Source organism: Eptesicus fuscus, chromosome 1, assembly GCF_027574615.1.
Source record: "Eptesicus fuscus isolate TK198812 chromosome 1, DD_ASM_mEF_20220401, whole genome shotgun sequence".
NCBI lineage: Eukaryota > Metazoa > Chordata > Mammalia > Chiroptera > Vespertilionidae > Eptesicus > Eptesicus fuscus.
Window position 1 is genome coordinate 83,570,337 of NC_072473.1, and position 72,089 is coordinate 83,642,425.

The 72,089-nt window shown below is 40.2% G+C and overlaps 1 protein-coding gene and 1 pseudogene across 1 annotated transcript; one reads left to right on the forward strand and one right to left on the reverse strand.

Moving 5' to 3' along the window:
* The first annotated feature begins 1,836 nt into the window (after nt 1-1,836).
* Nucleotides 1,837-2,524, forward strand: LOC129149831 (60S ribosomal protein L23a-like; annotated as a pseudogene).
* A 7,853-nt stretch (nt 2,525-10,377) lies between these two features.
* AMOT (angiomotin) lies at nt 10,378-52,469 on the reverse strand. The gene is made up of 11 exons (XM_028132022.2): nt 51,590-52,469; nt 44,717-45,209; nt 40,555-40,699; nt 39,480-39,572; nt 36,736-36,881; nt 23,418-23,567; nt 22,478-22,668; nt 15,017-15,139; nt 14,009-14,241; nt 12,238-12,888; nt 10,378-11,876 (listed from the first exon to the last, which is right to left on the reverse strand). Exons 1-11 carry the CDS (start codon nt 52,456-52,458, stop codon nt 11,779-11,781), a joined length of 3,192 nt encoding a protein of 1,063 aa, XP_027987823.2. The 5' UTR covers nt 52,459-52,469; the 3' UTR covers nt 10,378-11,778.
* Between the last annotated feature and the right edge of the window lie 19,620 nt (nt 52,470-72,089).

A 72,089-nucleotide genomic window follows, 5' to 3' on the forward strand; every position in this document is an offset into this window, starting at 1 on the left:
ATACAACACCCTCTTTTGATAAAAACTCTCAGCAAAGTGGGAATAGAGGGATCATACCTCAGAATAATAAAAGCCTTATATGAAAAACCTACAGCCAACATCATACTCAATTGGCAAAAACTAAAACCATTTTCTCTAAGAACAAGAACAAGACAGAGATGCCCACTTTCACAACTCCTGTTCAACATAGTACTGGAAGTGCTAGCCATAATAATCATACAAGATGAATAAATAAAATTGGAAAAGAATAAGTAAAATAGTCATTATTCATAGACGACATGATATTGTACATAGAAAACCCCAAGGACTCCATCAAAAAAATGACTAAATTTAATAAATATATTTGGCAAGGTAGCAGGATACAAAATTAATACCCAAAAATCTATGTCTTTTTTTCTATACCAATAATGAACTCACAGAAAGAGAAACTAAAGAAACAATCTCATTAACGATTGCAACAACAACAACAAAAAAAAAATTAAGAGACCGGGGAATAAACTTGACGAAGGAGGTAAAAGACCTGTACTCAGAAAACTACAGGAAGTTGAAAAATGAGATAGAGGAAGATATAAAAAAATGGAAGAATAAACCCTGTTCATGGATTGGTATAATCAACATCATTAAAATGTCCATACTATTTACCCAAAGCAATCTATAGATTCAATGCAATCCCCATTAAAATACCAATGGCATATTTCACAGATATAAAACAAACTCACCAAAAATTTATGTGGAATAAAAAAAGACCCCAAACAGTTGCAGCAATTCTGAGAAAGAAGAACAATATTGGAGGAATCATAATACCCGATATCAAGCTATGTTACAAAGCCACTGTTCTCAAAACTGCCTGGTACTGGCACAAGAACAGACATATAGACCAATGGAACAGAATAGAGGACCCAGAAATCAACCCAAACCACTATGCTCAATTAATATTTGATAAAGGAGGCAAGAACATACAATGGAGTCAAGACAGTCTCTCCAATAAATGTTGTTGGAAAAAATAGACAGATACATGCACAAAAATATGAAACTAGACCACCAACTTACACCATACATGAAAATAAACTCAAAATGGATAAAAGATTTAAATATAAGTTGTGAAACCATAAAAATCCTAGAAAAAACCACAGGCAGCAAAATCTCAGACATATCTAGTAGCAATATGTTTATCAATACATTTCCTAAGACAATGGAAACTAAGGAGAAAATAAACAAGTGGGACTACATAAAAATAAAAAGCTTCTGCACAGCAAAAGAAACCACCAACAAAATAACAAGAGAACCCACTGTGTGGGAGAACATATTTGCCAATGTTAAATCTGATAAGGGTTTAATCTCCAAAATTTATAGAAAATTCATACTACTTAACAAAAAGAAGATAAACAATCCATGAAAAAATGGGCAAAGGACCTAAATAGACGCTTCTCAAAAGTGGACACACAGAAGCCCAAGGAGTATATAAAAAAAATTCAAAGTCACTAATTATCTGACAGATGCAAATCAAAACAACAATGAGGTACCATCTCACACCTGTCAGAATGGCTACCATTAACAAATCGACAAATGACGAGTGCTGGCGAGGATGTGGAGAAAAGGGAACCCTCATGCACTGCTGGTGGGAATGGAGACTGGTACAGCCTCTCTGGAAAACAGTATGGAGCTTCCTCAAAAAATTAAAAATGGAACTCCCATTTGACCCAGTAATACCACTTCTAGGAATATATCCCAACAAATCAGAAACACCAGTCAGAAAGGATATATGCACCTCTATGTTAATAGCAGCACAATTTACAATAGCTAAGATTTGGATACAGCCTAAGTGCCCATCAGCAGATGAGTGGATTAAAAAACCGTGGTACACCTTATTACCAAGATGTTGCCAATACTAAGAAGGAAGCCACTGCTTCTCCCAAAGCAGAAACCAAAGCAAAGGCTTTAAAGGCAAAGAAAGCAGTGCTGAAAGGCATCCATAGCCATAGAAGAAGAAGAAGAAGAAGAAGAAGAAGAAGAAGAAGAAGAAGAAGAAGAAGAAGGAGGAGGAGGAGGAGGAGGAGGAGGAGGAGGAGGAGGAGGAGGAGGAGGAGGAGGAGGAGGAGGAGGAGGAGGAGGAGGAGGAGGAGGAGGAGAAGAAGAAGATCCACACGTCACCCACATTCTGATGGCCAAAACACTAAGGCTACAAAGGGAGACTAAATATCCTCAGAAGAGTGCACCCAATAGAAATAATCTTGACCACTATGCCATCATCACCTTCCTCCTGACTACCAAATCAGCCATGAAGAAGATAGAAGACAACAATACACTTGTGTTCATTGTGAGTGTCAAGGCCAACAAGCACCAGATCAAACAGGCTGTGAAGAAGCTCTATGCCATTGATGTGGCCCAGGTCAACCATCTGATAAGGCCTTTGGAGAGAAGAAGGCATATGTTTGACTGGCTCCTGACTATGATGCTTTGGATGTTGCCAACAAAATTGGGATCATCTAAACTGAGTCCAGCTGCCTAATTCTAAATATAAACATTTTACACTGTAAAAAACAACAACAACAAAACAACAGCTGTGGTACATCTATGCAATGGAATACTACACTGCTGTAAAAAAACAAAGAACTCTTACATCTCGCAACAGCATGGATGGACCTGAAGAGCATTATGCTAAGTGAAATAAGCCAGTCAGAGAAAGATAAATATCACAAGATCTCACTCATTTGTGAATATAATGAACATCATAAACTGATGAACAAAAGTAGAGACATAGAAGCATTGAATAGACCATCAAACCTCAGAGGGAAGGCAGGGGGGGATGGACAGGGGGAGAGGGTAAGAGATTAACCAAAGACCTTGCATGTATATAAGCATAACCAATGGACACAGACAATAAGGGGGTAAAGGCCTGGCCTGGCCTGAGGGGCGGGGGTAAGGGAGGGCTGGTAGAGGACAATGGGGGAAAAGGGGGACATATGTAATACTTTCAACAATAAATAATTTTACAAAAAGAAGCAAGTAAACTATATGAAGCCAAAATGAAATGTAGAAAAAGCAATGACTATAGAGGTGTGTTGGGCAGTTAATTAATAAAAAATTCTGTTTCTTTCTCTATTATTTTCATGTTTGTGTATTGGTCAACTTTTCAAAATTCAGTTAGTTGTGATATCTAAATCCTAAATAAACAGTTTAATATCTGGTTTTGTTTTTTTAATTTCTTTATTGATTAGGGTGTTATATATGTGTCCTTATCCTCCCATTCCCCCCTACCCGCCCCACTCATGCCCCCACCCCCTGTTGTCTGTGTCCATCGGTTAGGCTTATATGCTTGCATACAAGTGTTTTGGTTGATCTCTCCCCCTTACCCACACCCTCCCCTACCTTCCCTCTGAGGTTTGATGGTCTGATCGATGTTTCTCTGTCTCTGGTTTTGTATTTATAATTTTTAAAAATTCTTTTTCATAAAGAGAGCCTACAAAATTGTCAAGGCTTTAAGGCTCATAAGATGTGGATTGGCCCCTGGATGTAAGAGAAAAACAAAAGTTTTAAAAAGCATATGCATTTTGTTTTTGATCTTTTAAATTTGTTTTTTGGGAAGAATACATATGTAATGTGTTTGTCACATAACTAGTTTCTAACACATAGCAGGTTGCAAAAATGTTATTTCCCTTTTCCTAGCTCTAGTTAGTACCATAGATATCATGGTGTCTCAAGGACTGCCATTCTTCTTTAGCCATCTATTGGAACATAATACATATCTTGATTATTTTCCATTTATCCCCCCTTGTTGGTGCTACTCAGACCCCTATAACTGGATAAATGCAAATGACCATAGATTCATATTTTAAAAGAAATATTAACTGTTCTTCCTTTCTCTATTTTGATCTTTTCATATTTTTTGGGAAAATTTATTCTTGTGGACATGAATTTTTTGGGTGAGAATGACATGCACAGTAGGAGAATGGAGTAGGTATTGCTAAGACAAGAGAATAAAATGTCAAGTGTGGACAGAACCAGTTTGAAAATAATTGAAGCTTGATGAATAGATCTTAGGGTTGTAGAATATTTCAGTATATTGAGATTTAAAAATATATTTTATCTGTTCTACATAGCCAATTTTGGATCCATGTGAAAGAATTTGACCTCAGAGGTTGTATTCAGTCCCATGGAATCTAAGAATGTAAGAGCCAGAAAGCATGTTAGAGATCATAATCCAGTGACCTCATATTATAGAACAGTCATTGGAGCTAAATGAACTGGCCAAGATCATAAATATGGTTGTGTTTGTCTCAAGGACTATAAACCAAAAGTAACCAACAACATGTCTTGTTTGATTAGAGCATTAAATTCAACCAGTTAAGAGTCATACCTGGATAAGGGAGAAAAAGTCCTATCTGTGGAGAAAAGGCATCTATTTTACCATAAGTACTCAGTGTTAACAAAGAAAATAAAAATGGCTACCTACTGAACTAAGGATGTGTGTGATAGCTAATGTTCAGACTGGACTTATAAAATTAACTATGTGCAGTTGGGAGTCTATTATGTTTTATGAGAAGTGAAGAACAAAAAAGTAAGATAAATGCCAGGAAATCCTTGGTTAATGTTTCTCAAAGTATGTAGTCTCAGGATACTAGTAAACTGCATTAAAACTCCTGGGAAGTTTGTTAGAATGCAAATTTCTGGGTTTTACTCTAGAATTATAGGATAAGCTTCTCTAGGGGCAAGGTAAGAGAGTGCATATTGTATAAATACCTGAGGTGATTTCAATACAGATGGTTTGGATAGGACTTCAAGAAGTACTATTCTAGGTTAATTACAGAGAAAATAATGATTCCATAGCAATAACATCTTGTAAGCATAAGAAAAACACTTAGAACAAGGCATGATAATGATTCTACTATAATAAGAGTCCAATATATCTGGGTTTTAGTTTCAAATACACAACTATCAAATTTTGGGTTCATTGTTTTACCTCCTCTCTTCCCATTTTATCCTCATTGCAAGGGCAAGCTTTTGAAAGATTTTAAGCAAGGGAATGACATGCTATTAATTATATTTGTTGCTGAATAAATATAATAAAAGCATAGAACAAGTTAGGGGCAGATCAAGTTAGGTGAATATGCTATTGAAATAGTCTAGGTAAAAGATAATACCAGCTTAAAATAGGTTGTTGACAGTAGAACTAGAAAGTAGTGAATGGGTTTTGAGATTTATTTTGTTAGGATCAGTAAGTTTATGACTTCTGATGAATGGTTGAGGTTTTAAAGGATATTAATGATTTGAGGGTTCAGGTATTTGAACACGAGGTCAGATCAGGTAGGTCAGGGCTAAAAGACTAGGATGAAATGGTGCATTAAAGGACTAGAGGTCTCTCAGAAATCAAAAGACAAATAGGGTCAGAGTAGAACTGGGAGGATGGCAGACTGTGGCCAGACAGTGAGGTACTGGCATATCTGATTTCCATGGTGGAGCAATTCTATGTGATGGCCAGGTCTGGGTTAGCCATGAGAACAGCAGGCTGATGGGGAAGTCAGTGGAGTTGGAGAGGTTGACGAACTTGATAGGCCAGGATGCTGATTGAGTCATTTGGGACTGGAGTGGACAACTGTGATTCAAAGGCCAAAAGTTTGGGATAGTGACCAAATCAGTTGATGAGAGAAAACAAGAAATAGTTGGATGACCAAATGTAAGAGGAAAAATAGCTTAGAGCCTGTACTGGAGTGCCTTTAAAGAAAATATCTTCCCATTTGATATGTGGATTGTGGGAGAATGAACCCCTCCATATTTGAGACTGTAGGTTTTGGTTTAAGGCAAAAGATTAGGTTTTTTTTTTTTTTTTAATCTTTGTAAGCACCAGAGCACAAACATGCTATTTGTTTGGTTGGTAAGTTATATATTTTGGTTCCAGGAGCAGCACTTCAAATTTGTCATTATAAAGAAATTTATATTCATGAATACTGAAATATTTCTGAATGAAATGCTATGATGTTTGAAATGTGCCTCAAAATAGTAGAGGGTGGATGGGTAGAGGTGATAAATGAAGTAAGATTGGCCAAGCATTGATCCATTGATAATAGCTTGAGGCCCCCAGCAATGGACACATGGGAATGCCTTACACTATTCTATTTTTGTGTATGTTTGAAGTTTTCTTTAATAAAAAATTAAAGAAACCAGTTTATCTTTATAGATTCAGCCCATTGTTTGGATTGGCATCTTTTTATAGTCTCACTTTGTGAAGCTTCTTGTCCACTCTCCATGAGGTCCATAGGGATATGTATTTATCCTCATTTTATTGATAAACCTCTTTGATCTTAAGGAATTTGTTCAGGGGTAAATGTCTGCTTAGAGGCTGACGTAGGACTAGGTCTCCATGTTCTTTTGACTTTTGGACCAGTATGTCTACCACCTGAATGATTTTGTAAGTTTCCATGAAGAATGTGTTAAAATTCAGAGTAGTTCTCTAGGGTCTTTGATTTTGGAAACATAGTCTTCATTTGATTGCAACTCTGACATAATGAGATTGCCTTTGCACATATTACTTTTGCAAGGAATGTTTGTTCCATCTCCTAATTCACCATTTTAACTCCTACACATCCTTCAAAGCTCAACTCAGTCGCCCCACACACACTCTCTGTGCCATCCCAACAATCATTCCTTTATTTGCATTAGTTCTGTATCTTGTTCAAACTTTTTCCATTTCATCAATCACAATGAATTTTAAATGTGTGTATGTGCATGTGTGTGTGCAATTTTCTCTAATAAACTAGAATCATGGACTTTATTTTTTAAACTTCAGGGCCTTTTACATAATGACAACATGTAATATGTAGCTATTCAACAACTCACACATGCCTGAAACTATAGGTCTAAGGCAAAGACAAATGAAAAAAAAAAAAAAGGAACCAAAATAACTGCCCTGGGCTTGGCCTATTTATGCATCTGAGGAGTGAGTACTTATGATGTGGTATGAAAATCTGGGGTTGTGAACATTTTCCTTTTTGGAAACTAAGTCACTCAGAGGTCTTCATTCAAATATCAGGATGAACGCCAATAAATGTAGAAAGTGGTTCTAAGACGAAGTCACTTACAGTATTTTTCCTCTAATAAAAACCCTCCTGTAGGATAAGATGGAGGTGGAGAAGGTGGGAAGCAGGAGGTGTTTGTTTCTGCAGTTGTGCAACTCATAGTCTGTGCAAATCACTTGTCACAGTAAAGTAGGCCCACAGGAAGGAAGATGAAGTACCACACAGATAATCACGTCAGTTATAATGCTAGATAATATCTAGAAAGGCTGATACAGAGTGATCTTTTGAAGGAACATTTGTTTATTAAGAACGGGGCAAAATATATATATCTGAAAGGAATGCTTCACAAAACTGTGTAAGAAGGTGTGGTTAACTTAAGACCATCTTTGTCCTGAAGAGGAATGGGCTTTCACACATATAGTTTTCAAAGTGCTTCTCATAAGTATGAAGAGGAATGCAGCCCACCTTAATTAAAAAGTAAAATTTAAAATGAGTTATAGACCTTCTCCCCATTTATTTTGCAACACACATCAAGCTGATTTCACTGTGAAAGCGTCATTTCCAAGCCTGTGGGGATCTTATCTCCCAGTTAGGCTGGGCCTCAGTGGTAAAGAGGAGGCATAAGGAGGGCAGTGTAAAGACAGCTTTAACATTTTCAGTGAAAAGAGCCAACTTGTATGTGGTACTGATTTGCTTTTAATAACAAGCTTCCTCAACCAAAACCGATGTATTGGCATAAGAACAAGGGTACAAAAGGAACATCAAGGGGCCTTCCAACATGCTAACAAAATGATTCTCTGTTTTGGGTGACCATCATTTTATCCCTTGGAACCAGGAGATAAAAAGATGCAAAAATTTTAATATATGCTGCCTGAATATATAAAGAAACTAGTGCAGCCAGTGGTGTTGTCTTAATACTTTATAAGCACATTCCATACTTTAAGCAAATGCAAATTCTGCATGCTGCCCTTGAAAGGCAATTTCACTGCATACTAAATTGAAAGCAATCACTGGTACAAGCTCAACTAAAACATCTGTCAGGTAAACACCAAAGCATTTTCCACACAGTACTGCATTTTAAAATAGCTAACTTTATTGTCAGTGAAAAGATAGGCACAGAGTGGATTCACACCTGCTTAATTTTACTGGAACTAGCTCCGTTGATTACAGAATGGGGTATTAATCATTATGAGGCCAAATACATTTCAAACCAAAGGTGATTCTTCTCTAGCCATCTGCCAACTTCAGCTATTCATTTTACAAACACATGCCTTTAATCACAAGGGAGGCCACAGAAGGAGGTTTGAAGGCTTCATATAACCCATCGTTGCTACCAGAAACAAACAAACAAACAAACTCCTGACACTGGTCCGACTGATGATGGATGGCACTTGGAAGATATATTCCAAGGATCATGCCAGGCTGAAATTGGTGGCAATTAGCCTATAGCTAATGCCTTCCTTTGAAAACATGTTCAGTAAGAATGAACACATTTTAAGTAACAAATTCCATATGTGAATGAGCAATTGAGATAACAGGAGATTGTATGGCTAACAGACATGAGAATATAATTTATAAGAGTTAGTGCATATGTATACACTTTAAGTTGCTACATTATTAGTTTTTAGGCTCTTCATAAAAAGTAGTTTGCACAGTAAGTTTGTTCATTTTCCAACTGTTGTGCACAACCAACTGTGTAACAAGAAAAAGAGAATGTGATGGGTCCCTTAGTATGTTTACTATGCAGGTGATGGCAAATATTTCAGGTTCCTACTATCCTGTCAACCTGAAGCTCAAAAGCAGCACTGAAAACAGATCCTTCATTAAAACAACAATTAAGATACATGATTTTATAAGAAAGCTCAAGCTACTTTTATTTAATAAAAAATGTTAATAAGAATTTCATATCAAGTAAAGTTTGTTATAATGAAATTTTTCTGTACAAGGGACATTGAAGTACAACTGACTTAGAAGGTCCCCAGAGACCACCATGCAGTACAAGTTAAGACAACAAGGTCACCCTCCTGTTCTGAGATGCCAGTAAAATGCATAGATAGGTGGGAGTCCAGAAACATCCCCCAAGTGTTACATTGACACAATTATGAAAAGGTGGCTACCTTGAGATTTCTCCCATAAACCTGAATTTTAAAATGTCATCTATTAGGGATCTTCTGAAAAGGCTGAATCAATCTTCTTCGTAAACATAATACACTGACATGGACTTCTTCCATCTCTCAAAAGTACAATGTATTTGAGCAAATTACCTTGGATTAAAAACTGAGCCAAGAGGGAACCCCTCTGGTGTGAGGAGGGTAGAGATGTTGTGGAAAGGTCAAAATAATACTTAGCTAAAAACTTCCTCCTTTCCCAAAATACATGAGCCTAAAGGGATGGCTGCCACACAGTGTGGAATGTATGACATTTGTCACCTTACAGAATGTAAATAAAACCATGACTCCCAGAGCTAGTAAAAATGCTGGCAATATGTTATAAACATGAAAGGAGTAAATGAAAGGTTTATTTTTTCTATTTATTTATGCATTTATTTAGACAGAAAGTAGCAGTCCTCAAGTTTGCTATTTGTTGCTTTTACTATTTGAGTTTTTTTCTTTGACTAAAGGGTAATATTAATGAGCATTAACACAACTGCACTTTTAATTTCTACTTGGGATTCACTAAATAACTGAGGATTAATGTGTATGATAATCACTTCATTATTAAAAATGTCAAGACTGCCTGAAAAACCACATCACTATCCCTCTTATCTACTCCTTCCCCCACACAAAATAATTCATTTGGAAGATCATTGGGAATGACACAAGAATACTGTTAAGTAGGTCATTCCTATACTTACAGAGGAACTCTGTAAGATGATCCAAGACAGCCAACCTCATAGCAAGAGAAGAAGTGAAGTTGATATTTTAGGACAGATGTCCCATGTGACTCCATACTGAAATCAGAATCAGGAAAGGAAAAACCTTGCAAAAGGCACTGCAGGAAAGGCAAGATAGGAACTCGGAACCCTGTACAAACTACTGAAGCCAGGGCCAGTTTACAAAATACATATGCCCTGGACTATGAAGATACCTTTTCTTAAAAATGGGGATTGTTGTATATAAGGGTTTCCCAAAATAAGCATGGTATTTGGCAGAGTGGGAAGTTGTGTTGTATGATCTTGAAAAAGTCACTTAAAGTCTCTAGGTCTCAGAATCCTCATCACTAAAATGACGGGGTTGGGCTATTCTATTGTTAAAATTCCTCCCAGCCACTATGCCTCACAATGTAATATATCAGGCCTACTCTTCTATTAATCTGCTTTCTAACTAGCATATCCCCAAACCTCTACCCCCAACCCTTATATAACACCCCCAATTCCCTCACCTCCCCCCAAACCCTTGAAAACTGATATTAATGACATTGATTGTAGATTTATCATCTTAATAAAGGGTAGATAAATGACACAGAGCAGGGACTTATGGAAATGAGCAGTCCTTCTGTGTTTCTGGAGGCAGCCCTTAGGCAAAGCTTGGAGTCATGGCCTCCTTGGTCCCTGCCCACATGTACATTTCCTACTGCTCTCCAAAAGTATTCCAAGATGGAGTCACTGGCCATGAAAAGAGGTAGCTGAGGACTCTGCTGCAGCCCACCTCTCCCCTGACTACAGCACAGTACTCTGGGTTTCTGATGCTTTTCCCTTGGAGGTGATAGTCAAATACGTCTAAGAATTTGGGAAACAAAATGAGTTATTTCAAAGTAGTCACCAGAAATTCAAAGCATTCAACCTGTCACCAAAAGTGCTTCCTCGTTTTGCAAATAATTGACAATTTGAGACTGGTGACACAGCCAGTGAATCTGTGCTGAAGAAGAAATATACACTAAGCAGAATGGTCTCAGGAAAGGCAAGCAAGCTGTTCATGGCTAGACACAGACCACAAAGGTCTACATTCAGCAAGCACCTCATGCAACTCTCCATGAAGGCCTCCGGTGGTTTAACTCTCTAAGAGAGAGGAAGTTTCAGCTAATTTAACTCTCCTAGTGGCTGAAAGCAATATATTAATTACCCAAATGCATAAATTATTCCAGAGTATATATATGAATGTATGAACCTCCAAGAGGGTACCAAAAGAATCGACTTCCAAAGCACCACTGAAATGAAGATAAAAACAATCCCCTGGCACAGGGTAGCTGGGAAATTGGAAGGGAAAATAAGCTCCAGCACCCTTCCACACCCCAATACTCCCTACCTTTCCTCCAGTTTACATGGCTCCAAGAACTATTCCTTTTCATAAGTCCAAGGTAAGAGCTCTCTCTCTGGATGCTGCCTAGATGGTAACTCTGCAAAACATCACATGTGCAAATTCTCTCCGGCCTCCCATTTCTGAACTACCTTTTACACACTGTCTTCCAAACATACTGTGCTCTCCAATAAAAAATGATCTGGAATATGGAAATGCCAAAAAATTTTAAGCACATTGCAAAACATTGGTGAATATCCAGCTATTAACAGTCCCAGTATTTGTATAAATCCAAATGATAACCTTTAGAGCATACTCTGATTGATTTGTCTTTAGAGGTACTCTCTAAGTGCACCAAAATAGACTGGAATTCATATGGCATTGCGTAGGTACTATAATGTCTCAATTAAAAAGTCCCTTTAAAAAGCATTCCCCCAATCCCTTGTGCTCACCCTCAAAATAACAACAACAAAAGGGAAAAATCATTAAGAGCATTCTTGCTGAGAAACTATAGCTCTTGATTAGGACATTTAGATGAGATATTCCACCATTTCTGCATCAGGCTCTTGTCCCAGGATCTGAGCAGCAGCTTTTCTTTCCAGAGTACTGGAGTGGAAAACGGGACCATCTAAATAGAAATAAGCGATTAGAAAACACTTAGAGATAACATAAAAACACAAATTTCTAGAAATGGACATCTTTTAAAGCCCCTATGAAGTCAATGGTCAGATGAGACTTGCTTGTCACCTGCCTTGTTCCCCTGAACATTTATTTACTTCTACTGGGAGAAAGGCCTGGACTCATTTCTGTTCCCATCTTAGTGTCAGATAAGTTATTTACAGACTCTTTGCCTTCATGTCCTCTGATTAATCCTTTTTAGAATATGAAAAACCTCCCTCCAAATGACCAACTGTGCCCAAACAGCAGGTACAAAAAACAAATCTATAATTGAGGGCAGAATCAAAAGCTACCTGGTAGAGCATTATTACCTGTCTTGTCTGGATTACAGGCCAAATTAGGTATAGACAAGCGCCGTGGTCCAGAAGCAGTGGCTGGAGTTGTAGGAGCCTCAGCCTGAGCCAAAGATGGAGTTGGAGCTGGAGCTGGAGTAGCAGCTGCAACTGGAGATGGAGTCGGTGTCTGAGTCAGAGCTGGAGCAGAAGCCTGAGCTGCTGCTGGAGCCGGAACAGGAGTTGGAGCCCGAGCTGGAGCCGGAGCTGGAGCAGCTGGAGCAACCTGAACAGCAGCAGCAGCAGAAACAGGAGCAACAATAGAGGCAGAAACAGCAGAGGCAGCAGCTGGAATCTGAACAGCAGCAGCTGGAGAAACAGCAGCAGCAAGAGCAGCAGTAGCAGTTGCTGGAGATGGAGTAGCAGCAGCAGCAACAGCCACTGGAGCAGCAGCTACCATGGTGGTGGTGTTGGTGGCAGCATTGGCAGTGATGGCGGCAGCAACTGTAGCAGGAATAGAGATTGGAGTAACAGCTGCAGTTTTGTTTGCTTCAGTTCCCCGTTCTGTTTGGGTGCTGCAGTCTCGGCTGCCCGTCTTAGAGTGAGCTGAGAGCAGGGGAGTGGAGGGTGGCACAGGTGAGGGTGTAGAAGAGACAGATTCTGCACGGTAGTCTCCACCCAGGAGAATGCCTACAAAGGAAAAAGGGAAAGAGGTTAGAAAACTATACTTTCTTCAAATGCAGACATCTCATTACCTCTTTTTCTTTGTAGGAGGTTCAGGAGAAATGTGAATGGGTCTAATTTTTTACTTTGTCCTCATTCAAACCCAGAAACCAGTTTGTCACGCATATCTCATCACATCTCAAAGTTTCTTTCAGACTTGGTAGACCCCTTCTGGTTCTCATTCTCCAAGCCCCAGCACATCGTATTAAACCTTAAGTGTCCTGGGTATGTGTTTTGATTTATTTGTCCAATGGTGATTGATTTCCACCGAGCTGTCAGAATGCTTCTACTTGTTTCCACCTATAAACGACACCATCCATACTAGACAGCTGGAAAGGATTGGTGGAAGAAGTCTGTGGTCACATATGAATGTGATAATTGTGTGATCTAAGGTTCTAATCATGACCATAGTCCCCAAAGTGCCTACTCTAACTAAAGGGCACTGCATGTGTCACAGAACTAAGGAAGTTATTAGAAGCAACAAAAACAGCTAAAATTAAAATATATACGGCTTGTTTCCTCAGGCCCTAACAAAGTGCCTTGTGGTATCACAGATACTTCTGGGGGTTTGATTAGAAGGGAAGGAATGGACAGGGAAGAAATGAAAAAGTACATTCTATTCTCAACTCAGAACATTCTGGTAACAAAAACCTGTCACCCAGCTCCATTTAGCTTAACTAGAACTCTGAGTCCTTGAACTTTATGGGAGAGAAGAACACAGAAAAAGCTGGAATTTTAAATTTTTTAATGGCCCAAAGGCTACATGGGTTTTGTACAAAAGGCCCCACATGGTAAAGGCCAAATATGAGAATTTTTAAGAGGAAACACGTTGTTTTCCTTCCCACCCAAATAGAACTTAGCATTCTTATCTTCTAAGGCCATGGCTTCAACCAATGTTTTCTCCGTGAGACCTCACAGTGTGGAGGAGCTCCTGATATGCAGCTAGCCTCTCAGGAGGACCCAACCTGCAATATCTTCCTGTCTAGAATCTGGACCATTACTCTTTTCCCTTGCTGTGTGGGCACATATCTAAATCAGGGCTCTCCTTAAACATGTTGCTTTAATCTTCCTTATTTATTGTCATTACCTAGGCTCCCTTTCCAGCTCTTATCATCCCGCTTCTCTTCCATGATGGGGGTGCCAGTCAGGGTGGAAGAGTGGGAGAGCAAACCCGATCCAGCATTGGAAATGGACATCAGAGACTTTGCTGGCCGCATGGATGATAGCTGCTCTGTCTTACTAGGCTCCTTCCGGGAACGCTGCTGGAGTACTTTGATCATGGCATCCTTCTCAATAATCTGGGCATGGAGGGTCTTAATCCTAGGAGCCAAAGACAAAGAACATATAAAGATCTTGTTGCCATCTTCATGTTCTACTCTCATTGCCTACATGGACTTGAACTTCCATGACCTTTTTGACTAAGTTGTGGTCTAGTTATTTCTGAGTTGTAAGACAAGGGACAGTGCTACATTTTAAAAATGCCTTTCTATACCCCCAAATTGATAAAACAGAGCATGCAGGAGTTGTTGCTTAAATTTTAGGAAGCCAAAGTACAATATTGGTTGGGGGATGGAGGGAAAGGCCGTATATGAGAGTAAACCTATATAGTGGGTGCTATAGTGAAGAATCCGAGTCAACAGAAATGAAGTCAGTGAGAAGATGGGAACTTCTATACTAGTAAATGGGCCATAACCTTCAAGTAATAAGTAAATGATTATGCGTTTATAAGAGACATCAGGTATAGCATGACTAGATACTCTTTTACTGAGCACTGTGCAGTATAACAGGGTTGTGGTACAGTGCTAGAAAGAATACCCCAGAGTGCAAATACCAATGGTTCAGTTCTGGAAGAAAGCAGATGAAAAGCAATTACCAAGGCCAAAGGGGAAAGCAACATTACTTGGAATTCCATAGTGAGTGGGAATGATCAAGGTAAAGGTCATTGCATCTCATATCCTAAGTAACAGGCTGGCAGGAGTATAGGGGTGGGGGAGGCTACATTATCAGGTTTCTCAACTGTGAACGAAGATGCTAACCCTTCCCTACTGACCTATCTGGTCTCCATACCAACCCGGGGTCCAGATCAACATTTTACCTGCCCTCCATATCAAGGCAACGCTTGTTGGCCATCAAGATTTCTTCCTCCTCCTTCTGGATGCGAGCTTCGAGAGCTGTGTCATAGCTGGTGTTAGGAGAGTGGCTGATGACTGTTGTGTCCCTGGGAAGGAAATGGCAGTATGATCATGAGAGGACAGCAAAATCAATAAATCCTATCCCCTTCCTAAGTAGAAGATATTGCTGGGAAAGCCCTAAACTGAAATCAAACTTATTAGGCCAGATTAGTTTCTGGGTGGCTAACTGATAAGAGCTTTCAAGATAAGAAATTCCAACTCTCAGAGCTAGAAGAGGTGATTGGCCTAGAAGTAGCTGCAAAAGTCAGTGAGGGATTCTATGAGAGGCGTGCATGGGTTTGCCTTCAAAACTAAGCAGACATCCTTCCAAAATATTCTGATTTTCACATTTTGGCCAGGCAATAGGAGGATAGTTATATTTCCACTTTATATTATTTATATTACATATAAGATATTTTATATTTCCATTTTATTTTCATGACAGTCATAAAATGAAAAAAAGAGCTAGATTTTTAATGTGACAGATGAACAGCATTAACTACACCTGAGTGCTAGAAACAAACTATAGACATGTCAACAGGTAGGGCATGTGAGCTGAGTGAGAAGCAGGGTCTTTGTGTCAGTGCCACGTGAGTCCTATCTAACCTGCATCTGAAAGGTTCTGGTTCCAAACCATTGAGTCTCCCCCAAATAAGTGACTGTTCTCTTGCCAAAATTCCAACTGCATGAGGGACCATCATGTTCCATCTGAAAGTGTCTCAGGCCATTGACTCAAAAACTAATTAATAAGAAACGAGAGAGAGAGAGAGAGAGAGAGAGAGAGAGAGAGAGAGAGAGAGAGAGAGAGAGGGAGAGAAAAAGAAGAGGGTCTAGCCCATGGGCAAGGCTGATGTATAATTAGCACAAGTCAAAAACAAGGGAATCCTTTATTCTGTTGATAAGTGAGGTCATTGCATCTTTCTTTGGTTCATTTACAACTAGTTAGTAATAGAGAAGAAGGGAAACAGAACGAAGAAAACTGGATCTTATTTGAGTAATGTGGAGGGAAAGAAAAGAGATTAGGAAGAATATTAATGTAATTATATTTCTCTTAAAGAAAATCAGACAATAGGCTGGGAAAACAATGAACTGGCACTGCTTCATTATATTTGCTATGAGAACACGGATCTGTGGGAGAACTCCAGACATATTTTCTGCTGGCAGCTAGCTCTGGCTGTGTTCTCTTAGCTTAGAGATTGTGACCAGTGCAGATGGGAGCAAAGGGGCAATGGAATGAAGAGGCAGAAAGTTAGTATTAAAGTTGGGAAATTTTGGTGTGCTTTTGCAAAAATACTGTCCCCCAAAACAGTTGCACCTTATATACAGGGCTGAAACAATTTATTTGAATAGGGAAATAATTGGAGAGCAAGGAAGTAATGGATTACAATGGCTCTCATCATTTGCTAAATTCAAAATATTTTAGCATCTCAGAATTCTACACTTGCTCTAGTGCAGTTCACTTGCTTGAAGTCCTACTGTGCTCCAAAGTACCCAAGAAGAAATGGCACTGTATAGTGCTGAGAGCACGGGCTCTGAATATAGACCACACCAGGGTCAAGCCCCAGCATCCCCAAGTTCACTGCCACTAACAAACTCTCTGAGCTCAAGAAGTCAGTTAACTGCTATAGGTCTCAGTCTCTTAATATGCAAAATGGAAATAATAATTGTACCTATATCTCATGGGATCTTTAGTGGATAAAATTGAAGTATGCATGTAAAATACATAGTGCCAGACACAGTAAAAATACTCAACAAAGTTATCTATTATTAGGAGAGAAAAGTATAAGTAGAAGGAGAATAACAAAAAAGAGATTATGACTAGAAAGAATTACAGCTCTTGGTATAATCCTGGAGGCATTTCCTGCAGTACAGAGTTCCAGTGTGATGGCTGAGGCTTCAGAGCCAGACCTCTCTAAAAAGTGCATGGTATCTATGGACACTGGGAACTTGAGCGTATTAGTTTGTCACTAGGGGAGCCAGTGCTGGCTTACTGCCACAGCCACTGCATAAAAGACCATTTGGGGGACTCAGTGCCCTGCCAGCTAATTGATATGGACACTGTGAGCTCCTCAGGAATGGAGCCTGAAAATGTGGGGCACTTAGTGAATTCCTACAGAGCTGCCCGGATGGCCTTCAATATCAATCTTCTTTCTAGAAGATGGGTTACTAAGCCAATGGTTTAGGCAAAAGCAAGCAAGCACAGTGTTTGAAGAAGCACCTTGACCTGCTAACTTTCAATACTATGAAATGATTTTTAAGCACATTCATAGGGAGATGCTGAGCTTGAAAACACAACCTGCAAATCCCAAAACCTAAATCCATGAATTTGCCATGCCCCATCTCCAATTCTTAAGTAAAACAGTTTCTGGCAACTGTCTCTCTAGCCATCTTCTCCCTCCTTCCTTTCTTCAACAAAGTTATCCCCATCACATTACTTACATTGCCTTCTAGAATACCATCCATGACCTCCAAATTAAAAAATCTAGTGGCCTTTTAAACTTCAAGTCTATCTTTTCATATAGGTAGCACTCTTTGTTTATTAATTATGTAAACTCAGACATCAGTACAGCACTGTGTTTGAAGTTACTATGAGGCTGGAGAGTGGCTAGATATCAGTAAGACTAGTTCCTGACTGCAGGAAACTTGTAAGGGGAAACAAAAAAGTTAATAATTAATTATTACAGAAATGAGTTTGGACTTTATTCCAATAGGCACTGATAATAATTAGAGCTTTTCGAGAGGATTGGACGATAGTGTTATCTCTTACTGAAATGTGATGGAGGGATTAGAGGAGCAATAATACTGGACACAGGCAGACCAGTCAGAAAGGTTATATTGAAATAATCCCAGCAAGATAGAATTAAAACAGGAACCAGTGAAATGGTAAGGGAAATGGAAACAGACCAGACTATAGAAGGCAGAATTGCTAGAACTTGGAGAGTGCTTAAATTTGTGTGTTAAGGTGAGGGAAGAATGAATGAGAACTTTGTTGTTTCTAATTCAAATTACTAGAAGAGATGACATACCACTCATTTTCTGAGACAGGAAAACGGAGGAGATATTTCCTCCCCCCAAAAAACACACAATATAATGGGTTTTTATTTTAATTACATTGGAGTTAAAGTGTTTTACAAATAGCCATATAACAATATCCAAAAAGTTGTTGAATTTCTAACTTTAATTTTAGAGATGTCAGAGTTACTACTTGAAGCTATAATACAGAACAAAATAACTAAGACAATGTAGAATGGGAAGAAAGCTAAGGATGGAAACTGAGAAAGGCCTACGATGAAGGAAAAGGTAGATACATGTAATGTGTGTGACCAGCTTCTATCTCCTGCTTCTCTTTCTTCCTTCTTTCCCAGATTTACTTTGTCCCAAATAAGAATGAAACTTGCACATTCTGAGAGGTTGATCAGGTGTTTTATCTTTTTATCCTTTTGCTGCTCTTCAGAAATAATTCACCAACTGCACTGCCAACTGGGTTCTTCTGGGATTGAATTTTTATGTGGTAATAATTTTCCTCATCTATATTAAGCATCTAGAGAGGAATCAATCTCTAGGAACACAATAATATGAAATTATAATATAGTGTAATTATTTATAATACTGTTTAATCCTCACCTGTTAATGTGTTTTTATTGATTTTTAGAGAAAGGGGAAGGGAGAGGGAGAGAGAAACATTGATCAATTGCCTTGTATACACCCTAACTGGGGATCAAACCCACAACCCAGGTGTTTGCCCTGACCGGAAACTGAACCAGCGACCCCTCAGGGCACGGGAAGACGCTCAACCAACTGAGCCACACCAGCCAGGGTTATTTATAATATTTCTAAGTGAGTAAATAATAAGCCTCAAATACTGATAGTAACTCTTGAACAGGTAATAATCCCTATTTCATCATCTTTGAAATCATGATACCTGGGAGGTAGCAGAGTATAGTGGCTAGGTGTCAAAAATGTAGATTTAAATCCTGATTCTTCTGCCTCATAGTAGCTGTGTGTGATTTTGGGTTAACTATTTATACTGTGCCTCAGTTTCCTTATCTGTATAATGTATAATAGCACTTATCTGAAAGAATTATTGTGAGGATGAGCAATAATTTTAAAGTGCTTAGAAGAGTATCTTATACAGTAAATACTCAATGTGATTTCTTGCACTGACATCTTTCACTTTGAAAAGAGGTGTTTCAGAGAATCAAAATGCTGGAAGGAGTATAAATAGAGGCAAAGTATAAATAGTTTGCCCAAGATCACACACAGCTACTAATAGGTAGAAGAATTAGGATTTAATCTACATTTTTGACACCTTAATCTCTATTCTGCTGCCTCCCAGATATGACGATTTCAAAGATGATGAAATAGGTATTACTACTTATTAAATATGTCTTCTAACCTGAGGAGTGATAGTTGTCTAGTCTTATGTTAAAAATATGTATTTTATTTTTCACAAAGGCTAAACATTGGAAATAATCCAAATATCCTTATGAAGTGAATGGTAAATCCATATCATGGAACACTACTCAGCAATAAAAAGGAATAAACCATTGATACAAGCATCAACTTGGATGAGTCTCAAAATAATTATGCTGAGAGAAAGAAGTCAAACAAAGCATACATACTCTATGACTCCTTTTATATGACATTCTAGAAAAGGCAAAATTATAATGACAAAAAGCAGATTACCTGTCGTGGGGGGGGGTCAGGCATGGAAGGAAGGGATCAAGTTGAAGGGGCACAAAGATACTTTAGCATGTGTCCACTATCATGATTTTGGTCGTGACTACATAATTGTATAAAATTACTAACATTCATCAAAACATACACTTAAAATAGGTGATTTTGAATATGTAAAATAAACCTTAGTTGAAAAAAACTACAACTACCATTAATACCATCCAAACAACATGTCCTAAATGTGCAACCTGCTATTTACCTATAAGCTATTATGATGGGAATATATTAAGTTTGAGATAATAGCAGAATACAAAGAAACCAAGCAGGCCATTAAAATGGGGCACTAGATTTCAGCATTATAATTATAGAGTTAGACATCACCTTATTTCTTTCATTCTTCTTTTCTCCTTCCTTCCTTTATTCATTTTTACTTTCATCCTTACTCAAATATATGTTGGGCAGTTTCCATCTGCACCCAATATCTTGGGCACTTAAAAATTATTTTGGAAGAAAATAGAATAGTATACAAAGCTTTTACTATGAAAAGAGTCAAGGAGCAGACCTTGGTCAATACCTTTATTTAGGGCTTGCAGGAGGGAGAATTAAACCATTGGACAGAAAAGGAATAGCAGGAGATGTTGGAAGAAAGGCAGAAGAGCCCACAGGTTCTGAAATAAAGGTCCTACCAGGAGGGAACTGACTGCTTTTTATCACATTAAATGATAAGCATACACAATTTACTGCACACAGTGAAAACCTTCTACACCTGGTGATTTAAAGGAATTCTATTTAAATTAAATCTACCTCGTGGAGCCAACAGATTCTGGAAAGAGATCCATTTGAAAGGGGTTTCCCCCAATACTCAAAACTTCCCAGGAAGGAAGGAAAGGGGGTCGCTTCTTCCAGGCCCATGACAACTTCCTCACTTTCCTACATCTTGACCTGGAGTCTTATTCTGAAGTCATTTTCAGCAATGAACCTCCCAGTACCAAGAACCCTGGCTTTCTAACATTTACTCACACTGCATACCTTCATGAGCTATATCTTTCTAAGTTTATGCACAAAGACAACAAAATTACCTTGCATCTCCTTTTTAGTGTTAGGGTTTCCTGAATAAATTCTGAACAAGTGCTGGGCATAGGTGTTTTCTTGGAAGCAAGGAGATAAAATTAGAATTAATTCTGCTTCCAATCTACCTACAAACTTCTCGGCCATCTGAGTAGCACAACTGGAGTGTCTGTGCACTCTATCACTACACTGACATGTACTGAGCACACTTCTCAGAAAACAAAAACAAGTAAGCTTAAACCCATGAGGAATTCAAAGTCAAGACACAGGTGATTCTAATCTCTTTAAGGTTTATAGAGGACACCAGGAGGCAGGCAGAGAAACATAAGATGTCTTCCTGGAGAACTGGAAATAAGTTTAGAAACCATCAGTCCAGCTCTTAAGCACTGACCTCCCTCTAATTCAGCAGGAGAAAGACTCAAAACTAAATGTATCAACTGCCCCCTCCACACAAACAAACCAGCTCAACGTGTGGCAAGCGCTTCCAGACTCTTCCAGCTCAGCATGTTTAGGAGAATCTTAAAAATAACACTGCGGTTCTTAATAACTTTCTGGATAGAGACTGTGAGGGGTGCAATATGCTATATAGCCCACCTTGAATACCCAGCTCCAGATCAAGGCTCTTCCTGTATCTCCACAACACATGTCATCTCATTATTTGAATTTAGTTTTTCTGTGTGTGTGTTTTTGAAATACGTTTTTATTGATTTTTAGAGAGATAAGAAGGGAGAAGGATAGATAGAAACATCGATGAGAGAGAAACATCATTGATCGGCTGCTTTCTGCATGCTCCCTACTAGGGATTGAGCCCAAAACCTGGGCATGTGCTCTGACCAGGAATTGAACCAGTGACCTCTTGGTTCATGGGTCAATCCTCAACCATTGAACCACACCAGCCGAGCATGAATTTAGTTTTGTCATTGTTTCATTCTTTCCCAAATGATGAGTATGGCCAGCAGAGAGCCAAACAAACTGGATAAGAACAGTTTCCTCCAAAGATCAAAAATTACTGTTTATAATGTGAAAAGGGGAACAAATAAGCTGAAATATTTTTAAAATCCTCCAGCCACTTTCCCTTATCAAATAGAATGTGACTGCTTACATGTGATAGACTCATGGACACAGAGAATGTATCCTTCAAATATAGAATTTCTCAAAGGGCAGGATGGATTCATGTTAAGCATAGCCTTTGGCATATCTTGGACAAGCCAAAGGTATCAAATGGCAGCAGCCACTTCTGAGTGACATTTAGTTTCGGAGTACATTTTGCTGGAGAGTCTTTCACTCCAGTTCGGGGGCTAAACAAAGAAACCTACACATCTGGCTGAAAGACACTGTGGCTCTGGTGATGTAGATGTGCAAATGGTTCAGTTGATTCCATCTGTGATTATTCTGGCTTCTGAGGAAAGCTGAACTATGGTTCCAATAAGTTTATAAGTAACTTTTATTTTCAAATCCCTGACCCTCTGCCCCCACAGTCATTCAGTCCCTGCATAACTAGATGAAAGAAAACACACTTAAGTAGAAAGTAGGAGGGGTGGAGAACATTAGAGAAGAAAAAAGAACACACTGAAAAATCTATTAATTAGTCACCTTTTTGTTCTTCTCCTACCCCCTGACTGTACCAGCCAAGTAGTTACCTCTGAGCAGCTACAGTTGCAGCAGCATCCAGAGCAAAATGTCTCATCACGTTCTCCTCTAAGTACTTTTGTTCCCACTTAGTCATATCAGCTTCCAGGGCCAGGATCCTTTCCTCCTTTTCACGAAGGAGCTCCATCAGTGCAGCAGCATTGTATTCTGAAACGTTGGTGGGCTGAGAGTTTCCCTGGCGCTGTTGGGAGAGATGCCGACACCCCTCAGATTAGTAGGAAAAGAAGTGTGGTGGCCAAGTCCCATTTTGAAGAGTCTCTATATTTGGAAAGAATTACTGCCCAATCCACTTCAGTTTGGATTCTGATTCTGAAGCAAAAGGGAATTCAGATTTTCTCCTAAGACCACAGGATTCTCTATTTTGGGCTTGAATCCGAGACTCCCTTGATCAAGAAAGGAGTGTGCCATATCAAATTGTCATGCTTCCCAGAAAGTGGATAAATGTTTTACAAAGCACCATGCCTGCCTGCAAGCATGGTACATGATTAAAATTGGAATTACAAATCTAAGCTTTGGTTTTTACCTTGCCCCTAACTTGTTGTTTGGCTTTCAATGAGTCATACAACTTTTTCTAGGTCTTGATTTACTTTCATGTAAAAATGAGGGGTATGGTCAGATGATTCTAAAGACCATTTCCAATTCGAAAATGATTAGGAATATACTTTTATAGCATCTTCACTTCTTGTTGGGTCTACTATTTCTGGGGTTCATGTGAAAAATAAAAGGTGCAAGATAATAGGCATTAAGGATTTTGCTGTGATAGGAAGCTAGCTAAGCAAGCTTCACCTTTACAATTAAAAGGTACTCTGGAGTAAGATAGGGTGAGGCAAAAATCCTAAAGATGAGCATGAGTGTGTTTTTGTCTTCATGTCAAGCACCAAGGGAAAAATAAGCAATCAGGAATACTCCTTTTCTTTAAGTTCCCCAAACCTGTTGAATTCTGAGGGATTCCAGTTCTCTCTCCAGTCGTGTCCGGAGACGGTGTTCCAGCTGCTCACGCTTTTCACATGCTGCCTGGAGCTGTACAAGGGCCTGCTGCATCTTCTCCACCTTATCTACATACACCTGCTTCTTTTTAAGCTGAAAAATCAGGTTGAGACAGGATGAAGGAAAGATAACAAGATCAGTTATGCACTCCCCCACAGCCCATGACTGTTTAGCTCTCTTCCTGTCCAACTTTAAAAATGAGTGCATTGTGAGAAGGTTCTTAATGATGAATAGCAGGCTGCCTGGCATTTATCATACAGAGAATGCAATAAGTGACAGGAATTAGGAGCCCCTTTTTAATCTCCTTCCCCTTCCCTATCTCTAGGTCTTCCCCAAATCTATTTCTACGGGTAAAATCAGACAGATGCTACGATGGAAGTAATAGTAGATGGAAAGCTCTTAAAATGTTTGGATGTCCTCACCTCTGCTCTTCTTCACTCTAATCTGGAATATACTGGGGGAAGGTATATCTTACTTTGGTCAATACAATATAGAAATGCTAAAAAATAGGGGGGCTCTCCAGGGGAAAAAAAGCTTAATTTGGCATGGAAAGGAAGCCCACCTCTCCCCTTTATGCAGCTGTCTTCCTTTATGCAGGTCAATTGCTGAAGGTACAAGGAGTTTGTAATTGTCTTTTTGAAGCCTGCAGTCCTGGTAATTACCTTTTATTAAAGGAACAGAGAGTATGTGCAATTTCTGCCTCATTCATGAGCCTGAATTGATAATATTGGACTGTAATCTCTCAGTTTTTGGGGGGAGACCTTTAAAGAACCCTAAAGACTCAAACTAATGAATCAAATATAAAACTAAATAAGTCAAACACCTCTTCTTCCCTGAAAGCCTATGAGCCATATCCCAAAGCAAAGGTAGGAGTAGGCTGAGACTAACAAATTTAAATTCTTGTACCCTTGTAACTTACAAGCTAAGTCCTGGCTCCATGGGAATGAAGGAATGAGGAAATACTCTCTTTAAAGAAGGTATACATACAACTAAGAAAATAAGGAAAGTACATCCTTCCAAATTTGTTAGTAAGTGAGCAGATTACATTTTTCATACTACTTGTAAAATGCCCTTCTTGCTAATAAAATCAACCCATAGACTCTCTATAAAGCAGAAAATTTTCCAAATTGTCATCATCATTTTCATGGAGGCTAAGGTTAGGGATACTTTTATTATGATGATTTAAATCTGAAAACATTAATAACTTGGTCAAAAGGAAATTCAAGAATTCAGCTAAACTCTAACTTTTCAACAAATACCCAAGCCCTTGAGCTACATAGGCAGATAGTTTCAATGTAAGAGGTTACCCATTCTACCGGCACTGCCCATACCCACTTAGCAGGGGCCAAGCAAGCATAACCTGACTACCCCATTGTAGAAACTAGGTAACTCCTTAATGGTAATGAGTCAAAATCACTGCTATCTGAAATGTCCAGTCAGATGCCAAAGGCTTGTGCTAGTGGGGAAATGCTCCTGTCTTTTAACAGCCTTTTCCACAAATTGGAATTGAACTTTCTCCAGGTAGAAAAAAAAACACCACGTTATACTGGTATTTTCCTACCAGACCTATAGTATATTTTGCCTCGGTGAATAAAAACAGAAGACTTATTTTTTTTTTTCTATACGTTCTTGACATTTCCTTTTATTCCAATGCCTAATTCAATCTAACCTTATAAACCAGATGTCACAAGCTATAAATATAGATGTGTGTATCCATTAGACCTTTACCTAAGAAATAAAAGAAACAAATAAAAGTCATCATTCTCTGCCTTAATAAGCTTAAACCTTCCTTTCCTTGGATACATAACTATTTATAACAACACTGACTAGACTAGAGCAATGAAGACCTTTAGGCCATAGGTGTCTCTGCCTTCTTATTTGCTAAGCTCTGAATAATTGGGAAGCAGAAAATATCCTTTATCCTTCACTTTTTGGGTTCTATAATCCTCATGAGCTATTTAAAGTTGAATGTATTTATTTGTGAACTGCTGTGAAAACCTTAGGGGAGCAATGCAATGTTAATGCAGAGAATGTTAACTATAATTACTGAGGCTTACAGCAGTTATACTTAAAGGCAATTAAAGTTAGATAGCATGCAGTTCTTGTATTAATGGTAAAGTACAGCAATGTAAACTCAGACAACTAAAAAATAAGCAGTCCATGGACAGGTGAATTTCTCCATGCTCTGTCTTTCTTGAGAAAGGAAACCTCATATTTTACCAAAGGGATTCCCAGCAATTTCTATGGCTGAGCCATCTTTCTGAAATGGAAAAACAATAAAGAAGCAGAGTTTTTTCTCAGTTGGCTGAAGATAGACATGCAGATCAGATAACTTCCACAAAGCAGGCCAAGAAAAATTCCATTATGCTTTCTTTGTCACTGGGATGATTTCCCACAAGGTACAAGGACCTCTGTGGCTGGAATAATTCTACCTCTTTTTTAAAAAGAAAGAGTGCAGCTCACCCATAAGCATATGATCACCTAGTAAATGTTTAATCTCTAAATAAGTAAGGATAGAAAAAGACAACTTTTGGATGCTACCAATGCAAGACCCTATAAATACAAACAACAAGGTCAACTATCTTCTAAGTTACATACTCTGTTTTCTAGATATCTTCAATAAGTAGAAAGAAACAAAGGCCTATGTGGTTTATTAAATCTTTCACTATCCCAGATGTTATATGCTTCACTTTTACCTTCATCGTGATAAACCCCCTCTTCTGCCTCTCTTCTACGAACTCATCTCCTGTGCTAGGCTTCTTAAATGTTACATCAGTATCTAGGACATCCTGGGCCCTCAACTATACTTTCCAATGCCATCAGAGGTGTCAGTGGTTCCTTCTTAGGTGAAGAGAGAGGCCATATAGTAAAATGGTAAAGGTCATGAGCTCTGGCCTCAGACTGCCCAAGTCCAAATCTTGGCTATCTCACTCACTAGGCATGCAACCTTAGGCAAGCTATTTAATATCCCCAAGCTTCCATTTTACTCATTCATCAATAATACAGAGATGATAATACCATACACCTTTATAAAGGTCAAAGGAGATAACATATGAAGTGTTTAGTGGAGTGTCTGGCACAAAAAGTACTCAGAGTTATTTTTCTTTTTTTAGAAAAGTTATTGCCAAGTCATGCATGCTCTAGTCCTTTCAACTTTGAACATTCACTCCAGATAGCCTTGATATGGTTCTCTGTAGCTCTAATTATCTCATCAATATCTAATTAATACATTAAAAATACAGCAATTTTGCCTAGAAGGACATATAAAATCGGGCCTCAAATACTTCATGAAATACAGCTTCAGATATCCTTATAGAGCAGGGCCCTTCATTGGTGATACAATTGAAACCAAGCAATGAGTAGCTGCCAGGATACCATATTCTCTCAAAATGATATGATTTAGGAGAACCTCTATGAGAAATACTTTACCTATGGTTGAAGGTATTGTTTAACTAAAGACCCTTATGCACAGCACATACCACCACACACACATACACACACATACACACACACACACACACACACACACACACACACACAGAGGCATACACAGATATATATCAGAAAATTCTATTTGACAGCAAAATGAAAGGAACAAGGTGGTAATTAGGAGACTTGTATACTAGTCCTGGCTCTGCTCTTATTGGTAATTTGCTTACCTGTTTTCAGCCTCAGAGTCCCTATTTATTTTTTAAAAAATGATGGGGGATTTAGAAGTCAGCAAACTTAAATGGTCAGCAGTGGGCCAAATATAGCCAAATGCCCATTCATTTATGTATTAGCTATAGCTGCCTTCCTGCAATAATGGCAGAGTTGACCAGGTGTAGTTGCAAAAGAAACTGTATGGTCAATAGTACTGAAAATATTTACTCTCTGGTCCTTTACAGATAAAGTGCCAACCCCTGGAGTGATTTTCAAACCGTGTTTCAGAGGCCTAGTGTATTGTTGAGTGTTTCAGAGGCCACTAATGTGTGTGTTGTATCAAATGGTTCCTCTGATATGTGTTTTATATATTAGCGTTTTACATAAAACTTCATTTCAAAAAAAGATTGCTGCCCTTGCCAATGTTTCTCAGTGGTCAGAGTGTTGGCCTGTGCACCAAAGGGTCACCATGGGTTAAATTCCCAGTCAAGGGCACGTACCTGGGTTGCAGGTTTTATCGCCACCCTGATTGGGGCATGTGCAAGATGCAACCAATTGATGTGTCTCTCTCACATCTCTCTCTCTCTCTCTCTCTCTCTCTCTCTCTCTCTCTCTCTCTCTCTCCCTACCTCACTCTCCCTCCCTCTCTCTCTTTGACTCTTTCTAAAAATCAATGAGAAAAAAAATCCCCAGGTGAGAATTAACAAACAAACAAACAAAAAAAAGATTCCTGAGGATCCCATGGTATTTCTCCCCTCAGTGCCATTGGATATATCATTTTATATCTTAGGAACACCTTGTGCACTGGGTCTTATGAGGTTAAAACAACAATACTGGGCTAGACAGATGCTCTCAGATGTTCTCTAATAGTCTTTTAATTCACAAATATTTTATGAATCTAAGCTTCCCCTTTTCACCTTCAACACTGACAAATAAGTAAGAGGGTTAGGCAAAATAAGATCCTAGAATTCCTTACAGGAACATTCTTGGAGATAAAAACAAAAGTCCTGCCTTGGTTTGTATGCATGTACATGCATGCCAGAGACAGAACATAAATGTGCATAGTCTCCATAGGATATTAGATGATTTATTTTTCTATGTTTTCAGTATTAAAGGAAGTAAAAGTCCATTTGGAAGGTTTCCAAAGCCAAGGTAGGACTCCAGTCTAGAGGTGAGTACCCATAGGTCCCTAGAAGAAGCCAGGTAAACCCATCATTTAAACCAAATTCCCTTCAGATAGTCAGCAAATGGGGGAAATCATTCTATCCATTCATGTTTTCTTAGCAAATGCCAATTTTCAAAAAGTTGTCAAAGTCCCCTTTCCCTTGCTTTTCCTAATTCTATGTTCTCCTAATATGATTCCTTAAATCACTTTTACTTTCTGTCTTAATCATTTAGAGTCACCTTCCCTTCCAAACCCAACCCCCATCTTCTGCTGTACCCCAAGTCCAATCTATGGTAGTTTACTCTTTTGCCTCTGTACCAATGGTTCTTATCTGGCGATGATTTTCCCTCCTGGGAACATTTAGCAATGTGTAGAGACATTTTGGGTAGTTACAGATGGGGGTAGGTTGCTACTGGCACCTCATGAGTAGAAGCCAGTGATATTCCTAAATATCCCACAGCGCACAGGACAGCTCCTCCACCACTACCACCAAAGAATTATCTGGCACCAAATGTCAACAACACTGAGCTTGAGAAACTTTGCTCTACACCTCCGCACTACTGGAGATTCCTTCATGCCGCACTTTCAACAGCTACTTATATGCCTATTTTTAAGGTTATCATGCTCTCTTTCATCACGGACCTCTGCAAGATTTCTCACTTTGACACTTAATAAGCCCCAGACTGCTTTCATCTCCACCCAAAATGTTTTCCTTTGGATAGTTCAGTCATTATCATTACTTATCCTATTTTTCCATTCTCAAAATTTTGGAATTGCTACTCTCACTTTCCTTTGTCTACCATATCCTATCACTATGTCTTAATTCTAACTATTATCTCTCAGATTCTTTCATTTCTTTATAGTTTAAGTCCTTATTTCACAGCTAAATTATTATAATAACCTATCTCCTTACTTGCAGTTACCTTCTCCCATCTACACACAAGCACACATGTCCAAACACACATACACACACACACACACACACACACACACACACACACACACAATCAGTCCATTCTACATATATTTGCTATAACAAACATTCCCAAGTAGTACATTATAAAACTGCCTTATTTAAGAACATAACCAATCTACTACTAGCATAGCCATAAAAGCTGTATTGATTAGGTACCTACTATATCCAATGCACTTTTACACCTCCTCTCTTACTTCTTTAGATAAGAGCTCTTCTCTCTCATCTATATCTCAAACTACTTAATGCTTTTCAATTCACCCACAGTCTACTGTCAAATTGTCCCCTGTGCAGCCTAAGTATGTATGGCTCTTAAAAACGTCTTTATCAATATTCTAGTCTGCTACTGTCTTAAAATTCAACCAGGCTTACAATGCAAATGATCAACTTTTGTATCAGTCTGATCACTTCTTCATCTTTCCTTAACATATCAATAAACTCTCCAGGAGTTCTTCCTTGAATAATCCTACCTGACCCTGGCTGTTATTCTTCCCTAGAGCCTCTCATCCATAATGTGTACTCTATTAGCAATCATTTGATAAGATTTCATTTATGTATATATTCAGTCATTCATTCAACAGATATTTACTGAATGCTTATCATATGCCAGGCCCTATTTTACATCTGAGGGAAGTAGTAACCCAATGGGAAGCAAGACAAAGCCCCTGCTCCATTTGAGGACAGTATTTCATAAACTACTTAAGGTTAGGGGCCTTCTATTTCTAATTCATTGCTCACTATACTCTTGGTGACCAGTTAATATTAAATAACTATCAAGTACAAAAACAAATATGAGCATAGCATAGCTTAGTTAACTGCAAATATACAAACAATATATTTAACACTCTTTGTTAAATATATTTATTTTGCTTGGCAAGTCAAGATAAGAGTTTCAAATAATTCTTGTTATGAGATAAGTTTTTAAAGGGGAAAACTGGGAGAAAAAACAGCAGGAAAGCAACCTATTGAAGAATAGAACAAATACTCTTGAGCTCAATCAATCATACTTTTCCATTGCACTTCTGAAACAATTTGAACCCATTCCCAAGCATCTGGCAAATCTCTTAACCCCCTTCTGACTCAGGAAAATTTGATCCCTGCAGATGAGCACCACGTGATGGCATCTTTCCCTCCTTCCAACAATTATGATGTCTTTCAAATTTAATTTTTAAAGGATGGCTATGTACAAAATTACTTCTAGGGCCCTTTAAGCTATCCATTTGTCTCAACCATTTGCAAGGAAGTGATTTAATTAACTTTCTCCATTTATTCATCAATGAACAAAGGGTAGGGTGGGATATTTTGGAATTAAGAGATCTGGGTTTTCTACTAAATTTATCACTAATTGTATAATCTGTGTCCACTTTAATTTCTTAATTTGTCTAAAGAAGATAAAACTTGAAAGATTTGTAAAGTGGGATACAATAATATATTTGGAAATATTTTCAAAATGTTAAAATGTATATTGGGAGTAGAAATAAACAGTTAGAACACAGAGGATTTTTTAGGGCAGTGAAAATACCATGTATGATGATATATTGATGGATACAGGTCATTCATTATATACAGGGGTGGGATAAAGTAGGTTTGCAGTTGTGAGTATGCAAAACAGTTTATTCTTGTATTATTTGTTAAATATTGTATTATTTTCCATACATACAACTGTAGACCTACTTTTGCCCACCCCTGTATTTATTCAAGCCCATAGAATGTACAATCCCAAGATGAACCATAATGTAAACTATGAACTTTGGGTGATTGTGATGTGTCAAATAGATTCAATTGTAACAAATGTACTGCTCTGATGGGGAATGTTGACAATGGTGGAGGCTATCCATGCATGGAAAGCAGTGGGAATATGGAAAATCTCTGTACTTTCCCCTTAATTTTGCTATGGACCTACAACTGATCTAAAAAAAGTCTTAATAAATCATGAAGAAATATATAGATGGATAGGTAGAGGGGGTAGACTATTATTACTAGCTGAACACCAACATATACAAACATTCCATTGGCTAAATTTCATTGAGACTAATAACACAGAACTAAGTCCAGTGGCACAGAGAACATCGTTCATTATGTCTGATTTTCATTTTTCCCATCTATTACCTACAACTCCAAACACTCACTGTATCACAAATATGACAACTGACATTTATACAACTAGTCATATGCTACTCCATGAACTTTATACAACTAGTTATATGCTACTCCATGAACTTTCAGTGATTTCCATTTTATTTAATTTAGCCTTATCCAGGAGTCCCTGGTTTCAAGTAAGTGTTCCCTCTGAAGCAATTTGGAAATACTACCCTGGTATTAGCAAGCTGTCTCTGTCCATTGCCAAGAGACTGTGGTCCACTAATGGATATTAAAAGAATTAAAGAGTAGAAACTATCTCTAGAAACTTGCTACCAAGGAAATGAAGTTCATTGTGTTAAAGAGGCAAAAGAAAAATACAAAGGACTTCAAATTTGGGAATTTCAAAAGCCCAAATCATCAGGGAAAACTGAGAAAATCAAGCTCTGAGAAGTCAATCCATCTCTGTTTGGGGTGGGGACATAATTTCTTAACATATTGGGTGAAGCAAGACCTATTTCAAAGAAAATATGCTGCCATAAATATGGGAAATTTCATCCTTAGATGAAATGTCTTTCAAGAAATTTAAAAAAATTCATCCGGACGTTCTGGAAGATTCCTGGTAGTTACATACTTTATCTGATTCCTATCAATACCCTAAATGCATACATAGTTCATACCCTTGGATCTTCCATCCATATTTAGAATCCATAATAATCATTGTATGAGTTTTACCTACACCAATAAAATCTTATTGTTTGAAAAGTATTTTGGGTTAGACATATCAATGTCTCCTCTTTTAATACGGAGAAACGAGGAGACTAGTTATGGTACTGTGTGGAATAATAGCAGGAAATTATGCTAAAACCAAAACAGATAAATCAAATAAGTGGCGAGAGACCTGGAAATAACAGAAAATATTATTAGTTAATGGTGGAAATGCAGTGAAACAATATGAATTTAGTTTGGTGAATTGAATGGAGTGTCAAAAGGGCTCTGGAAAATACACTGCTACTAACAGCTATCACTGTGATGTCTGAATCATCACCAGCCATTGCAGTTCAGAAAAGGTTAACATTTGGGCCCCCTTTTCCTGAATCTCTGTGGCTGTCATTCTCGCCTAAAGCTAAAGAACAAGACTCACTAGATCTTTCTGCCAGCCCTCCCACATTCCACTCTGTTTCTTCCTGTGCACTTTGCTCAGTAAGCAGCCCACCCGCAGCATCTTCCCTCTTTGATCTTGCCAGCGCCTCTTTCCCACCATCCCTAAAACAATTACCCAAGTGGTGGCTCAGCTCTGGATCATAAGACAGCAGCCAGCCAGAAGCCTGAGCTGTCTTGAGCCTTCTGAGTGAATATGCCAGGCATCTGTCGAAACCCTCCAGTGAGGTCAAATTAGTGGGGGCAAGGGAAGGTCTCTATGAATGGGAGAATACCATAGTTGCTGTAGAACACAAAGTTCTTTTGACTTAGAGTTTAATGAGCTGCCACTTCAATAGAACCTACGTGTCCTGAAAGATAAGGGCAAGGATGGAAAGGCACCTTTTGCCTCAAGTGGCTGTCTACTGCAAAGGCTGAAGATTGGTGACAAGACCTGGATCATATCATAGTGACTCACAAAAAGAAAAGGTCAGCTTTTTAGCTATAGTGCTATCCCCTTCCTGGCAAGATATCTCCCTCCATGTCAGCAGAGCAGGGTCCATGAGAGAATCTGTGCTGAAATGCAAAGAGGAAGTTGTGATTGCAAGAGAAAGTTCTCTGTAAGCCGGAGGCACCATTTCTGTGTAGAGCTTAGAACACAGGGACTAGAATATCATGGGGAAGAGACTTAATGGGATTAGAAAGGTGGGATGGATTTCAGGAAAAGCATCTAAATGATGACTTTGTAGAGAGAAAGACATAAGTGCACTCAAGGGTCCTCAGACCATTAAAGTAGTCATGATCTTTCCCAGATCATCTTTTAAAAATTGAGATATATAATAGACATGTAACATTATATTAGTTTTAGGTGTATGATATAATGATTCTGACCATCTTGATGCAGTGCAAAATTGTTACCTGAGTGACCTTGTACTTAGTAGGCTAACAAAATATTTCTTAGACAAAAGGCTTAATTTGGGTAAATTTCCCTATTTCTCATTTACCAAGTAGACTAAGTTTTCTTTGGAAGAACGTCTAAGGAAAATCCATGCTATCATTTGTAAGCCATAACCAAATTATTTGTTTATATGAGAAATAGGTAGGCATCTGACATATCACTCTGCCTTCAGACATGACCTTACTAGGGCCATCTCAGAGAGAGGAATACATTTTTTATTCATGATACCCTTCTTGATTTTGAAATGTTTACTAGTTTTGTTAAAGAATCACAATAAAGATCCCTTACTAGATTAGTTCCAGAGCTACCTATTCACCTTAAATACCTCCCTAATGTTCCATACTTAAAAATTTTACCCCAAGAAGAACAAGGCCTAATGGGGGTTGAGTCACAGCAGAAAAGCAAAACTTCAATGATCAATTTCTGTATTTGAGGATAAGGGAAGAGATGTTTTCCTTTTCATAGTATAGAGGAGCTAGGACTAACACCACCTATGAGCAAATCTTGCTCTGATAGGCTGCTAAAACAAAAAGGAAAATAAGAATCATTGTATGTTTCCTGAGATGTGATTTCAAGCCTCTCTGTGTGCTAGAGGTGGTCTCACTTGAGAGTCTGGGAGACATTACATGGCCTCCGCCTCTGGATTCTGTCAGGGAAAAGGTTCCCAGCCTGCTCTCCCCATCAAATGTTCCACCTCCTTTAGCAACAGCAACTCACATTTTCCCAACAACTAGACTCTGTAAAAAAGTACAAGTGAGCTTAGGACTAAAATATTAACAATAATTGATTAGCTCATTTGAGATATCTGGCCACTAGATGTCATCATTTAATCCTAGGCTAATATTTAGGACTTCTCCTTTAAATTATAAACTATAAATCTATGTATTTGGGAGCAGGGCCCTGGAAAACAACTAAAAATCTCTGGAACAAATGCCCAGGAAAGCCTCAGAAGTTTGAAAGCAGAAATGTATTTCAGGCAACTGTTTCAGTAAGGGCTGCCCAGTGGGAACTACAGATTAACATGCTCTCCATACATGTATATTATTTTCATAATTAATAACCAGTTACCACCGAGCCTTCAGACACTGCAAACCAAGATACTTGCAGAATCTTTGTCCCCATTTATCTCCAGCTAGATGGATACCCTTCCTTGGAGGGGCAGAGCAAGGTTGTTTTATACACCCCAAACTCAGAGCAGTGTGGATGAGCTTCTCATAGTCTGCTGAAAAAGAGGGGCCCAATGGGTAATGCAATTGTTTTAAATTGAAGATGCAGAGGTTACTAAATCTGAACAAGCGCCCACATTTTCTTTTTGGGAGTGGAACCAAAGGATGATTCAGACAGGGAGAAAGGCAGCAGGGTCTAGGGAATGAAGAGTCATGAGATTCCAGTTTTATTCCTGGCTCTACCCAAGACTTGCCATGTGATCACCAGCAAGCTACTACTTCTCAGCGGGTCTCTCAGTTTTCCCTTCTTTATCTTCATCCTGTAATTTACTCTGTGATTTCCTTGCAAGAGCGGGGAGGAAGGGTAAATATGAAGTGTAGCAAAAGGCTAAAGGGTGTGCTAAGCTCCTTAGACTTGGACACCAGGAATATGTAAGTATTCCTCATTTACAATAAAGCATCTTAGTGGTATTTCTGATGTAGACAATCCATGAAGCAGGACATTAGCCTAAGTTTATACAACCTGAAGTTTAATAATTAAGCAATTCAGGTTCAAGGACATCAAAGGTCAGATGGTATTACCTACTGAAAAAGTATAAACCCACAATCCAGCTCCAACAAGCATATTAATCCCCAAGAAATGAAGCAAAGTATACCTGTAAATCAGATCTCTAAGAACCAGAACCATTCTTACTGAGAGGGAGAAGAACAGGCAATGAGTGAAGGTAGGAAAGATGTCTCACTTATAATAGTTAGAAAGCTGTGTTTGCAGTGTCTGAGGGCTTCTTCACTAAATACTTTGGTTTCAAGTTTATAAAACTTTCAGCTTGTTTTAATGGAGGCTACTTTTTCTCTTAAAACAATTTAATTTTAGAATAGATAAGTCAGTGAGACGTGAAATTTTCTTTACAAAGTTGTACTTTAGCACCAATTTTTTGCTGGAACATACCAATTCCCAGAAGTGCAAAACATCTAAAAGTTAGTAGTACTCCAATACAATGACAATTGATCCAAGATCAATTAATGACAAACCAGCAGCAAAGCTCCCTCTATTTCACAGGAACACAACTGAGTGTGGAGATCTGGTAACATCTACATGAAGACTAATCAAATACATATTAATCATATGCTTAGTAGTTTTGGGGGCCCTTGCATTTGTCAAGGGAAGGCTCCATCCTTGCACACAAATAACTGACAACTTCACCCCACTACATACCTACATTCCAGAACCTAGCCAGTAAGAGCAAGGACACAACTTTTGGCCTGCCATAAAATATAAACTGTCCCTGGGTTTCATCCTGTTGGAGACACCCCAGATTGCTTTTATCCTAAAATAAATCTGAAAAATAAGTCCAATGACAAGCGGCAGAGCCATCAAGATTCATTTTTTTACCTGAGGGGACAAACATCCCACTGAGCTTAGGGAGACAAGAACCATTCTGATTTCAAGATTCTAGGAGTACTTTAAATTATTTGAAATCGTTTTCTAACCCTTCCAAAATAAAGCCCTGTAAGGGCAGGAATTTATATATATACTAGAGGCCCGATGCACAAAATTTGTGCAAGAGTAGGCCTTCCTTCCCCAACTGCCGGCACCTGCTTCCCTCTGGCACCCGGGACCCAGGCTTCCCTCGCAGTCCCAGCTTCGTCTGGAAGGACATCCGGAAGGACATCTGGTCTAATTAGCATACTATGCTTTTATTATTATAGATAATATATATATACATATATATTATTTATAACTATGATTTAGATATATGATTTATAGATATATAAATTATAAAATAATAATAATAAAATAAAATTATATATATATATATCTGTTACAAGTCAAAAGCCTAAGGCAGGGCTAGGTGCATAGTAAGAACTTGGGTGGAAGGTGTTAGCTTACTATATGAGTGAGCAAATAGAAACTGCTCCTTGACCTTGGTGATTTTCTATTCTGGAGCAAAAGGAAGGAACTTGCAGAGAAAAGGAATCAAAAGCCACACACATCAGCACAGCTATAACTAGAAGTAGCAGGTGGGACCTTTCTGTTGGAAGACCGTACAACTGCCAGTTCACCAAAATGGAAACCCCCAGTGCCCTTGATCTCCCAGTTCTTCCACCCTCAGGCTACCTGAGGAAACTACACATACCTCTTCCTCCAGCTTTACCACCTTAGCCTGGGCATTACTCAGGGCCTGGTCTCGGATTTCGATGTGTCTTCTTTGGTCCTCGTTGGTAGAACGGGCAGTGGCCAGCTCGGCTTCCAGCTTCTCCTTCTCCCGTAGGCTCTCCTTATCTATAAGGACATGAAATGTCAACATTACCATTCTGAAGCTGGCTCAAAACCTTACCTGAGCATAACAGTCAATCATATCCATTACTAAACGTTGTAGTGTTCTAGCACACAGATAAATGAACCAGACAGATCCGGACTCTATCACTGGCTCTACCACTAACTTGCTGTGTAAATTAAGAACAGTCACTTAACAGTGGCTGTTGAGCAGAAGCAATGAGAAAGTAAAAACAAAAATTGTTATGAAAAGTATTACACAAAGGAGAACACACACACATACACACATGAGAAGAATAAGTAGGCTTGTCTCCTCAATTTTATATCTTCAAATGGTCTTGTATTGATAAAAAAAAAAAGAGAGAAAAAAAGAAGAAAAGAAGAAGAAGAAGAAGAAGAAGAAGAAGAAGAAGAAGAAGCACCCCCCTCATTTTCCCCATTGTTTCCTCATTATAAAATCAATCTAAAAATTATATTTCACAAAATGCACAAAAAACTCAAATCCCACCCTTTACTAACATTATTTTTTAACTGAGATCAATCTATAATTGCATTGTATCTACAGATGACAGTGACACAGCTAGTCATTCTCCATGCCTTTCTAAGTCTTTCCCCTTCTAACTAGGACAGACTTCGTCCCAGAAACTCAAATGAGCAGTTATGATTCTCATTTGGAGGTAGAGTACTCTTCCTCTCGAGACCTTAATACTTAAGTTTGTAGGAGAAACTTTAATAGGGCAGTCTCACTTTTCTTCTTATTCTGACTTTATATATCTATTGATATGCACCTTGAAAAGAAATGAATATTTGTTGAATACTTATTGAGTACCAAATATTGCACGAACTTTATCCTCAGAACAACCATATTAGGAAGGCATTATTCTCCTCTTCTCCATTTTTCTTATAGAAAACAGACACTCAGAAGAGTTGAGTAACTTGCACAAAGTCCCACAATTGGTAACATAAGTACTGGAGATCATAATTAAGGTCAAGTTGTTCTAAGCTCTTTCTAGCGTACCAGACTGCCTTATGCTAGGGTCCAGTTGGTTTGGCCTCTACAGTAGTTGGAGCACATTCCCCAGGGAGGCTTTTCAAGAGGGCTTTCTTGGCTCCTGCCACAGTTCCAACCAGAAGCAAAGTCCAAAGGCAAAAGAAATTAAAGGGCCACGAGTCATGCCCTCTTCCCTGCCTACGAGGTAGAGTCCATTTTTCCCTTCTAGAACCATTTAACAGTCTTCCACTCTGCTGTTAGTATAGTTTAATCTGCTAAATTATCACATTTTCTACATCAGTAACAGAACTACTAGGACACCTGAAATACCAACTCTACATAGAGAGGAGTGCCAACTAGCAGAACCAGGGTGAAAAACCATACATTTTTCTGTTTTGTTTTTTTCCTGGGAGGCTGCCACCCTGTCCACCAGTGAACTAGCTTCCAGAGTAAACGTGACACCGGGAAAGCAACCTCAAAATGATTTACAGTAGGCACTGATGACACCAGAAAAACCACATTCCTTATTCTAAGACATACTGACAAAGGAACAGCAGATTCAGGGAAATGATGAAGAAAAATTCCCAGTTCTGAAGCCAGAGCACAATGGAGCAACCATTAAGGGAGGGGGGGCATTGCAAGAGGAGATCAAACACACTTGTAAAAGCTGACTGGAAGCTGCATGGAATGACTTGAAAGGGTCACGTGCAAGCCCAGCAAAGATGGGGCCTGACAAGTCCCACCAAGTACTACTCCAGCTGGGAGCCAAACTGAGGGAGGCTGAGGGTAGGGACACCAACTAAGGACATCTGTAGAAGTGGGGATAGTTCATGCTTCCCCCGAACTCATTCTCCCTATGGACTCAATCCACTGTGTAATTTTTATTGCTGGTTTTATTGTGGCAATTGGAAAGAATAAGGCATTGTCTTGCTGGGTGGAGTCCACTGGAGACCGATAAAGAAGAGGATTAATTCATTGTCCTGGTCTTGGGAGTATTTCAAGACAAAGGAAACACTATTTTAAGGAAGACAGAGCTCTGCCCTTCCCCATACCCTCCAACTCTGTAGTCAGAGTCACTAGTGCAGGCCATAGCAATGGTCCCCCTCTAGCTACCCTTGTAATCCACCAAGGTATGATGATATGACAATATAAGGTGTTTTAACTAAGGGAGCCCCAGGAGCAGGTGGTATTGCAAACACTAATCAATCCTGCAAGCTAATCCCATCTCCACCAGAGCCAGCACATGGAGCCTTCAACAACAAATCCCGTCAACATGAAAAGACCCTATGGTCACTAAGGTTCTTTTCAGGTAGCCACGACAAATGCAGGGACTTCAAGGGACTTTTCTGGTTTTATACAGAAGGAGCCATATAGATATCACTAATTGTTGTGGCAAGCAGCCTTCTTGGCCTAGAAAACACACACACACACACACACACACACACACACACACACACACATTCTTCCAACTTTATGCTTGAACAGGAAAAAATACTTCCTAGATGACATCCACTCTGCCCTGACTTTTCAAGGCTAAACAGAACTGTGTGCCCTTTCCCACACCTCATTCCCATCCATACATAATTACTTGCTGCTGAAGCTTTCAGACTTACTTTTTGCAAAGAGCTGAGAGATGGTTTTTCTGGTATCCTCTGTCCCCTCGTATTCTTTCTCCGCAAGCTGTTTGTTGGCAGTCTCCAGACGCTCTGTGGAATTCGGACACAATCAACAGAGTCCCATACACAAACTTCCATGCACATGTTGTTGGCTCTCTCAATACTGAACTTGGGCAAACAAGCCGGCTTCTTCTTGTTACACAAAAATGGGTGACACAGACATATGTTTGTAAGTATAGATCCCCAAACAAAACTAGAACATTGCAGGGAAAGAGGAGTTGAGTACTTAACACTTTTGGTCCATACTGACAAAACCTAAGTTCAGAATTCTACATTTCAACAAAGGAATCTATCCCTGAATATATATATATATATATATATATATATATATATATATACACACACATATATATATGTATAAGTATATATGTATGTATATATATGTGTGTGTGTGTATAAATATATGTGTGTGTATATATATATATCTTTCATTCACCTATAGAGAAAGCATCAGAGTTATTATAAAGTCTTTAAAACCCTGTACTGTCAAAACTGGAAGGGGACCATAGGCAGCATCTAGTTCAGTTCCCTCATTTTACAGATAAGATAACCTAAATCCAAAGACAGAAAACAACATTGCCAAGGTCATCAATTTTGAAAGTGTTGAAAGTGGTTATTTCTCACCATCTTTAATATTATCATGTTAAGGTAAAAATACAAGGAAGGAGTCCTAGAAACAATGGAGGATATCACTATTTCAAGCTTGCTCTGCCAAAACACTTGGCCTCTGCAAAACCTATAAAGGAAGAGAAGCAGCACCAATTGTGGGGGTGAGCTGGGTAAGTCCAGGAGTCCCAGGATAGGTACCAACTGATTAACATATCAACTCATCCCACTTTGATTAAGCAATCTTGGGACCAAGTGCTATTGTAGTCACAAAAACCTGACCTGGTGTATGCCCTGCAATTTATTAATCGTACTAGTGGACTGAACAAACCTAAGAGCCTCAACGTGTGCTCCATAGCCCTTCCTTTCTACATCTTGTATGATGCTTCAGAAGTGATTCCCTCACCTCTCAGATCCCTGTTAAAGTCGTGCATCCTTCGAATCTCCCCTTCAAGCTTGTTTCTCATGGCTTTCTCCAAGGTTTCTCTTTTGGAGGATGACTTCACAAGGTTCTCATATGCCTCCGAGACACGTTGGATTTCTGTCTCCACCTGCAAAAAAAAAAAAAAAAAAAAAAAGGAAAGATAGTGGGGAAGGTTGGAGCTTGATGAAAAGATGGTCTGAAAACATACATGCAAATCCTTAATGACAACTTCCCCCAGAGCTTTATAGATGGCTGGGAGGCATAACACAGATTACAAAAGTTTCCCAGAAGGACAATTATCTCACTGGCTCAGGACAATTCCACAGGTTAAAAAAAAATACAGTTTCTGCCTTCAGAGAAGGTAGTAGGAGAGAATAAATTTAAATGATTTTATAATATAAATGATTTTCATATATGAATTAAGATTTTTTTTAAATTTGAAAATAATAATGTATATAGTATGTAGGTAATGTTACTCTAGAGTGCTCAAAGGGCTTTCACATGTTTATTTTGATTCGCCTTGATATATGCCTTCATAAGGACACCTCTCCCCATTTTAGCAGAGAAGAGCGAAATTGCCTTTTTGAACATGACACTAGTGGCAGAAGCAAACTGTAAAAACTCTAAGCCTCATACTCATGCAGTAGTTCAGTTCAATTTAACAAATATTTACCAACGGCCAAATAAGGGACTATGGAATATCTAAAAATGAGTGAGGATATTATCATTGACCTCAAGAAGCTTTTTAGCTAATCAAGTAAAAGACTATAGGAGAAAAAAGAGATGGTAAGAGTAGTCCTATTAAGTGTAAGGGAGGAAGAGGTTATTCCTGGTTGGGGGTGAGGGGAGAGGAGGACAATTTCAGGGAGGAGGTGGCATTTAGAGTTAGATCCTAAAAGCTGGATCAGATTTCAATGAGCACAGGTGAGTGGAAGGGTATTCTATTCTGAGTTTGTGAATGCATTCCCAGAGTGACCAGTAGTTCTATTTGGCTGGATACTGTGGGGTACACAGAGGGAAGCTGATGATATCTGGCTGCAAAGATAGAATGGATTCAGATAATAAATGGGCTTTAATGCCAGGCATTTGGACTTTATCCCATAGCCAGTGGGAAGCCAGTACAGATTTTTTAACAGAAATTCATAATCAGAGTTGTGTTTTATGACACTCTGGCAAATCTTGTAAAATGGAAAACAACAACAACACAAAACATCAAAGAGAAAGAGTTTTGCCCTGAATCAGCCCAAACAACAAGAAAATAAGAAATTAGACTCCAAAGTCTTTCTGTAATCAGTATAGCTTCATTGCACATACAATAACCACAGGACTATTTGCATATAATTTGAATGAGACAAATAAGCCCCTTGGTCTATTAAGAAATTTTCAAAATAAATGTGATTCTTGCAACCTTTCTGCACTCTCTCTCAGTTTTCCACTATCCTCCATAACAAAGCTCAGGGTGCTTTACAGGGAGAAATCTTAGGCTGAAAGCTTGGGGGAAAGGTGTGGTTACCAAACAACTCAGATTCCACCTGCCCCAGCCAAAATTATGCCTGATGCAGGACTTCCTGCAAACAAATGAGGCTTACGCCCCAGAAAAGAGCAGACTTGAGAATGTTTTTCTCCTTGCAGATGGCACCAAGATAACAGCACAGAAGGGAAAAACTGGTGAATGGCATTTAGAGACATGATCTGCAAGGCTTGGGCCTGATAAAGCTTCTGCGTGAAATTCAAGTGCTGAGTAGAGAAAATAAACATTTCCATTTGAAAGAGCAGCTTGGTGTTTGTCTGCTCTGGGCAGCCTTAACAAGGCTTTCCAGTTCTCCACAGAATGCCACACCTGAAGACAGTCCCTCAAGTTGTTCAGAGTACTATTTCAAGATCTTACACAAATCCTTTCCCTGCCCCCCTGTGTAGATACTGTACCCTCCAAAAGGGCAAGTTGTACACCCGTAAACAGAACCTTCCAGGAAAAGAAGTCACAGGAGGGCATATCCACTAATCTGATCTATGCAATGGTGGTGGCCGGGGAGAGGGAGGGTGGTGGTGAGTTTCCAGACTTATTTTATCTACTTATACCCCTCATAAACCTTGGGCCTCCTTATTTGTTCTAGACCAGCTGGTATCTACACCTCATTCTCCTCACTTTCTTTTTCCTCTTCTACCTCACCTGTGTCTCTTGTCCATTGCAGCACTGGGTTGGCTTCGCTTCCCCCAGCACTCAAGGTGTGTCAATTACACTCAGTTGAGGCATCTTTACCCATACTTGGGAACAAACACCACAAATCCTATTCTGCTCCTCTTCCTGCCACCCACCCTCCCCCTAAAAAAATCACCATGGATCTGTTGTGGGGTCGAACCCTGGAGTCAGAATAAGACCACCGGAGGCTGCTGATTGATTAAAAAAAAGCAGGCAAGAAGAGGGACTACAGAAGATCTGGGTCCAACCTTCAGTTACTACATCAAAGATGTGGCTGGGGCCACCCTGAATAGAGAGTTTGGGAAGGGTAGCAACTGTTAAATCTAATCAGCCAAACTGGGCCAGTATGCCTCTAGTGTGTGAAAATGATCCATTTAGTGAACCAATGTGATGGGGTGGGGGTATTGTTAAATGAATGAAGGGGGGAATTTTTAAATTGGGGGCAAAGTCAGGGAGAAACAGTTCTCATTTAACCCCACCAACCCCCATTCTTATTTGGAAACATTGGGGGGAAATGTTTTTACTACATAAAAATACTTAGCTGACAGTAAGTCTTCCTCTCTCCTTTAAAACCCAGATTTGGTGTTTACAAATTCTCAGCTTGATCCAGGCCCCTGAAATTTCCATTTGTGGGTGTCTCCTAAGGACAGAGTTGAACAATACCAGGCAACCTCCCTTCCCTCCCCATCCCACTTTCACCCCCACCTCCCTAAACAGTTTGCATTGTAGGGAGATCAAACCACAGGAGCTCTACAATGACAAAAGCTGCAAAACGGCTGCCAAAGGCATAATCCTATTCACCAACAGCCACTGGAAGCCAAGAGCTAAGGTTCCTAGTTTAGAGCACTCAAGAGCTCAAGTCCCAGCTGCAGGAGACAGGAAGGGCCCAGGAAAGAATGTGAACTGGGGACATACATTCTTTTTTCTACTTCTTCAGCCTAGGGCTGTCACCTGTCACCCAGCTGTGGTGCTAAGCCTCTCCTGCACCCGAGAGAGAGAGAGAGAGAGAGAGAGAGAGAGAGAGAGAGAGAGAGAGAGAGCAGATGTTGAATGTGAGCTACAGGGAAGAACCAAAGGAAAAAAGAGGATAAAGAATAAGGAAAGAGAGAGCAGATGTTGAATGTGAGTTACAGGGAAGAACCAAAGGAAAAAAAGAGGATAAAGAATAAGGAAGCGGGTGTTGAAAAACAGTTACCATGGGAACTTCCACACTTCCACTTGGAAAAGTGCTCTAAGCCCTTTCCAGAACAAGGCAGGGCAGGATCTAACTTCAGTGGTGAGATTTTTCTAGAAACTATGATTTTATACTTAGGGTTCAAGTTCAGTATTAACTATAAGCAATACAAAATGTCTTTATGCTGGTAGGTTCTTCACCTCCGCAGACATCACCAGTGTTCTTGACCTTATGAAGAAGGTTCTCTGCCTATTGGGATTCTGAAACAATCAATCAAGTTTTCTTAAGGCCATGGTGTCTAGGAAAACTTCCTCCTCACATAAATATAAAATGTTACGTCTCCTAGAAAGAAAGGTAGAGGCTTTTCCCAAAGTTTCAAGTATATATAACCTTCAGATATAAGCATCCTTGCCCCCTAGTCGGCTTGTGGACCAAAGGGTTCCCTGTTCGATTTCAGTCAAGGGCACGTACTTTGGTTGCCGGCTCCTCCCTGGCCAGGGCCCTGATCAGGGCTCATGCAAGAGGCAACCAATTGATGTGTTTCTCTCACACCGATGTTTCTCTCTGTCTTTCCCTCTCTCCTCCACTCTCTCTAAAAGATCAATGGAAAAATATCCTCGGGTGAGGATTAACAAACAAACAAAAAAGATATAAGAATCCTTAAGACAGGCACATAAGTCACTCAGGCTCCCACAAATGGAGACTTTTACATTGATATTAAACATATAAGATTTAAAGGAGCCTCTAATATCCCAATACTGGGGCCTCACCTTCTGCAGTCTTGCCACCTTCTCGTAGCATCCTTCCAACTCCTGCCGCAAGTTCCGGTTCTCTTCTGAGAGGATCTCAACCATCTGCTGGGCTCTGGAAACAATGGCAAAAGGGTCTGCCGGCATTGGCTGATAAGAAGCAGAAGACTGCTGAGCCCTAGGCATAGCTGAATAGGCTTCTCCTGGCTGTGGCTGCTGCTGCTGCTGGTGATGGTGGTGGTGGTGTTGCTGCTGCTGCTGACTCAGGCCCGGCTGGGTGAGACGGTAAAGATCACTCTGGTGAGTCTGATTAGGAAGGAAATGTTGCTGCTGCCTAGGAAGGTGAGCCGAGTGGTCTCCTTGGTTTGGGACCAATGGATGTTGAGCAGGAGATAATCTAGTGGATGGTGGAGACTGCAGCAAGGACAAGGAACCCCCAGACGTGAGGGAAGAAGTAGGGCTGTGGAGTTGAGAGTTCCTGGCCGACAAAGGCAATGAGATGTCCTGTGTTGGCCTGTAAAACATGGAGGGTATATTAAGGTTAAGCTCTCTCTGAAGGCACTGGGGGAGAAGGGCACAAGAAAGTGACATGAGGAGGCTTTCAGTCCCCCCAGGACACCTGCAACCTGAGAAGCAGGCAGTATTAGACTATGGAATCTCTGCAAAGACCTCCACAGTCCTTTCTAGGTCTGACCTTCTATGACTGCCTGGCAGACAGAGACATCATCCCATAGAAGATTGAACCAGTTGATCTCAAAGGTAGCTTTGTGAAAATTAAAGCGATGAATGCCTATACACTTGGTGCTCAAGTAGAAGCATTTTAAATGAGTCTTCTTCAAGTTAATTTTTCACCTCACCTCATTTTAAACTAAACCTTTTCTGACATTCTATATGTGGTCCGGCACACATAAAGAGTCAAATTTAGAAAATATGTTCTACTTGCCCAAAAGGAAATAGTGAGCAGCAGTCAAAAACATCTCTCGTCTTGCTATCTGCAACACTCTTTGATAATACATATATTCACAAAAATGATAAGTAAATACTTTTTAGATACCAAATAATTATTATTGATTATAGTTATTAATAACTGACTGATAGCTATTAGGTGGCATTTAGAATTAGATCCTATAGTTAGTGGGATCTACCTCTATTTGTGGATAGTAGTAATAATACCATGGCCTCGAGGGGATTATAGGCAACACTACTGTATGATTTTTGATGTACTGAATCACAAAATGTAAGGACTGGAAAGGCCTCAATGAAATAATTTAGTCCAACTCTGTCAATGGAGAGAGGGAGAAAATGAGGTCCAAAAAAAGGAAGCAATATGCCAAATATTACAGAGTGAGTTATGGGGGTGACAGGGTAGAACCTTTGTTTCCCAATTCCCATTTCCAGGCTCTATCCACTACCATAATATATTGATTTCCTCATGCTGATGTTCAGATTCATAGCCTATTGCTTACAGAAAGTTCCAGAAAGAGAACTTTGGTACATTGTTTAATGTGGCTCTCTCATTTTTATACCTAAAACTGGACTACTGTCCATTAAGAGAAACAATCAGAATATGTGAATGGATCACTTCCACAAGGAAGCACATCTATCAATATACACAAAAAATGCTTATACATCCCACCCCAAGCCCATGCCCAATGCACCTCATATACTCCCACATCCTGTGGATGCTTACCCTACAATTTATATTTCTCAATTCAGGGAAGACAGATGGCTAAGATCATGGGATTTGGATACCAGCAGAGTTGAGAGACCTTTTCTACTGCTTACTAGCTGTATAACATTGCTCAAATTACTTTATCTGCAAGAGCCTGTTTCCTTCCTGAGGTTGCAAATTAATTACAAAAATACTGGACTCTTCTCATTTTGGAGCTCAATAGGAATTACAAGAGTCTCTTATCTACCTCCCAGAAAGCTAGGTTGACCCTGTTAGTGATTTTACTTATCGGATATTCATTTAATCTTTGCACTGAATTGCATGCAATTTATGGTGGAACTGGGACAAATCACCAGGAGCAATTAACTTTTAACTGGTATTCCAGATGCTATAGCACATCTCTCCCACACACACTCCAGTTATCATTATTGTTCATTTATATAACCTGACAAGAGATCCTCACTATTAGAGATTTTTACTGCTGGAAAATCATTCCTACCACTTGCTCATGGACACCCAATTACCTGATGTTCACCAGAGCCCTCAAACCTGCTCCAGCCCTAGTTTCTGTCTCTCGGCCCCATCAAAGCCTCTGGTGTACCCATAGTCTTCCATCTTCATACATATGTCACTATAAATAATTACTAAATATTGAAGAGGGCATGAGAACTATTTGTGGATAGAAAAATTTACATGGTTCTCCTGATTACAACTGGAAAGTTACTACCTTCACATGACCTTTCTTTCCATGAGCTCAAAGCACTCCTCCAATCAAAGGCCTGGGAGCTGTTTACAAATATATATGTGCATATGTGTATATGTGTATATGTATATGTATGTGTATATGTATATGATAATGTGATATATATATATATGTGTGTGTGTGTGTGTGTGTGTGTATATATATATATATATATATATATATATATATATATATGTGTGTGTGTGTACATATATATGATAATCTTAAATTTATATATAAATTTAATGTCCTGGAATTTGTTGGGGCTATTGGATATCTTGGGTAGAAAAGAAGAGCTTATATTTCATGTTCTCCAATCCAGCTCTCAAAATTTAAGGGAAAAACAAGCATATTAACCTCCATCCTTATTGTCAGGATTTGGAAACCCAAGGCCTGGGATGTGTTCTCTTTTAAAGACTGAATGCCCATTCTGAACTGGGCTTCCTCCTCCCAGCTCCCCTGGGTGCCATCAACAACCCAGGCCTCTCCTTCAACCAGAGTGGCCACTGGTCTCCCTCCTGTCTGGAGGCTGAAAGGCCCCTCCTTGCCCTGAACAGCTCATGGTCTCCTGGGGACCTCAGGAAGGAGAAGACCACAAGATCTGTGAAAAGTGGTCACCAGAGTCAAATAAGCCCAGAACTGTAGTGGCCCTGCCCATCATGACTCTGGGCACTGCCTAGGAGATAAGGCAGTTGTCCCTCAGGTTCCCCAGACTGGAAAAGGAAGCAGATTTCAGTGCACTGTGATGTTGGAAAGACCAAGGCAGTCCATCCCTGGCAGGTTTGTAAACATGAAGCAAGGCTTGGGCAGTTGCAAAGAGAGAGAAAGCCCTCTAGCCAACGAACTCCATCTGGGCTCCAGCATCCACCCACCACAAAAAAAATCAAGGCAGTATTAACACTCTTGTGAAGTTTCCACTGAGAGGAAGGGACTAAGGAATGACAGGGGTAGGGGAGAGCTGGGGGGATGTCAGGGGAAGCAAAAACACACTTGGGACTAAATAATATGCGTAATAGCAATAATAAAGGTGGCAGTTGGGTGAGCGGCACTATCCCCAGCACAGCAGCATGAATCACTCCCCACTGACATATTAACCAGGAATAAGCTGCCAGCAGACAATAGAATCACATGATCCCATGAAAGCCCTGACCTGCATCCCTGCCCCTTCCCTCCCTTCATTATACCCCTTCCTAAGACAATCTGGTTCTCTAATGCTCTGTGGAAAAGGGGAAAGGGCATATATGCAGGACAGAGGCCAATGGCCAAAAGCAGCATCCCCCCAAGCAGAGAGAACTCCCTCCCAGAGACAGACAGCTTTGCAAAAACACAAAAGAAAAGAAAAACCGGTCCGTTGAGTTGAAATACCACCTTCCACCCTGCTACCTCACTGACTGGAAGCCACTGCCCTCCCCAGCCACATACTCCACACACACATACTGCACACTCCTGGCCCACACGTGTGCAAGCCCACACTTATACTCTCACCAGAGCAGGTGCCACCAACAGCCTGGAACCCAATTTATTCTCCCCACAGAAACGGTGCCTTTCCCAGGCTCTGTGGTAGTGAAGCTGTGAATCCTGGACTGGGCTGCAAATTCTTGATTGTTTCTCTTGCACAACCAGTTCTGCTCTGAACTACAGAGTTAGGTCACCCTTAGATTCCACTAAACAAGGATTTGAAGAAACCTCAGATCTGGGCACAATTTCAAAAATCAAAAGGAGGTGGCTGCTTTACAGAGAAGATTTAATTGTTAAAAACAGTTGATAAATGTATAAACCCCAAATGCAGAAAAGGCTCAGCACTTAAAAAGACAAAAGATTCAGAGAATTTTTAATTCTTCACATGTCCTGGCTTTGTTTCCCATCTGGAGTTGTGAGCATTCAGGATATTTATTTTTTTAAGTGGGGAGGAGGGAATAAGGAAGATGAAGTAATAAAAAGATTGTTTATAACATTTTGTTCATTTTAACAGCAAATCTTTAGCATTTCACTGCACCTTGAAAGGCAAACAAAGGTTTTTTGAACAGCAATTTGTTCAAAGAGCTTGCTTTGCATCCCTATCTGTAATTTGTGGATTAAGAACTAGGAATTTAGTCTTATAATTGTTTGGTGCTAACAGCGGTTCCTTGGAAAGGTATTCACAAACTGTTAAAGCAAATAAGGAGGACAAATGTGTCACCACTTGAAAGTGTACACTTTAGGAAAGCAATTCAACTACCTCCCCCTGCCAGCAATTTGTCTTTAGTCCCATGCCCTGCAAACATTTTATTGCCTGAATTTTTCTGATGCAGACCCAAACTTCACACAGAACATCTTTTAAGTTTTGTTATTCATGGAGCATATCAAGCACCCTGTTCCTCTCCCATAGAGAAAAAGAAAAAAAAATGTTAGAGCAAACCTGTCTATTAAAATGCTGCTCAAGAGAGGGTAAGCAGCATGAACTCTACTGCTTTTGGTGACAGGAAGATAGAACCACAGATAATGTAGGAGGGAGGAGAAAATACAAATATCTTCCTGTAAAACAGATGCAGCTAAATTTTTCTGGTGTTTTAATCAGTATGGGAAGAACAAAAATCCCTCTTTGGGTTCCTTGTTATTTATTTAGGCAGATCAAAGGACTTTTCCAACTAGCTTCAAACACTGTGGGAGCCATTTCAGATCACGAACAATACTGGTGAATGAGTTCTGAAAATAGCTTTCCTGGAGAGGCGGGCCATGTGCTGAGTGGGGCTTTGGATTCTGCTCCACACCCCAGCCAACACACTACCCTCCCACAAGGCAACCGACGTCAGCCCATCCACATACGGTAGGGAGTCCCACAGACTCTTTCCAAACTAATGGGAAGAACAAAACAAAAACCTTGGCTTCATTGACATTTTGCTGGCTTGGATGGGTTTCCACTAAGCTAAGCAGTCCAACAGACCAACCCCTCCCTGGGTCTTCCGCTTCATTGGACAGATGGGAATTGGGTTCTTGATCTCATTTAAAACGGAAGGGCCCTGTCCGTTACCCCATTTCCTGTTCCAAGCCACTTATCAGAACTTAGGCTCCTGCCCTCTGAAAGCTGCACGGAAGAGTTAAGGGGGGGAAAAAAAATCCTAAACTGGCAAAGTTAGGGATGGAGCCCAAAGTGAATTGTCTCTGGCTAAAAAATGACCGGGAAGGGGAAAATAATGAAACATCAGGAAATTCCAGGTGCATTCTCTCACCTCACCTCTAACTCCACCCCTTGACTGCCTTGTCTCCACAGTCACCCAATGAAGAACTTAAAGCCAAGAGGCTTTTTCCCAAAGCAGTAAGAAGGGACAGGAGGCAAAGAGTTAGACATCAAAGAGATTCACAAACCTAGTCTGGGGGCCCCCTAAGGAAAAGGCCACCCTAGGTCCAGACACTTCAAACCTCATGGCCACCCATAATTACCCAGGGTAACTGGGCAGGAATACCGCGTAACTTCCATCATTGTTGCCCATATACTGAAATCTACTAATCAGAGACATCATCCCAATAGCAATAATAGAAACAATGAGCTGCATAATGGAATCATAATATCTGGTTTATACAATGGACCCTTGAATAAATCAGAAGTATACTGGGTGGGCAAAAGTAGGTTTACAGTTATAATACAAATAAATAATACAATTATTAATAAATAATAATAAAAGAATAAACTATGTGTTTCATGTACTCATAACTATAAACCTATCTTTGCCCACCTGAGTATTTAGGAAGAACTGAATATATAAAACAGTACTCCTGAACTAAGGACAAATGGTAGAGAAGTCATGGGTGTATTTTGCCTTCTACATTTTAGCATCTGACCAAAACTTCTATATAATATGATATGAAGTTAAATTGCATGCTTAAAAACACAACAGGTAACTAACAAAGTCTCTACAGAAGAAAGATGAAGCAATCCAGATTTCATAAACTGAAAGGAAATACAAGACCAGTTATATTCTGAACCTGCATGTTCCCCCACAATAACATTTTGGTGTTTGTTTAGTGTCCAAAAGAATCACAATAATTCCTCTGAAAGATGTGTTCACAAAAATATGTGATGAGAGTTTTGCAAAGGGGGATAAGTAGAAGTGATAGGATATTCCAGACTAATTTAAGTCCAAGATACTTTGCTTCTGCTTCTAAAGGAAGGGCTTAAAACTCATAAGATGAACACTGACACTTCTTTCAATATCCTAGAAGATAGGAGAGCAAATAACTGCTGAAATCAAGATTTGTGCTCCTGTTCATCCACTAGGCAGGTGAGGCCGTATTCAACCTATAGAGTCCAGGGAATGTTAATACAGTACTAATTATGGCTAGAAATTCAGGTTGACAGGAAATTTATTAAGTCAGGAGCCAGTCATGCATTGCAGTCTGTTATACCAAAGACAGGCTCATTCCTTCCCTTAAGATTCCTAACACACAGCAGAAGCTGTTTGGGGGAGGAGGTCAGAAAATCATAGAAAGGGAACTCTCTTACCTGGCTGCTCCATACTCAGGGGGATGCTGATACCTCATCAGTTGCCCCTCTGTTCTCCCTGGCTGGTTCAGACGATGCTCACTATAGAAGTGCCCTGGCTCTTGGGGCTTGCACACTACAGACTGGGGTGGCATGCCCTTGAAGGGATACTCTGGTGGGGGGCCTCGGTGTTCCATGCCCTTCAGGCTATGCTGGCCGGGAGGCCCTTGGGCCTTGTAGAATTCACTGGAACTTGTGGGATTCTTGTAGAGGTCATTGGGTTGTAGTGGAGAGAGTGGAGCGCTGGTAACAGGTGGATGGGCCTTAACTCCACTGGTGGCCAGTGACATCTGCATTAGTCGTTCACTCAAAGAACGGACATGTCCTTGCTTAAGGTCTCTGAGTCCTTCATCCTGGTGCATCTTCCCAGGATTGAGGCGCTGAACTGATGGGCGTCCCTCCGTCCTCATCTTCTGGTTGGTGACTCCAGTGACATAGAAGGCAGCTCCAACACTGGCATGCTGTTGGCCCCGAAAGTACTGGGACTGGACCTTGGCTTCTTCATAGGTTGGGAGTTCTTCATTATTCTGCATTCGAGGGGAAAGTTGCTTCTCCATGATGATATTTTCTGACTGAATTTCCTGCCCTTGGGGTTCTTGTCTAGCAGCATGTGCCACAAGCTGTTGGTGATGGTCTTGGGGACTCAACACATCATTCTGAGGACCTGAGTTTCCACTGCCACTGGGGAAAGGAGGGACAGTCCCTGTGGCTTGCTGGTGTATGGCAAGCAGGTTGCGATTCTCATTAGGATTGCCATAGCGAAGCTGCTCTTGTAGCAGACGCTGCAACACCGTGGTTCCTCCACTTGGCTGTTCTTCAGAATTTCTCATCTCTATTGCTGGTGGTGCCTTGTGAAGAGAGAGAGAAACTGGGCACCTGGGCTGCCCTTGACCTAGGAAGGGGAAACAGGAAGCTTAACACCCAATTGATGGATAAATCATTCCTCTAAAGGGGAAAAATGGGTATTGGGGGGTGCGGATTCCATTGCAGATACAAAGTAGAGAATTGAATCTAGAATTAACAGATTAATTGTTGGTGACTCCTGACTCTAGCATTGATATGATGAGGAACTTGGAGGCATAAGAGCTCTCTGTTTCCTCTTTCATTTTTAGCATGGGTTAAATATTTAATTTTGACTTAATTGTGAAGAGAACAGGACAAATCTGGAGCAGTCAAGTAGGGTGATCAGAGAGGGCAATTTTCCTAGAACCTTACTTAAAAGGTTCAACTCTCTATATTCTATTTCAATGAAAAATACAGCTGTGGCAGTGGGGGCAGGAAAGTGGAGAGAAGTTGTCCCGTAGACAGGATCTGTAAAGCAGTTCAGCATGTGAAGGGAGTTATAAAATGCCAAATAATAAGTAAATACATAAAAGGTGACGAGAGCTTGGCTTGCACCAGATAGAAATGATCCCTGCTCGATGGATATCATTTTCTGTGATCTTATAAAACTCCGAAACATATATTTTTTAAAGGAATCCTTTTTGTATTGTCCATTTCGGATGCTCCCTGGCTTAGTAAGAGAAGGGCTTGGAATCATTGTTATTGAAAAGTTTTTCTTTCAGCCATCCAGGAATTGTCTTTGAGATTTTGTGGTTGTTGCTGCTGGGTAGGAGGAGCTTAAAGGAAAACCCTCTTTCATTTAAGAGGGCCTCTGACAACATTTAGAAATTGAAAATTTTAAAGGTCATCTTTCTGGAAAGGGTATAATTATAACACCCCCCTTCCCCAACTAATTCTTCTTAAGGAAGTAATATGGATTGAGTGAAACAGACATCAGTAGTAAGACAACCCAAGATTCAAATTCTAAGCATGCCATGGTTTTACAGGGTAACCTAAACAACTGATTCCTCTTTTCTTATCTTCTATTCCCCTACCTAAAAAAATAATATAGGTGACCTCTTACATTGTCTCTCTCTCTCTGCACAGTATAGTAAGTAATACACACAAACTCATTACAGGCTCAAAAAATCTTTGGACAGAATCTGTCTCATGTTATGTACTATAATTTAATACTAATGCTCAATAATGAAACGTTCACTCTAAGGATCTTAAGTAATGTTGGATAATGGACATGATGTCACACAAAAAGTTACAATAAAGGTCAACCTAATCCACCCTTGGGTTCCTAGATGAGAATTCTGGAATCCTGGTTACAGGGACCTGATTTCTATATTAAATAGCCTCTGAAAACATGACCCCCTTTCCTTTAGTCTTATAGGGAGTGACCCAAAGACGTGTATGGTAGATAAAGTACAGTCATATTCTCTCCTCTCACACTTCTTGCATCATTATGCTACCTGGTTTCCAATTATTGTATAGAGTATCTAACCTTCCAAAAGCCCTTCTTAAATCTCATTAATTGTATTTTTGGGGAAGAGCACACCAAGGGGCTGAGAAAACTGCCCTCAAGTTCCCTTTGCCTCCCTCCCTCCCTCCCTCCCTCCCAGTGACCCACTGGGACTCTTGTATTTAAACTGTCGGATTGGGATTTTCTGATAGGCTGAGAAATATAACATATAAATCTCTTTTAGTGTCTGAAACTGGAAAAATGACTACCAAACTACTTTTCCTTTCTCAAAAAATGGAAACAGGAGTATGTATGGTCACAGGAAAATCACTTATAAACCCCTCCTGCAAGGCAATGAAATCCAGACATTGAGCTACCCCAGACCCTGAAGAGTAAGTACACCACCCCCTCCCATTCCACATCCACCCCACCCTGCACACACACAGGCACACACACACATTGGTGATCCATACCTATTTCTGCTTTCTTTTAGGCTTAAAGCCTTGATCAGGATAGGGAATTCTTGCTTATGAGCAGCTCCAGAAACCGCAACGGCAGATTCCCTCTCCCCTAACACTCAGGTTCAGGTTAAGCGCCGCCAAGAGTCCAACCAGTGGTCACTCTGAAATGTTCAGGAGGGGGAGGGAGGAGAAATAAAAACGTCGTTTCTATTTTGCCACCAATGGCCAACTGTTAACCAAACCAGTCCTTCCAAGGGAATGACCTGTCCTCCCATGTGATTGCCTTTTATGAGTGGCAGAATCCATTTCCACCAAGACAAAAAGAAATGTCACTATCCAGCAGTATGTTCAGGAGATGGGCCAGTCTCCAGGAGATGGAAATGTCCAGGTCTGAGACTGGGAGATTGCTCTGCTCTAGCCTCACAGCCCCAAAAGCCGCTGCTTCAATTCTGAGTTGGAATGATGGGTGATGACAGAAGCCATAACCACAGTCACCTTTAGGGTGTTTCCTTTAAATTGCTATCAGTAGCAGGGCAGGTGAGTGAGGCCCTGCATCCCAGAAGAAAAGGCGGTCATCAGAGGGTGGGTTTTTGGTCAAAAATTCAACTGCTACAGCCTCAGCTGGGCAGAAGCAATCCCAAACTCTTTTACCCAAGTCATTAAGTATTTATTGCATACTGGCTATTCCAAATACTTTCCAGCCTAATGCTAGAGGAATACAACAGACACACAACGTATTTTTCCTGCCCTCACAGAGCTTACAATCTGATTGATGCCCCATCCATTCTTCCTGGAGCAGCAAAGGCAACTGCCCTTCTCAGTGCATAGCAGCAACCCCTCTCCCTCATGCCTCCACTTGCTTTCTCAGTACTTCCACAGCCTCGGTGTCTCCGAAAAAGGAAAGGCTAGACTCACACAATCAAGACTAACTGCAAACACCCACCAGATATGAGTTTGAGATAGTCCTCATTTCTAATTACTGCTTTGACCCTCAGAAAAGGCCCTGCAGGTCCAACCAAAATGGTTATCAAACTGAAGAGTTTGTGTTTAGGTGGCATGCAGATGATCCACATTCTTATTTTCTGTCCTGCCTTAGGCATGACTCACTCATATCACTTAAAGGAAAGGCTTTAATCTGCACCAGAGACACCATTTGTGGAGCAAGGCAATGCAAAAGAAGCACACAAGCATCTCTGCATTTCGGGAGCATGTCCAAAACATTGGAGTTTTTAAAAAATCCACAAAACTGCACAGTGATTAATTTAACATTATTTCCTTGCAATGTTGCCAAAAATAAAATGAACAGATATAGAGTGAGAAAACATGGAAAATTGCCTTTCTATCTTGTTTTGGCCCAATGTGTAATCATAATCAAAAGCAAAAGCATCTCCCATCTGCAAGGTAATTATTTTGGGGTGTCTCCCCTAATTTCAAAGAGAGGAACAACTTCTAATTGGAATCAAAGCTGGACTATTAACAGAGCTATGGTAAATAACCACTGTGATTCTGTTGTCCAATTCTGAACAAAAAAAAAGTTGTCTTTTTTAAAACTGAAACACGCAGAAAACAGCCCGAGGCTTCTAAACTTGGACCCCTAGAGAGAAACCACCATACAATTCTTTTCCAGTACTATTTAGATTCTTCATGCCAATCTTGACTGACTTGCTTCTAATGCCCAGCTCCTCACCATAAAAACTTTACTTGTCCAAAGTCTTACTCTCTTTCCTTAATTTTTTCCTCTCTCTTACATATTCTTTTCAAAACTCAAATCATTTTAAGTTAACCAGACACAGATTGTCCCTCCCCTTTACCCCGCCCCCTGGCCTTTTTTGTTTCTCTTTAGAAGAGGAAAAGAACTTAGCCTAAAAAAAAAAAAAAGCTTTGCTGATTTCTTTCCAGTTCACTGATTGCTTCTTAAAAAACTTATGTTCATCTACATATTAAGAGTCACATAAAAATGAAAACACTACTCCATTTATTTATTAGAGAAAGGAAAGGAAAATATTCTTGTTTCATGTGCAAGAACTAAAATAGTATGAACTCTGAAACCTTTAATCTTCCCACAGATTTAATCACTTCAACTGTCAGGGGTCTGACATCATCTTCAATCAATAAAATAACCTTGTTTCTCCTGGACAAGCAGACTGTCCCTGAGGATATTTGATAGGGGAAGAAAGGATATCCGTGGTTCTCTCTTTAAAAATACAATTTGAATCTATATATTAAACTCTTCTGTAGTAATAACAGGTCAGCAAGGCCAAGCTAAATCCTTACTCCATTTGCAGTCATTGGCCTCTCCCAGTATACCTGGGAGATTGAGCCAAAATACATTAGTGAGAGCCCAGATGTTTCCCAACCCAAGTCCCAGAAAATCAACATGACAAGGTGGCCAAATTACCCTTCCCTCAAATAAATTTTGAAATATGCCTATGAGATCTTCTCTTTGTCCCTTCTATCTCCTCCTATTCTACCCCCACCCCTCACTCCACCAACCATGATGAAGAATCTAAGTCTAGGAAACCTGTTTTTCTGCTAAATCTTGGTCAACTTGTTCATATAATTTTACCTCCAGCTCTCTGGAAATAAGCCAGTTCAAAGTTTTCCCTGTATCTGCATGCACATATTTGTGTATAAAACAATCACGCGTGCACACACACACACATGCACACACCCTCCCATACAAAGAGAGGCAAAATGGCCCACTGAATTCTCTCATGTCCTCTCATGTTGGTCCATATTGTGGCCTGAGGTGTCCTAGGGAACACCTTTCCCAATAATCTTGCAACTCGGGATACTAATCCAGTTCCTCTGGGAGGTAAGAAACAGTGGTCCCTTTGCAGGTTAGCCCTAAACTTTCAATGGGTAATGGGCAGGCAGTATAAACACCATGGTTAAGAGCCAGAGCCTAGAGTTACTCTATCCAAGTTCAAATTCTGGATCTATGGTTTACTAACTTACCTCATACATGTCTCTTGACCTCCCCAAGTCTCAAATTTCATTATTTGCAAAATAGGAATAATGGTGCTCATGCCTCATAGGATTTCATAAAGCTGAAGGGAGGTAATCCATGTAAAGTATAAACACAGAGCCTGGTACATAGTAAAGACTCAGTAAAAGTTAGCTATTAATGTTATTATTTCAAACTGGCTTTTTTTTCTAGAAGGCTCTACAATTTTATAAAGTAAGGTTGGTTTTGTAAAAACTTTATTTGCAATTCAGTTTGTGTGCAGAGGTCCTTAAATCAGGTGAATGTTGGAAGAAAGACTTTTGGGAGACCATCCAGTGGTCCAACCCTCCTTTTTTATAGATGAAGATGCCAGAGCTTAAAAGGGGTCAGAGCCAGGGCAGAATGCAGGTTTTATTACTCCAAAGGGAACAGTCCTTCCACTAAAATATATTATCTAGCATATTAGTTTATACATAGAAGATGCTTAATAATCCTATCTAATAATAGACAAATATGCAAATTGACCACACCTCTGACACACCCACAAGCCACGCCCACAAGCCACGCCCACCATCCAATCAGAGCGAGTATGCAAATTAACCCAAACCAAGATGGCTACAGCCACAGAGAGCAAGGTTTCCTAGGTAACAGAGGAAGCCAAGCTTTCTGCCAGCCCTTGAAGGCCTAAGCCTCCACTCAAGCTACAAAGTTTCAATTATAGAAGGTAAACAAATTCAAACAAATGGCGACAGAATGGAGCTTGAGAGAGCAGGCCAGGGTTGCCCCCGGCAACAGGGGAAGCAAAGCTTTCCACACACCCTGGCCGGGCCCACCCTCTTAAGGCAACAAAGTTTCAATTATAACCCCAACAGAAATGGCTGCGGGCCTCGGAGGGAGCCCCAAGCTTGGCTCTGCTCCAGGCTACAAAGTTTCAATTGTAGAAGGAAAATAAATTCCAGATACCAGGGCCTCCGCTTGGGTTGCCAGGGGGCGTAGCCTGCCTGCAAACCACCACAGGCCCCTCGCTCAGGCCGCCCCACACCCCAAGGGAACTCCCACCTGATCCCAGACACCCTTCAGGGCAAACCAGCTGGCCCCCACCCCTGTACCAGGCCTCTATCCTATCTAATAAAAGAGTAATATACAGATTGCTCATCACTGCAACACACAATATCGCTGCCCCCATGTGGACACAAGATGGCCACCACAAGATGGCCAGCAGGAGAGGGCAGTTGGGAGGCACCTGGCCTGCAAGGGAGGGTAGTTGGAGGTGATCAACCCTGCAGGAGAGGGAAGTTAGGGGTGACCAGGCCGGCAGAGGAGGGAAGTTGGGGGCAAACAGGCTGGCAGCAGAGTGGTTAGGGGGTGATCAGGCTGGCAGGCAGAAGCGGTTAGGGGCAATCAGGAAGGCAGGCAGGCAAGCAGTTGGGAGCCAGCAGTCCTGGATTGTGAGAGGGATGTCCGACTGCCCGTTTAGGCCCGATCCCAGGGATGGGGCCTAAATGGGCAGTCGGACATCCCTTGAGAGGTCCCAGATTGGAGAGGGTACAGGCTGGGCTGAGGGACAACCCCCCTCCGTGCACGAATTTTGTGCACCAGGCTTCTAGTTATTTATTAAATTGAATTGACTCTAGTTTTAAAAGACTATGAATGGGGCTTAATGCTACCACCAATTTTTCAATTCCATTACAAGTAAAATGATAATGGGGGGGGGGGCGGATCCAAACAGGTGAGAGGTATGTGTTTAGTTAGAAGTATGTGGAAAGACCTTACACAATAGCTCCTCTGTAGGCCAAGATATGCAGATAGGTCGGGGAGTAGAAGGAACCTCCACTGATCAATATTTCCAGGCCCCTGTTGTAGGTCTTGTCAAGATCATAATGACTTGGTACTTACTGTTACTTAAGTCTAGCACTGGTTTAAGAAAAAGTTTTGAGTCAGCCCCACTTCTTTGCTCCTAGCTCTACCTCAATCTAGATTAGGTTAGAAATTTATTTTAAGAACCACAGTAAGACCTTGGCATTTCCAAATCTTACTGAGGGTCAGTATCAGTTATCTGTTTCTGAGATGGCAACCCAAAGGTGTGGTCAATTTGGTCCCAGTTTTACTTTTCTGTACTATATATCAATTAAGTTGAACATGTTAACAGACAACAAAAGTGATTAACCCTAAAATGTACATGAGCAGTGAAATACTGGGTAACAAGAAAAATACTGTTGCCACCACCCCTCCACTTTGCTCCACACATACCCATTCCAAAGGAGGAATAAATAGATCACACCATCACATTCCATTTCTTCTTGCCTCAGAAAGAATATAAGCAGTCCATAAAATCATATTGAGTATAAACTGAGAAAAGTTTAAAATATACCCAGAAGCTATCTACTTTATCAATATCCTATCTTCAATGGCATACTACTCACTTTTATTTTTACTTATTTTACAAGTAATATAAGCACAACATGCAAATATTTATAACAGAAAAAAATCAATCATAATCCTAGCAACCCAACCCAAACATTGTTAATATTATAGAATATTTCCTTTAGTTTTTTCTTTGTATACTTGTGTTTTTGCAAAGCAATCAAATATGAATGTACATGTAATTTTGGATCCTACATTTCACTTTATCATAAGCACTTTCTCCATGTTGAAGCATAGACTTCATAACAAACACTGCTATGACTGTGTAATAGTCCATTAAATGAGTGTATCAAGATTCACTTACCCATTTTCCAATTATTCAGATATTTAAATTGCTTTCAATTTTGTTCTAGTCTAAATAATGTTATAAAAACATCTTTTGATTTGGCCTTTTTCAATATTTTGGATTGTTTCCTAATGATAGGAAGTAAAATTAATGGTCAAGGAGCATGAATGTTTTTAGACAACCCACTAAAAAAAAAACAAAATAAAACTAGCAAAATATCAAAGTCCCATGAAATCTCTCATTCATTTAATGAAAAGTTATCCTGCTCCCATTTCTCCACCAGGGCAGAACAGGACTCCTGGGAGGGAATGAAGCCAAGAGAAGCAGTGTAGTATCCCAGTGACTTTCAAAATGGCAGAGTGGAATGTGGACTCCCTTGTGAATACAGCTTGCATGCACTTGTCCCAAATTGCCACCCAGTCAAGAAGCTCATTAGTAAAAGTATCAGGTGGATGAGAATAGGTTCATGGCTTGGCTTATATCATGTTTCATTTTTTGCCCTTGGAAAGATCTGACAGTCAGCTTGAGGACATTCAGTTCTAGTGACCCCACATGCTAAATTCTCAGAATTAAATTGGTTAGTTTTCCGATATCAACATTAAATATATTTGACAGGGTATTGTGCTATATAGAACTAAGCATATATAACCAATGTGCCTGTGTAACTCTATTTTCAGTCACAGTTAAGGTGGCACATTTAAGGTCAGCTCTGTTTAAAATTATATGGCTAAGTGGCATCTGTCTTAAATGGCCAAGGTGTTATAGACAGAGGTTTATTTGCAGACTCGACCATAGAAGTCATTCAGTCCTGAGGCAGGGGAGGAAACAAGCCAGAGATGCCTTAGCAAGAGCAGACACAACAGGCATCTTTCCTGGGCTGCTTAGTGAGAATTCTCAGAAGAGAACAGTGCTTTCCATCTTCTCCTTGGAGGTTTTCCCCTACTTTTTCCATTTCCCCCCTACCCCCAACTCTGCTCAATATGGAAAATTAATTCTCTCTTCTCACAGTTTCTACTGGACTTTGTATACATCTCTATTAGAACACTTATCATACCATATTTTCCACAAACATGTATTAAGCACTTAACTATAGCCAGAAACTGCAAAGGTCCTAGGGTGAATTGAGAGAGAGAGAGAGAGAGAGAGAGAGAGAAGAGAGAGAGAGAGAAAACAGAGTCCAGTCCTCAAGGAGCTCCCAGTCAAACAGTGGGGCACAATCCAACAGGAAACCAGAGGTATAAGCAGTTAACTCTGGCAACACAGAGGACTGCAAAACCTTGAGCCACCTGAGCAAAGCTTCACAGAGGAACAGACCTACTAGTATGAGCTGAGTAGGAGACATGTAATTTGATAACTGACTTGCTTATGGAGAAGTTGGAAAGGGAGGAGTCAAAGATAAGTTGAGATATATCTTTGGGAGTCATTAGCATATGGATAGCAGCTAAGGTCAAAGAGTGGGCTGGATCAAATAGAGTGGGAGCAGACTAGAATCAAAGATGAAACTAGGTTGGGCCCCTGAAAAAAGTGAGCAAGGGTCAGGTACTTGGCAAATGTGCGCATGCGAGAAAAATTCCTTTATTTACTTATGGCTCCCCCTCCTTCCCCTTACACCTTCAATCTAGACCTTGGAATACACTGCTCCAGGAATGAAAGTCCCCAGTTACAATGCAGAGAGGAAAAAAGAAGTTCATTCTTGTCCTTTACGCTTCTAAGTACCCACACAGAAATGGAAGTTGTTAGACGGCAAGATCTTAGAGGGCACGGGCTGAGTGCAAGCTTTTCTTCTGTGTTATTCCTAACACCTAAAACTTTAATTGTTACATAAATTATGCTTAATAATTGCATAGTGAGTAAATAACAACTTCCCAAAGACTTTTCTAGAGACAACAAAAAAAGAAAAGGAATGAAAGATATACTAGCAGTAATAGTAACACTATTACCTTTAGTTTCTCAGCCTTTCTTCTGAGGAGACAAAAGCTCTTTCACTTCTGTTATCTTATTTGTCCTTCTCAGCAGCTCTGTGAGGAAATAAAGGCAGATGTGATTAATTCTATTTTACAACTGCAGAAGCTTAGGTCCAGGACAGATAGCTAATGACAACTAATTTGACCAAGGTTTCACTGTGGCCCACTGGTGGGACCAGCATAAGAATCCAAGTCCTGTGACTTCCTGCCCTGTGCTGAGTTACTAGACACAAACCTTTACAGAACTGACTCTTCAGTTTTTAAGAGGACAGTTCACAAGAGAAATTCATTAGGAAAGCAGATTCCCCAGGGCTCCAACAGTATCTTGAGCAAGCTACTGCACTGCACCTACAAGAAAATATCTGAGACGTTTCCCCTTACCAATACTGGAACGGCTAAATATAATGTGCAGTGGTGCTCCACTAACATAATTAGGAGCTCCCTGTTTTGTTGTACCCCTTTGGAAGGGAGCCCCATCTGACTTGTGTCTGAGTGGGGCTCACGTGCTGACTACAGGTGTGGCATCCAGCAGGTGCATGAACAGGAGCCAGCGTTTGATATATTCATACCAAAGGGCCTGAGTCACTCCCCAGAGTCAGCCCCTCCTCCTCATGCTGACTTGCAAGTCCCAAGAACCTGTTCTGACTGAGTTACCATTTCGAAACTAAATCTCGTCCCTGCCTTCCCAGGAAGTAGGGTGAAATCAGTTAAACTACAAATCACATAACCCAGCCAACTTGCCCACCCTTTAAAACTATAGGGCAGGCATATGCTGCAGGTATAGCATCAGGGAATACAGGGTGGTGAAAAAGTAGGTTTACAGTTGTGAGCATGTGAAACAGTTTATTCTTGTATTATTATTTAGTTACTAGAGGCCCAGTGCACAAAATTTGTAGATGGGTAGGGTCCCTAGGCCTGCATGGCTATCAGGGCCTATCAGGGCCGATCAGGGCCTTCTGGCTGCTGTCCAGGGCCTCCCTTCCCTGGCTGCTGGCTGCTGGTTGGGGCCTTCCTTTGTTCCGCACCACCCCCTGGTGGTCAGCGCACATCACAGTGAGTAATTGAACTCCCAGTCTCCTGGTCAAACTCCTGAGGGGACACTTTGCATATTAGCCTTTTATATACACTGAGTGGCCAGATTATTATGATCTCTGAACGCATAATAATCTGGCCACTCAGTATATATATATATATATATATATATATATATATATATATATATATGGCCCGGTGCATGAATTCGTGCATGGGGGGGGGGGGCGTTCCATCCAGCCTGGCCATGGGGAGGGAACATGGGCAGTTGGCCAGCTTGCCTGCTGGTCGAACTCCTAGTCGAGGGGACAATTTGCATATTAGCCTTTTATTATACAGGATATACACTGAGTGGCCAGATTATTATGCATTCAGAGATCATAATAATCTGGCCACTCAGTGTATATACTAGTAGATGATTGTATTACTTTCCACGCAAACTGTAAACCTACTTTTGCCCAACCTTGTAATGACTTTCCCCTGTTAGTTAGGGGGGAAAGGAGTGCCACACAGACACACATTACATATTTAGCTACTGAGCACTTATTCTATTTCAAATGGCCCAGAAACCTCAGGAGCAAGTATTCATTCTCTTAAAAAAGGCGGAGTACAGAAGAAAGAACGTGCTAGGAATCCAGCACTCCAGTTCCCCTCATAAACACTGTCCTTCAGGCTGCCAAGGGAGAACTGCTAGCCTAGTCACAAAAAGTACCAGGTCCGAAAAATCATCACATTGCCCTAATGGAAGCCTAACTGAGAGCCTGAGGCAGACAGAATGTTCTTGGGGGTAAAGGAGGTCATCAAAATTTTCTTAGCACCAAAAATTGTTTTCTTTAAAAAAAACACAAACAATTTGCCTCTCCCAAACACACACACACACACACAGAGAGAGAAAGAGAGAGAGAGAGAGAGAGAGAGAGAGAGAGAGAGAGAGAGAGAGAAGAAAACTAATTATAGAAGAAAAAAACAAATGTTACCTTAATAAAATGGTTTTTTTGTCATTTGTCATATTTTTCCAATTCATACAGGAAACTCAATTTAATAAGCATTGGTTTACATCCCATGATCCAGAAAGTAAAACTGGCTACTAATCTAAAGTGTGATCACTGTATATAAACAGAGTGAAATAAGAATCTGAACTGAAAACCTAAATGTAATGAGGAGAAAATTAGATTTCTTCAATATAGGCAATACAAATAATTTTCCCCATCTGTGATTTTTATCTTAGTTTCCTATCACATGAAAAAATGTCATTGATTCAATGAAACTCTATGCCCCTTGAAAACAACCCAAATGATTAGGTAATATACTAATTAGCTTCCTAATGGGGAAGGTTTTAATTGAACTATTCTATAATCTTCATCAAAGATTCCAGGGCAACTTCATAAAAGGATGTCAAACCTGGCCCATATTTTTATCCCCTCAAAAATAATTCTCAATGCATAGAAACACAGAAAGCTTATTTCTCTTCGATGCTGTTAACACTCAGGCCACTAAATTTTCTGATGTCAGCAATCCCCTTCCCACAAATATTCCAAGTATGCACCACCGTCATTCTCCTTTCAATTATGTGGTTTCTCTGCTCCTTTACTGATTGAGTCCAGGCCTCTAGGATAATGAGAAGCATGTGCAAGGAAAATATGCTCTTAAAAAACACATACATCAGTTTCATCTGCATTATGAAAGGAGGGAAGATCATTTGTCCATATCAAAAGGATAAAAATATAGAGTTTGCTATGGGTTACATAAAGGAAAAAAAAGATTGGCAACAGTGCCTAAAGTTGGGGGCAGTTATTTTTATCTGAAGCAACACCAATAAGAATAAGAGAGACCCTTTCCAGCTTGGCCACATTTATATTTAATGTTATCTTAATGTTGCTTTTGGGGGTATTTAAGTCCTGACATACACATGGAAATGAGCCATGAATTGTACAGCAAGCATAAATATTCCATCATTAATAAAAACCAGCTGTGTATAAAACACTACAATGGCTGGGTTTCAGTTACTGGCTATCATCAGTATGTGTCACAAGCAAATATTACTCAAAACTTTCTCCTTTCTCCTTTAAAACACATACACACACACACACACACACACACACACACACACACACAGAAATTTGCTTCACTCTTTTTAATCTTCTGGAAGAGCTTTGAAGAACTCACTAAAGTCTATGGCACATTTCAACTAATGTGTCTTTTTGAAGCTATTTTCATCATCCTGTGAGATGCCACAGTCCTCCTACTAGAACTTCAACTTACCACATAGAATGAAAATGTTTAATTCATTATTTGAAGAGCCAAGAGGGTCAATAATACAAATGATGATACAATCAATTATAGCCAATAAGGCAATGAAGCAAAGGACACTGTAAGAGAGCAAAGCTCATTAAAAGTCAACACCTGCTCAGCACCCTATAATAAGCCTGCTCTACCATCATGCAAACACCTTTCCTCCAATGACCTCAAAGCTTGTGCCCAATATGAAGCATGCCTAAACACCTCTGTGAAGTATTAATATCCTTGCTTCCCAGAAGGGTAACTGAAGCTCAGAGCAGCTAATTCATTTACCCTTGGTCACATGGCAAGTCAGAGAGGGTTGGGCAGAGAAACCCAGAGCCTCGCTTCAAGTCACACAGTCTAATGCTATTTCATGGAGTGGGGACAATAGTGAAAGTGACTTTACAAATGTGAAGGACAGTCAATAAAGTTAAAAATATTTTTAAAAATTACCTTATGAGATTTAGCAAATATATCCATCTGCATTTTCCCATGAATACATATCATTTTATTCATATTTTATTGATTTTTCAGAGAGAGGAAGGGAGAAGGGATAGAGAGTTAGAAACATTGATGAGAAAGAAACATCGATCAGCTGCCTCCAGCACACCCCCCACTGGGGATGTGCCTGCATCCAAGGTACATGCCCCTGACCGGAATCGAACCCGGGACCCTTCAGTCCTCAGGCCAACGATCCATCCATTGAGCCAAACCAGTTAGGGCATGAACACATATTTTAAAATGCCTCTGCACTGAACTTGGTACTAAATATTAAAAACCCATACTTTACCTTCCTGATCTGATTAAAGAAATCTAATCTAATTTATGATGAGCCACTGGTTTTCAGGAATGAGTCCATCCAAAATTGGAGATCATACGTATATTACAACTTGGCTATCAAAGGAAAATTAAAGGACCCTGTAACTGAACTTTCACTATATGGTGAAGGTCTCAAACAAAGAACCCATTATATGTGAGTTACCTTGCTACACCTACATATCTTATATTTAATTGTCTAAAGTCCTTAGTTTTCTTACTATTTTTACTCTAATTTAGATGTATTATTTTCAAAGCTATAAAACAAAATGTTTGTGCCCCTTAATTTTCCTTTCTCATTCAGGAAATTGCATAGTCTACCCAAATTTTTACCTTCTTGGTGGGATATTATGATAAAATGATTTGAGGATCATTAGTGATTTAGACAAAACAGTGGACCCTCATTTTATTTTTGCTTACGATGAATGATGGAGGAGTAACAGAAGGTCAAAGAAGTAGAATTAACAGCTTTGCTCGATATATGAGCACCCCTAAATCACACCTACTCTCTCAAAAAACAAACCTATGGGATTCTTCATGTAAATACAGTCAGGTTCTGAGTTCATTCCTCCACACAGGTTTTCAAAGATAAGTCTTAGGTGGGTAATTTATTTAAAAGCAACAGTGGACATTTCTATGACTCTATGTAAAATCCATGTAAGTTGAGAAACAAGGACTGAAAGGAACTAGAAAAAATGAAAGCAGGTGAAGTGTTAGGATGATGGGATTCTCGACCAAGTTTTGGGCAGAGTCTTAGTTTTTAAATGAGATATGTTGTTAAAATACAAAACAGAATGCATTCATATTAATATATCCTTATAGCCTTTTAAAAATTATCCAGATGACTACATGATTGTATTTCTAACAACTGTTGTACCCCATTCTAGCAGGACTCATTCATATTCACACCAGAAACTGAGGCCTAGGAAAAGAACCATAACTTTTTATCTTTATTTATTTTTTTAAACTAGATGCCTGGTGCATGGATTCATGCACATTGAAAGGAAATTAATTAGAAAAAATATTTGAGAGGCCGGGGAGGGACCTGGGGAGATTGGACAGCTGAGGAGGGACCATGGGAGGGCTCCAGGGCATATCCGGCCCATCTTGCCCAGTCCGCATCGGCAAGACCCCAGCAGCAAGCTAACCTACCAGTCAGAGCATCTGCCCCCTGGCGGTCACTGTACATCATAGCAACTGGTCGAATGAACAGTCGGACACTTAGCACATTAGGCTTTTACTATATAGGATCCTCACCCGAGGATATTTTTTCCATTGATTTTTAGGGAGAGTGGAAGGGAGAGGGAGAGACAGAGAAACATTGATATAAGCGAGACATCAATTGGTTGCCTCCCACATGCACCCAACCAGGACCAGGGATCGAACCTGCAACCTTGACCAGAATCAAACCCGGGGGTCCTTCAGTCTGCAGGCCGACACTCTGTCCACTGAGCCAAACTGGCTAGGGCTGGGAATCATAAACTTTTGAGGACTGGTTCTCAAAATCACCCTGTTCAACCCTTACAATTTACAGAGGAGAAAACTTGCCAAGGGTGGTAAACTGAGTTAGAAGTAGGCCAAGAACCCAGGTCCTTTTCACCAATACGCTCGCTAAGAAAGCTTATCATACATAGCTTCTTAAAGTCGCTGCTATTTACCTGAAGTAATTTTCTGTGCCTTTGAGGTATTCAAATACAATAACTGGAATTAAAATATTTCAGCTATATGGTGTAGAGAGTCCCATCCTTATAATTATCAAAGTCTGTAAAGTCTGATTTATTTCCATCAAGTTATACTGGCTCCCTTCTCCAAGTGGTTGTAGGCTACTGCTAAAGGTGGCTAGCATTATTACAAGCCAAAATGATTTGGACAATTAACTCCATACTAAACAACAAAAAGATTTCAAAGGCCAACTAATGTTCTCACATAAGTCAAACAATAATAATTACAACAGACGTCTAATGTCTTCCTTTCTGCAATAAATATCTTTCGGAGAAGGCTCAGCTATAGTGAATTTTTATATCAAGTAATAGTTCAAAGGCGCTAACTAGGAAAGCTAGTTCTTTCAAAAACAAAAACCTGTAGTGGATTCTTTTATAAAGCAAATGACCTCCTATTTTTCTTTTTTTTAAAGTCCAGATTTGTATGTTGTAAGTGGAAGGGGGGACATCCCTCCTTTCTCTGGGTTAAAAGGTGTCCAAAACCCACCACGGAGCAGAGTAATGCAGTATGGACTGCCTGATTAATGCTATCTTCATTCCTGGGACAAAATTCTAACCTTTGACTTGGGATGGGACTCTAAATTTTGAACCAAAGTCTACATAAGGCAGCAAGGAATGAAGAAGTCAGCAAGACTAAAGCCAATATATCATAGTAAGCCACCAACAAAAACTTTTGGTTACAGGAAATCAATGGAGCACAATTCTAAACAAATTGGTTTAGTCCCAAGCTAATTAACTTGTCAAGCAGATCTCCAAACCCACTGAATCCAATGGGGGTAAGAGGTGATGTAATAAATTTGGGAACATTTACCCATTTACCATCCTAAAAGGCTTGGACACAACTATACACACCTCCTCCACTCCTTTCAGTGGTTTTAAGCTGGGCTTAATGGGTGCAAAGGACAATTTCTTCCAGACAGTACCTAATACACTGTTCTCATGCATTCCAAATGCTCAGTCTCCATGGAGGAGGCTACCTGGTCACAAGTATTTCCAAAGAGGGAATATATTCTCTACTCATCCTCATTGGTAACCTCCACCACCAACAAAACAACTTGTAACCATCCTGAGAACTCGGGGGGGAGTACTTTTTAGGGGGAAAAGGAAAAGAAACCTTAAGAGGGAAGTAGAAGAGTGTGGGAAATTCCTCTTGTCTACAAATGGGAAAAAAAAGCTGGATCAAAGGAAGAAAGGGGGATGGGGGCTGCTTAATTACAAAGACACCCTTTTAAAGAAGACGCAGGCCCTGGGAGAGCTCTTAGGAGAGGCGCAGAAGCAGATGTACCCACTTAGAATTCTGGCACTCAATGGGACCTCAAGGTCATAGCATCCATCTCTCTGTTTTCTGAAAAGACTGTTCTTAAGCCATTCTAGAAAGTCTGATTCGTTCTTTATAAAACTTCAGATAACGCAACTCCACAAAAAGCATTGGTTGTGCATTAGTCTAATAAATCATACTTCATAAACCAGAAAGACATTTCAACTTCCAAATTCAAGAGTATTGAATATGATTTTTTTAACTCTCTTATAAAACCTTTTAAATAGATAAACAGATCAACAACTTCTACATAAAAGTTACTGTACATACAAGTATGGTCAGAAATTTGCTTTATATCTAGACTATGAAGTTAGGAAAAGCACTTTTAATTTACAGACCCAGACTTTTCCAAAGAAAGAAGTATCTTAAAATTAAGTATGATGTAGTGCCAGAAACTGTCTGTAAATGACACCGGATAAACCCATACAGAATAGCTGGGACCTGAGTTATCATCTGTAAATAGATGCAACTACTTTACAACCACCTGGCTATTAAAATATCCCAGGCTAGTTATAAAATGTAGTTTGGTCAGGTCAACTTTTCCCTCCCAGCTGATCTGAAACATGATAGCCTTTAAAATTGTCACCCTGTAACGTTCCTTCTCTCCTTTCCTGCTTTCCTTTCCCCCATTAAAGTCAACCAACAAAATTATTTTAAAATATGTCAATAGTTTGTTCCCAAATAAGCAATGAGTTTGGGACATCTTGGTAATAGGTCTTTGAACACTACCATTCTTGTAAGTTTGTTGTGCTTGGTCAACTGGGGATAGGTAGTAGATGGGTGAAGATTTATCCCCCATCCAAAATGGTATCTCAAACTATTCTTAGCTACTAAATGAGGGTGCTGAAAGGTCTAACTGAGAAGGCTTCATAAAGGCTGGCCTGAGAAAGAAGTATTCACAAGCTTAATTCAAGGAGACTTAAATAACCTTAGCCCTCCATTATTGAAGATTATGGTGACTATCTTTCTCTCTGAATGGGAGAAGAGAATTATATTTTTAAAAAAGTTTTAAAATGTCTCCCAATTTCCACTCTTCCTCAGGAGGGGAGGGGGGAGGAGGAGGAAGAACTAAATGAGACACTCCAAGGTGTCAGAAAATTCTTTCTAAAATACATGCTAGAGATCAGAAATGCTGTTTCTCAAAAACTTTCCCTTGCCTCTCTCATTTGATTGTATTTAGTCCCTTGCTGCAAATTATTATTACATTATTAGTGTTAATTTCCCAGGGATTGCTCACAGCCTACAAAGACTGTCACTTTCCATCTCACTTTTCTTTCTCTTTAGTTTCTTTTCATAAGTAGGTAAGTCCATCTTGCTGTTGAAACAGCAACATATAGTGACCCAGGCTTGGGACTCTCAAGACACCTGTATGATCCTGCAAAACTAGTCACTGACATATATAATGCAGATAAGGGGCAACTCCTCCTCACCAACACACAGGTATCTTTGTAGATTACTCCGTGACTTTAAGACTTCAAGAATTCAAGGCCCCCAGGGGATGGGAGTGTAAGCCCCCACCCCAACCCTAAGCATTTGGAAGGAATGCATCTAGCAATCTGAGATAAGCACGTACTTTCCTGCTGAGCTAAATGTAGACCTCAAGTTCCGCCAGGTCTTTAATTTCTTTTGTGCTTAATTACCTAGAGACCTACCTACAAGGACCCCAGGAGGCAATGAAGTAAAAGTACCATCAACTTGTGGTACCCACTAGCATCTCCACAGGATGGGAAAGGAGCACACACTTTTTAACCGATTTAACTTGCTGCACATGTCGAAAAACTCATGGCCAGCTGCAAAGAAAGTAGAACACACGGGTATCCCCACACGCATGTAGATCGACTCACGCCGACGGCACGATCAAGTTCATGCTACCATGGATTCTGCCCCAGTTCCCCGCAAAAATTAACCAGGCGTCTCCTACCCCAGAATGCAACGAAGACAAGGTGATGACTCTGCTCCTTCAAGTGGCTTCGGTCCCGGGGCCAAAAGCCAGGGATGGGCAGGGGAGAAGCCCCGACTCCCGGCTGCTCCCCTCTTTGCTGCTTCCTCTGGGTTTTCCTTGGTGGCAGTGGACAGGCAGGATACCGGGCCTGAGGGTGGAGCAGCGGATGGTCGGAAGCGAGACAGATTGGAGGTGGGGGTGGAGGGAGCGGTGAGAACTAAAAGAAGATGAAGCGAAAGAGAGAGGAGATGGAGGAATAAATCAGGGGTCTACCAGCTGGGGCAGTCAGAAATCTCCTCGGAAGGAAGGGGCGTGACTGCGATGAAGGCAGCTCCTGGGCAAAGGATGGGAGGTAGGGGAGGGGGACGAATGGGTGGCTTTTCTTCTTGTGGTGAGCGGCTAGGACCGCCCAGGAGCGGGAGGAGGTGGGGGGGGGGGGGCGGGGTGGACTACGGAGCGGGGCGGAGTGGAGGGCGGGGGGAAAAAAGGGAGGGAGTTTGCCTGGACCCTGGAGCGGAGGTGGGGGGGGGGGGGAGGCGGGGCCAGAGGGCGGGGAAGTTTCAAACAATTGAACAGGCCAGAGCTCTGGGCCCTCGCTGTCCTTCACTCATTAACGTGGCACAATTTGGTTACAGTGTCCCTAAGAGTCTACACAAGGACTGAGTGGGAGGAAGGAAAGGGTTCTGCAAAGACTACAATAATTATTTATGGCAACAGCGGAGTGGAGTCGCGTGGGAGAGCCAGTACAGCTCTCCGCCCCACAGTAAAAGGAAGAAAAAGAACTAAAAATGCTGAAAAGCAGCTTCTCGCAAAGACTACTTAAAATAATGCAGAAAGGAGAGCGCTGCGCTCCTTCGTGTTCCTGCCCCTTTAGTTTCCTATTATCAGTAGGCCCCCACCCAGGTCGCAGCTCTGCGAGGCACCCTCTTTTCTTCCTACGCTCCCCCCTAGTCACCCCCTACCTCCAATCACCCCAAGAC

Bases quoted from the DNA above. Each gene is read 5' to 3' on its own strand.
- AMOT (XM_028132022.2), bottom strand. From the start codon at position 52,458: ATGAGAAATTCTGAAGAACAGCCAAGTGGAGGAACCACGGTGTTGCAG. The intron at 22,669-23,417 runs GTTTGGGGAACT...CTCTCCCAACAG, and splicing joins AATCCCTCAGAATTCAACAG to CGCCAGGGAAACTCTCAGCC. The intron at 12,889-14,008 runs GTAATGACAATA...TTTCCTTTGTAG, and splicing joins GAGCTGGAAAGGGAGCCTAG to GCATTCTCCTGGGTGGAGAC.